The sequence below is a fragment of the Equus asinus genome, chromosome 15, assembly GCF_041296235.1.
Source record: "Equus asinus isolate D_3611 breed Donkey chromosome 15, EquAss-T2T_v2, whole genome shotgun sequence".
Lineage (NCBI taxonomy): Eukaryota > Metazoa > Chordata > Mammalia > Perissodactyla > Equidae > Equus > Equus asinus.
In genome coordinates this window covers 22,561,061-22,615,467 of record NC_091804.1, presented here as the reverse complement: position 1 = coordinate 22,615,467, position 54,407 = coordinate 22,561,061, and the positions used below count along the sequence as shown (strand labels likewise).

The 54,407-nt window shown below is 41.2% G+C and overlaps 1 protein-coding gene and 1 pseudogene across 1 annotated transcript; both read left to right on the top strand.

Annotated features, from left to right (window-relative positions):
- The first annotated feature begins 13,237 nt into the window (after nt 1-13,237).
- DEFB129 (defensin beta 129) lies at nt 13,238-15,450 on the top strand. Its single transcript, XM_014845107.3, has 2 exons — nt 13,238-13,295; nt 14,987-15,450. The coding sequence occupies exons 1-2, from the start codon at nt 13,238-13,240 to the stop codon at nt 15,448-15,450; spliced, it is 522 nt and encodes a 173-aa protein (XP_014700593.1).
- A 4,047-nt stretch (nt 15,451-19,497) lies between these two features.
- Nucleotides 19,498-19,822, top strand: LOC106833771 (CDGSH iron-sulfur domain-containing protein 1 pseudogene; annotated as a pseudogene).
- The last annotated feature ends 34,585 nt before the right edge of the window (nt 19,823-54,407 follow it).

Here is a 54,407-nt window from a genome sequence, read left to right as displayed (position 1 = left end):
TTCAGGGACGATAACCCTGCTAGGACTCTAACAATAGGGACAAGAGAACGGGAGGGAATAGAAGAAGAAGACAAGGTGGCATCGAGTGGAGGTGAGCTAACATTCTGTGAGCACCCACCATGTGCTGACTACTTCCACTTAAGTTATCCCACTTAAAACTCATAACATTTTGGGCCTGGTGTCATTGCCAGCATTTTCAAAAGTAGGAAACTGAGGCTCAGAGATACGAAATGACTTTCCCGAGGTCTCACTAGTGCATCAGCAGTGTAAGCTGAATTGAATGTATTCTGCCTAAGTCCACCTTCTATGATCACACACTTTTTGGTTCCCTCATTTTGCTATCATGGACCACTTTCTCTTTGAATTCATCAAGACCCACGCTCTCTTGACCCAGATATATTCCATCTGTCAATCACACTCTTCCTTCTTCACTTTTCTTTACCAGCCTCAGAGCCGTGACTCATCACTTCAGCTACTCTCTTGTCAACATCTTAAAAGCCCAAATGCTATTATTTTCTGCACTCATATATATGAAAAGAGTCCAAACCCAGATGCTTTGAAGTCTTTGCCTTCTCCACCAAAAAAAAAAAAAAAAAAGCAGGCTGATGAGAAATTCTGAAGAAAATCACACAAATGTGCGGATTAATGACATCTGAATTTGTTATTTCCCATCTTTACAGAGCCCCCAGCAGCAGCCATTTGATTCCTTGTATGCCTCAATCAACAGAAAGCTCAATGAAGATAACAGAAATATCTGGTTTTGCTCATTATTTTAAACCACTTGAATGTGAGCTGCAAGAGGTGACTACTTCCTCAGATGCACAGACTCCAATGCAAGGATATGAGGATCACAAAGAATGAGGGAAACATGACACCACTGAAGGAAACTAATAAAACTCCAATAACCGACACTAAAAAATGGAGATCTATGAACTGACTGACAAAGAACTCAGAATAATCCTCTTAAAGAAGTTTGGTGAACTACATGAGAATGCAGACAACTAAGCAAAATTAGGAAAACAACAATTGAACAAAACGATAAGGTCAAAAAAGAAATAGAAATCTTTTTTTTAACTAAAATCCTAGAGCTGAAGAATACCATAACTGACCAAAGGCATGATCCATGAAAGAAATAGTTGATAAGTTGGACTTTATTAAAATTGAAACTTCTACTCTGCAAAAGACAATGTCAGGAGAATGTGATGACAAGCCAGAGACTTGGGAGAAACTGTTATCCAAAATATACAAAGAACTCTTAAAACTCAACAATAAAAAAATAAACAACCTGAGTAAAAAATGGTCCAAAGACTTTTACAGACACTTCACTAAAGAAGATACACAGATGGCATATAAGCATGTGAAAAGATGCTACACATCATATGTCATCAGGGAAATGCAAATTAAAACAACAGCACATCTACTAGAATGGCCAAAATTCAAACACTGGCAACACCAAACACTGGCAAGGATGTGGAGCAACGGGAAATCTCATTCACTGCTGGTGGGAATTCCAAATGGTACAGCCAATTTGGAAGACAGCTTGGTGGTTTCTTACTAAACTAAAGATACTCTTACCATATTATCCAGCTATTGCACTCCTCAGTATTTACCTAAGGGAGCTGAGAACTTTATGTCCACACAAAAACCTGCATAGAGAAGTTTAAAGCAGCTTTATTCATAATTGCCAAAATGTGGAAACAACCAAGATGCACTTCAGCAGGTAAATGGTTAACTTAACTGTAGTACAGCCAGACAATGGAATATTACTCGGTGCCAAGAAGAAATGAGCTATCAAACCATTAAAAGGCATGAAGGAAATGTACATGCATATTACTAAGTGGAAAAAGTCAATCTCAAAAAGATATACGAACTGTATGATTACAACTATTGGACATTCACTAAAAGGAAAAACTACGGAAACAATAAAGAGATTAGTATTGCCAGGGATTGGGGGTGAGGGGATGGATGAATAGATGGAGGACAATGTATGTTTAGGGCAATGAAACTATTCTATGACACCATAAGTGTGGACCCATATCATAATACATTTGTCCAAACCCATAAAAAGAACAACACCAAGAATGAACCATAATGTAAACTGCAGATTTCGAGTGATTATTATATGTCAATGTAGGTTCATCAATTGTAGCAAATGAACCACTCTAATGGAGTGTGTTGTTAATGGTGGAGGCTATGCACAGGCAGAGGCAGGGAGTATATGATAAATCTCTGTATCTTTCCCAATTTTGCTGTGAACCTAAAACTGCTTTTAAAAAATAAAGTCTTAGTAAAAATATACAATGTGTAAACTGAAAAATTCAATAGACAGCTTTGTCAGCAGACTTGATCAAGCAGAGGAAAGAATCAGTGGATTCAAAGATAGGTGATTTGAAATTATCTAGTCAGAGGAACAAACAGGAGAAAGAATAAAAAAGGATGAAGAAAGTCTATATGACTTACAAGAAACCATCAAGTGACAAAATATATGTATTATGGGAGTCCCCGAGAAGTAGAGAGAGAGAAAAAGGCAGAAAGCTTATTTAAAGAAATAATGGTTGAAAACTGCCCAAATTTGGGGAGACAAATGTACGTACAGATTCATGAAGCCCAAAGGTATTGAAATAGGTAGAACTCAAAAATCCACACCAAGACCGCTATAATTAAATTGTCGAAATTCAAAGAAAAAGAGAGAATTTTGAAAGCAGGAAGCAAAAAACAACTTAGCACACAAGAGAGCTCCCTTAAGACCATAAGCAGATTTCTCAACAAAAACATTGCAGGCCAAGAGAGAATGGGATGATGTATTTGAAATATTGAAAGAAAAAATTGCCAAGTAATAACAATATATTCAGTGAAACTATCCTTCAGAAATGAATAAGTGATGAAGACTTTCCCAAACAAACAAAAGCAGAGGCAATTTACCACCACTAGACCTGCCTTGCAAAAATAGCCAAAAGAAGTTCTTCATGCTGAAATGAAAGAAAACTAGTGAAAAATGTAAAAAAACATATGAATGTATAAAACTCACTGATAAAGGTAAATATATAGCTGAATTCTGATATATTGCAATGGTGTTGTGTAAGTCACTTTTAACTCTACCATAAAAGTTAACAGACAAGCACATTAAAAATAACTATAACTACAATAATTAGTTAATGGATACACAATACAAAAATATGTGAATTATGACATTAATAACTTATTTTCTGTTTTTGTTTTTGTTTTTTTTTTTGAGGAAGATTAGCCCTGAGCTAACATCTGCTGCCAATCCTCCTCTTTTTCCTGAGGAAGACTGGCCCTGAGCTCATATCTGTGCTAACATCTTCCTCTACTTTACATGTGGGACGCCTACCACAGCATGGCTTTGCCAAGTGGTGCCGTGTCCGCACCCAGGATCCGAACCAGTGAACCTAAGCTGCTGAAGCAAATGTATGAATTTAACCACTGCTCCACCAGGCCGGTCCCTAATAAACTTATTTTCTGAAGAGAAGAGAAGTAAAAGTACGAGGTTTTTGTATGCAATCAAAGTTAAGTTGCCATCACCTTAAAATAGGATGTTGTAATTATAAGATGTTTTATGTAAGCCACATGGAAATCACAAAGGAAAGGGCCATAGCATATGCACAAAACATAAAGAGAAAAGAATCAAAGGATACCACCACAAAAAGTCATTAAATCACAAAATAAGGCAACAAGAGAGGAAGGATGATTAAAAGGAACAAAAAAAATAAGAAAACAATTACCAAAACATCAAACTAAAAAGCTTCTATACAACACAGGAAACAATCAACAGAGTGAAGAGGCAACCTATGGAATATTTGTGAACCATGTATCCAATAGGAGATTAGTATCCAAAATATATGAGGAATTCTTACAACTCAATAGCAAACAAAACAATTAACTTGATTAAAAAATGAGCAAAGGACCTGAATAGAAATTTCTCCAAAGACATGCAAATGGCCAGCAGTTATATTAAAAGGTGATCAACATCACTAATCATCAGGGAAATGCAAATCAAAACCACAATGAGATATTACCTCACACCTGTTAGAATGTCTATTATCCCAAAAAAATTAAGTTAACAAGTGTTGGCAAGGATATGGAGAAATTTCAAACACTTGTACACTGTTGTTGAGAATGTAAATTGGCTCAGTCACTATGGAAAACAGTATGGAAGTTCCTGAAACCATTAAAAATAAAACTACCATATGATCCAGCAATTCCGTTTCTGGGTATATATCCAAAGGAAATGAAATCACTATCCCAAAGGAATATCTGCATTTATATTCATTGAAATATTATTCACAAGAGTTAAAGCATGGAGTAACCTAAATGTCCATTGATGGATGAATGGATAAAGACAATGTAGTATTTATATATAATGAAATATTATTCAGCCTTAATAAAAAAAGGAAATCCTGCCATTCGCAACAACATGGGTGAATCTGGAGAATGCTATGCTAAGTGAAATAAGCCAGACACAGAAGAATAATTGCTACATAATTTTACTTAAGGAATCTAAAATAGTCAGACTCGCAGGAGCAGAGAGTAGAACTGTCGTTCCCAGAGGCTGGGGGAAGGGGAAGTGGGGAGAAGTTGGTCAAAGGGTACAAAGTTTCAGTTATGCAGCATGAATAGGTTCTTGAGATCTACTGTACAGCATAGTGCCTATAGTTAACAATACTGTATTGTATACTTAAAAATTTGCTGAAAGAATATATCTTATGTTAAGTGTCTTATCACTAAATAAATTAAGGAATAGAATTAAGGTACGAGGAAACTTTTGGAGGTGATATATATGTTTACGGTGTTGATTGTGGTGATGGTTTCATGGATGTAGACCTATCTCCAAGCTCATCAAATTGAACACATTAAATAGGTACAGCTTTTTGTATGTCAATCATAACTCAATAAAGTGGTTTTGTAAAAAAAAAGGGAAATGCACCAGAGGGAAATGGAAATTCAATAATGAGGGAAGAGCAACAGAAATGGTAAATATTTTGGTAAATATAATTTTTCCTCCTAAACGCTTTAAAATATGTACCATCGTGCATCATTTAATGACAGAGATATGTTCTGAGAAATGCTCTGTTAGGCAGTTTCATCATTGGGTGACATCGCAGAGTGTACCTACACAAACCAAACGGTGTAGGCTCCTACACACCTAGGCTATATGGTACTAATCTTATGGGACCATCATCATATATACGGCCCACCGTTGACCAGAATTACCTTATGCTGCACAGGACCGTATGACAATTGAAAGCGATGGTTATAACATGTCTCATGGGGCTTTAACATCTGTAGATGTAATACACATGACAACATAAAGGGGGCAGTATAGAGGCACTTAGACAGTGGTGAGGCTTCTACATTCCACTTGAAATGATAAAACATTAATTCCATGTAGGTTATGAAAAAATAAGATTATATATTGTAATCCCTAGAGAAATCACCAAAAAACTATATAGTCAAGAACTCAATTAGAAAATTTTAAAGGAATACTCAAAACATATTCCAATAATCCAAAAGAAGCAGAAAAGACGGAATAGGGAGAAGAAAAGCAGAGGGAACAAGCAGAACACAAGTAATAAAATGGTAGACCAAGATCCAAACATTCTAGTAATTACAGGAAATGTAAATGGTTTAAACACACACATTAACAAGATGGATGGATTTTTTTTTCATTCGACAATTAGTGACCCATAAAAGGGCCATGGCTTATTTTAATATTTTTTAAGCTGTGGTAAAATAGACATAACATAAAATTTACAATCTTACCCACTTCTAAGTGTGCAATTTAGGAGTATTAAGTACATTCACATTGTTGTGAATTCTTTTCATCTTGCAAATCTGGAACCCTTTAGCCATTAAAAAACAATTCCTCATTTTCCCTTCATCTCCCGGAAACCACACTTCTACTTTCTGTCTCTATGAATATGACAGGTCTAGGTTCCTCATATAAGTGGAATCATACAGTATTTGTCTTTATTGTGACCTGCTTATTTTGTGTAGTACAATGTCCTCAAGTTTCACCAAGTTACTGCGCATCAGAATGTCCTTCCTTTTACAATCTGCATAACATTCCATTGTATTTATACAGCACATTTTGTTTATCCATTCATCCATCACTGATGCTTAGGTTTCTTCCACCTTTTGACTATTATGAATAAAGCTGCTATGAATATTAGCATATAAATATCTCTTCTCAACCCTACTTTCAATTATTTTGGGGATAAACCCAGAAGTGGAATTGCTGGATCATACGGTAGTTCTATTTTTACTTTTTGAGGAACTGCCATACTATTTTCCATAGCAACTGCACTATTTTACATTCCTGTCAGCAGTGCACAAGGGTTTCCAGTTCTCCACATCCTCACCAACTCTTGCTATTTTCTGGGTTTTTTTTATAGTAGCCATCTGTATTACTGTGACGTGGTATCTCTCTGTGGTTTTGATTTGTATTTCCCTAATGATGAATGATGTTGCATATAAATGGATTTTTTTAACTGTATGCTATTTACAAAAATACATACACCTTTGTTTTGGTAATATAAGTTGACTCAAAATAAAAGGATAGAAAAAGATACACCATGCAAACACCAATCAAAAGAAAGCTGGAGTGGCTATACTAGTAGACAAATTTGACTTCAGGTCATGGACTACTAGCAAGGAAAAAGATCGACTTATAAAACAATAATATTATTAATGTTTTGGGTTAAAAATGATACAACTTAAATACACAAAATCCATTATGAATAAGTCAGGAGAGATGGAGTTATAATGTTCTAAGTCTTTGTAAGGAGAAGAAAGATACTAATTAAACTTAGATTTCGACAGGTGAGCATGTGTGATAAAATTTCTAAGTTAATCATTAAATGAATGGAAATAGAGTGTGTATTTTCCAAACAAAGGATGGGAACAAAAGTTAAAGGGCCAATATTCAATCAATCAAAAGAAAACAAGAAGGTTCCAGTTCAAGATGACAATGGAGGAGGATCCAGAACTTACCCCCTCCCACAAAAACACCGAATCTATAGCTGTAACCGGAACAATTTCCTCTGAAAACAAAAACAAAAACTAGCACAGGGACTCCTACACACTGGACAAACAAGAAAAAAAAGGGTTTGACCCCAACTTTTAAGCACTGCACCTAAGAGAGAAACCCCCAAAACATCTAGCTTTGAAAGCCAATGGACCTTGTGTCCATGAGACACACAAGGTTACAACAAACAGAGAAACGGTTCTTAAAGGGCCCAGCACAGAGGCAGCTGACTGAAAAGCACCCAGACTTTCTTGCATATCTAAAGCATCGGCCTAAGGAGCAGGCAACTAATTTAACACAACTAGAGGTCGCCTCATATACTCTCCGAAGACTGAAGCCAGAGGCCACCATCGTGGCACTCTCCCTCTGCCTCACTCCAGCTCACCAGCATGATTTTCGCAGCTGCTGCACAGGAGACACCTCTAGATTACCTGCCTCTGGTTTCCAGTGGGCCTTTCACTCACAAGTCCCATGGGACTCTAACAAACAGAGAAAGACTTCCTAACTGGCTACCATCGCCAGGGGACAGCAGAGAGGCAGCAGACTGAGGCACCCGGTCTTTCTTTGAAAGGGGCCTATTACCTTCTCTTCACAGCTGCAGACTGACGGGCAGGCTTCCAATTAAACACACAACTAAGGGACAACTGCAATTCTCGCCAGAGACCTTGGAGGGCAAGCTCCCTTTACACTCTCCCTCTGCCACAGTACAGAGTGCTTATATCACCCAGAGGGGGATTTGTACACCTTCTCATGCCCCAGTTTTTATGTCTCATGCCCTGGTGTTTATGGCTGCACCCAGGGGACATCTCTGGATCACCTGGCTCTGGTAGTCAGTGGGGCTTGTGTTGCTGGGCCCCATGGGACTGTAAAAAATGGAGAACCAGTTCTTGGCTGGCTATCACCCCCAGAGCACAGCACAGAGACAGTAGACCGAAACACTCCCCATTCTTTCTGTGAAAGAGGTTTATTTCCCATCTTGGAGCTTTGGCTTGAGGGGCAGGCTTCTGATATGGCACACATCTGGGGGCCTAGTGAGGTGCTCTCTGAAGATGGAGCTTGATGGGTGCAATATTTGCAGTCTCCCTCTGCCTCACTCCAAGTTGCTGGTAGCTCCCAGGGGAGGAGCTTGTGCATCATCTGGCCCCCCATTTTTGTAGCTGCCATGCAGGGGACACCTCCTAATCACCTACCTCTAATGTCTAGTGGAGCTTGCACTTACAGAGCCTGTAGGACTCTTGTAAATGGAGAAACAGTTCTTAACTAGCTATGCCCCCTGGGGCACAGCAGAATGACAGCAGACTGAAATGCACCCTTAGTCTTTCCATGAATGAGGCCTATTAACTTATCTGCATAGCTGTGGCCTAATTAAACACACATCTAGGGGATGACTCCAATCCTGTCCAGAGACCAGGGAGGCTGGCTGGTGCCACCTTCACACTCTCCCTCTGCCCCACCCCAGGTCATCCACGTCTCCCACAAGGAGTTTGTGTATACACCTGGTGCCCCAGCTTGTGTCCCAAAGGACACATTCCTTGATAGCCTGCCTCTGGTAGCCAGGAGAGTTTATGTTCATGGGTTCAATGGGACAGTAGCAAAAACAGAAACCGTTCTAACCCCAGGGTTCTGTGCAGAGAGGGCACAGAGAAATGCCTATATCTCAGTCGTCCCCTGAAAGAGATATATTTATTTACATACTTTAAAATCTGCTGCCTGAGGGTCTAGCTTCCAATCAGCCTGAATCTAGGTGCTGACTGAGATCCTTCCCTTGGGACACTGAGAGGTCTTGGCAAACCCTCAACTAATGGGAGCTACTAAAATGAATTAGGTTACTTGGGCAATCACAAAGGTTTGAGAGACAACCAGAGCTAGGGTAGGGTTGAATGATAAGGTTCAGAGGTGTCCCCTGCAAGGTTCATACAAGGCCACTCCTTCAAGACTGGGAAAGTTGGCTGTTTTATCTAATGTATAGAAACCAACACAAAATTGAGAAAAATGAAGAAATAGAGTCATATGTTCCAACAAATGAACAAGATAAAACCTCAGGAAAAGACCTTAACGAAATGGAGATAAATGATTTACTAGATAAATAAAAGTCATAAAGATGCTCACCAAGCTCAAGAGAAGAATGGATGGACAAAGTGAGAATTTCAACAAAGACATAGAAAATATAGGGAAGTACCAAATAGAAGTCAAGAGCTGAAGAATACAATAACTGAACTGAAAAATACAATAGAGAAGTTTAACATCAGACTAAATGAAGGGGAAGAAAGAAGCAATCATCTCGAAGAAATGGAAACTAAGAGAAAGCTGGAGTAGCTATACTTATATCAGACAAAATAGACTTTATGACAAGACTCTAACAAGAAACAAAGAAGATCATTATATAATGATAAAGGGGCAATCCAAGAAGAGGATATAAAATTTGTAAATTTTTATGCACTCAACGTAGGAGCACCTAAATAAATAAAGCAAATATTAGCAGACTAGAGGGAGAAATAGACTGCAATACAATAATAATAGGAGACTTTAATACCACATTTTCATCAATGAATAGATTATCCAGACATAAAATCAATAAGGAAACATTGAACTTAAACTACACATTAGACCAGATGGACTTAACAGACATATACAGAACATTCCATCCAAAAACACAGAATACACATTCTTCTCAATTTCATGTGGAACATTCTCTACGATAGATCATATGTTAGGTCACAAAACAAGTCTTAATAAATTTCAGAAGATTGAAATCGTATCAAGCATCTTTTCCAACCACAATGGTATGAAACTAGGAATCAATTACAAGCTGAAACTGGAAAAGTCACAAATATGTGGAGACTAAACAACATGCTACTGAACAACAATGAGTCAAAGAAGAAATCAAAAGAGAAATCAAAAAAATACCTTGAGACAAGTCAAAATGGAAATACAACAAACCAAAACTTATGGGATGCAACAGAAACAGTTCTAAGAGGAAAGTTCATAGTGATAAATACCTACATCAAGAATCAAGAAGGATCTCAAATAAACAACCTAACTTGACACCTCAAGGAACTAGAAAAAGAAGAACAAATTAAGCCCAAAGTTAGTAGAAGGAAGGAAATAACCAAGATCAGAGCAGAAATAAATGAAATAGAGACTTAAAAGACAATACAAAAGATTAATGACATTAAGAGCTGGTTTTTTGAAAAGACAAACAAAATAGACAAACCTTTAGCTAGACTCACCAAGAAACAAAGAGGATTTAAATAAAATCATAAATGAAAGGGGAGATGTTACAACTGATGCTACAGAAACACAAAGGATCATAAGAGACTGCTATGAACAGTTCCATGCCAACAAATTGAAAAACCTAGATAAAATGGATTAAGTCCTAGAAACACACAACTTACCAAGTAGGAATCATGAATAAATTAAAAATCTGAACAGCTTGATTATTAGTAAGGAGATTGAATCAGTAATCAAAAACCTCCCAACAAATAAAACTCCAAGACCAGAATGTTTCTCTGGTAAATTCTAACAAACATTCAAAGAATTAATACCAATCCTTCTCAAATTCCTCCAAAAAAGAGAAGAGGAGAGAACACTTCTAAACTCATTTCACAAGGCCAGCATTACCCTGATACCAAAACCAGGCAAGTACACCACAAAAAAAGAAAATTACAGGCCAATACCCCTGATGAACACAGATGCAAAAATCTCCAATAAAATTTTAGCAAACCAAATTCAATAATACATTAAAAGGATCATACACCACGATCAAGTGGAATTTATTCCAGAGAGGCAAGGATGGTTCAGCATCCACAAATCAATGAATGTGATATACCACATTAACAAAATGAGGGATAAAAATCATATGATCATATCAATAGATGCAGAAAAAGCATTTGACAAAGTTCAACATCCATTTATGATACAAGTTCTCAACAAAGTAGATATAGAGGTAATTACTTCAAAAGGCCATATGTAACAAGCCCGCAGCAAGCATCATACTCAATGGTGAAAAGGTGAAAACTTCTCCTCTAAGATCAAGAATAAGACAAGGATGCCCACTCTTGCCACTTTTATTCCACATAGTATTGGAAGTCCTAGCGAGAGCAACTGGGCAAGAAAACGTAGTAAAGGCATCCATATCAGAAAAGAAGTAAAATTGTCACTATCTGCAGGTGATATGATATTACACATAGAAAACTCTAAAAATTCTTCAAAAAAACTGGTGGAACTAATAAATGGGTTCAGTATAATTGTGGGATGCAAAATTAATACACAAAAGATCTGTTGTGTTTCTAAACACTAATAATGAATTGTCAGAAAGAGAAATTAAGAAAAGAACCCCATTTACAATTTCATCAAGAAAAGTAAAATACCTAGGAGTAAATTTAACCAAGGAGGTGAAAGACATGTACACTGAAAACTATAAGACATTGATGAAAGAAATTGAAGATGCGAATAAATGGAAAGATATTTCATGCTCATGAATTGGAAAAGTTGCTATTGTTAAAAACGTCCATACTACCCAAAGCAATCTACAGATTCAATACAATGTCTACCAAAATTCCAATGGCATTTTTCACAAAAATAGAACAAATAATCCTAAAATTTGTTTGGAACCACGAAAGACCCCAAATAGGAAAGCAACCTTGAGAAAGAAGAACAAAGCTGGAGGTATCATACTCCCTGATTTCAAACTGTATTACAAAGCTATAATAATCAAAAGAGTATGGTATTGGCAGAAAAACAGACACATAGATCAGTGGGAGAGAAAGAATAGAGACTTCAGAAATAAAACCATGCATATATGGTCAATTAACTTACAACAAAGGAGCCAAGAATATACAATGGAGAAAGGACAATCTCTTCAATTAATAGTGCTAGGAAAACTGGACAGCCACATTTAAAAAAAAATGAAACTGGACCACTATCTTACAACATACACAAAAATTAACACAAAATGGACTAAAGACTTGAATGTAAAACCTGAAATCATAAAATTTCTAGAAGAAAACATAGATGGTAAGCTCCTTGACATTGGTCTTGGCAATGATTTTTTGGATTGTCAAATCCACTAAAAGCGAAGACAAGCAAATGGGACTACATCGAACTAAAAAGCTTCTGCACAGCAAAGGAAACCATCAACACAATGAAAAAGCAACCTCCTGAATGCGAGAAAATATTTGCAAATCACATATATGATGAGGGGTTAATATCCAAAACATATAAAGAATTCATACAACTCAATAGCAAAAAAACACAATGCAATTAAAAAATGGGCAGAGGATCTGAATAGACATTTTTCCAAGATGAAAAATCATCTTCAAGTCATCTGTATAGATGGCCGACATGTACAAGAAAAGATGCTCAACATCACTAATCATCAGGGAAATGCAAATCAAAACCACAATGAGATATCACCTCACACCTGTTAGAATAGCTATTATCAAGAAGACAAGAGACAGTAAGTGTTGGCGAGGATGTGGAGAAAAGGGAACCCTTGTGCACTGTTGGTGGAAATGTAAATTGGTTCAGTCACTATGGAAACAGTATGGAGATTCCTCAAAAACTTAAAAATGGAACTTCCATATGATCCAACAATTCTACTTCCAAGTATATACAAATATTGAATCATTATGTTGTACACCTGAAACTAATATAGTGTTATATGTCAATTATATCCCAATCAAAAAAAAGTTAAAGATACGCCAAGAAGTGTCTCTCACAAACTCATTCAACAAACATATACTGAGCTCTTATGTTGATACAGTACCCATGCTGGCCATTGGAGACATTAGTACAAAAAAGACAATCTCTATCCTCCAGGAATACCTGGTTATAGCAATTTCTGCTCTTCTGATTCTCACACACCAAGTGCCTTAGGCATAATTAGACTGACCAATAGTCAAGCAAATATGTTACTCTTGCCCTGCTCCAACATTAAGAAGGAGAGATATAAAGGGCCTGCACTTTCTCTCATAAACTGTGTCTTATATTTCTCCCCAGGATCAAGAGTAGGGAATTTGCTGCATAGAGGTTTTCAGGAAAGGCTGTTCTCAGACAGGATCGGAGAAAACACAACTGCTGTGAGTTTGGCTGCACTTCACTGCTCATGGCCTAAGGCCATGAAGAGGCCAATAAAGGCTGGAGCTCAAGAACCCCAACCCAGATCCAAGTCTTCCTCTCTGACCCCCAGCTATGAAGCTCCTTTTTCCTATCTTTGCCAGCCTCGTGCTTCAGTACCAGGTGAACACAGGTAAGGTGGCATCTGGGCTTAAGAGGGGTCGGTGTGAGGAAGCAGGGATTTGGCTGCCATGATGACGGGAACCCAAAGAAATGCTGAAAGATGAGATGCCCAAAGAGGTGGCTGAAGAGCTTACTCATTGCATGAGTCATGCACCATCCCCCACGCATCCCCATTGGCCCCAACCCCAGACTGTCTGACGGGGATACACAGGGAGCTACAGAGAAAGCAGGGTGTTTTTTGTGTACTCAGAAACTATCCAACACATAAAACTGCCTTTCTGCCCTCTACATAGCTATCGTCTGGGACTCAGCCCAAGTCTGCTCCATTTTTGCTCTATTTCCGATTTAAACCATCTCTTGAAGCAAAAGTTCCTATAGTTCTCTACCTTGGTGTAATAAGGAGGAGGTCCTTACCTGCAGGCTCAAAAAAATATCCTCTTAGGATCCAGTAAACAGGTCTATGTTCTCCACTTCAGCTTTTTCAGATCTTCACAGAGCTTCATCCCTTCTCTCAGCCTGTCTCCTTGGAAACCTCCAAATTACCCCTAAGAGCATTTGGAACACATTGAGGCAAAAGATTGAACCAGAGGATTGGCCATTACTTTTGAAAAGAAGGGAGAAATATTGAGACTTATTTCAGAACACAAGAATCACCTGGCTATTTGGAATAACTGGCAATAGGTCAGGGAAGAGAAAGTCAAAGAGTCAATGATATTTCTAATGTTTTTATCTTGGGACCCTAGGAGAAGGGAGGTAACATAAGCAAGTATGGCTGTGTCATCTTGGGTAAAGTCACTTAGCCACCATGAGCCTCAAATTTCACCTGAGCATAGTGGGTTTAATCAACATAGCTGCTTGAAATACAAGAATTTTACTGTTCGGTCTTTGGTGAGAAACAGTGTTGAAATGTATGTGAGCATCAGGTGCTGCATAAATACCTTTTTATGGAAAATTCGTTGAATTGTTAAGATGAATAAGGGAGAACTTTCTTGATCTGGAAAAAAAGGTGAGACATAGGGATGGGAAAGTCATCCAGCAGACGAAGATGAGGCAGTAAACTGAGCAGGGAATTCAGAGCTGTAGATAACAATGTGGGAGTTATCTCACAGAGGTGAGGTTACGGCGATGATAACGAATAAGACCTCTGAGGGACAGAGTGTCCAGAGAGGGTGAAAATGATAGAACACCATGCCCCAGGAATGACAAGTCAAGCAGTTGTCAAGGAGGGCAAGGTCACGGACCGCTGGGTTTGGCAAGAAGCCAGCACTCCTGAAAGGCCTATTGATTCTCTCTTGAAATTCTGTCTTGGATTAGTTTTATGACAGATTTTACTCTTCTTGATATTTCCTAGGATCATGGGGAGAGAAAGCAGTACCCTACAAGTATCTAAGATGCTAAGTTGGAGGTCCAAAATCTTATCCTGAAGCAAATAATTGGGTTCCCATTTCTTCTTTCCTTTGTGTGCCCTAGATTTTTAAAGTTACTCAGTGGGGGGAGGTTAGAGAGGAGATTTATTTTGGATTTCAGAGGTGCACAGAGACTCTCTTGGTTTGCTAGGTGCATTCATTAACTTCCTTAAACACTGTACTTAAAATTTAGCTTTAACAAAATTCCTTTTACGCTAGTCCTTTCCCTCCAGCAGTTTTAACATCATATCTAGTATGAGTCTTAGCCCAGTAGCTTTCTCTTTTCTTTGTGCAGAATACTTTGGCTTGAGAAGATGTTTAATGGGTTTGGGGAGATGCAAAGACCATTGTGCCACTAATGAAAGAGAGATACAGCAATGCAAGAATCAAAGATGTTGTATTGGACCAAAACTGGTTCAAGTGATAAAAAGTTACGTGAAAAATGAACTGTCCCACATATTTGAAGAGAACTCCCAACAACTGCTAAAAACTACCAAGAGTTCTAGTGTTGTGATGCAAACAAAGCATCATATTTTATCTTCTCTGTCCAAAATCAAAAGCACCGGTTCTTTTGCCAAAATCAACACCATCACCATCCCAAGTGCCATCCCTGTGAACTCCACCACCATCAACCCCAAGATCACAGGAAAGATTACGTACACTGCTACTTCTACCAAGAGTGACACCAAAGAAAGCAAAGATTCAGCCACTGACTCCCCACCAACAGCACCACCACCACAGAGACTGCCAGTACCATGACTAGAGTTGGAAGAAGCAGATGAGCAGGGATGTGGGTCTTTCCCTTAAAACACCAAGTTCCTCTCTCTCTTTGCTATCTATAAAATGAGACATAGAACTGTTTCCTCCATCATCAGTAGTGGAATAAATACTGTTTAAGCACCTACAGTTTATATACTGTTATCATTTTCGTGGGGGCCTCACAGAGGAGATAGAGCTGGAAAGGGATGGAATTTTAGGTTACATACCCAGAAGAAAGCGAGCACCAAGAACAGTGACTACAGCATTGAATTTGGCCCACGGAGGGCCCAGATTAGGCCTCTGTAACAGGATTTATGGTTTTCATATGGTGTGCTTTCCTTGGGAAAATAGGAAGAAAATATCAGGAGACACATTTTCTTTTTTTCATATATTTTGGGGGAAAGGACCATACGCGAAATAGAATGTGGGGGAACCAAGTCTACCTTCTCCACAGAAGAACATAACCTAATTCATGGATCCATTTAAGATAAGAACATGGGGGAATGGGGAGACGGAGGAGGGTGCATGGGGGAGGGTGTAGGATTTCTATTCTGGGCCAAAGTGTTTCCAACAAGATTCCCGTTGGGACAGGAGGCAGCAGGTGGAGTGGTGCTTCCAATAGATACGGAATGCAGACCACAAACGCAAACCGTGTAGGTAATTCTGCATTTTATAGTAGCCACATTCAAAAAAGTAAAAAGAAATAGGTGAGATAAATATTAATACATTTTATTTAATGCGGTAAATCCAAAACATTATCATTTCAACATTATCAGTATAAAAATTGAGACATTCTGCATTCTTTTTTTGTACTGTCATTTTCTTTTTAGGAAGATTGGCCCTAAGCTAACATCTGTTGCCAATATTCTTCTTTTTTTTCCTCCCCAAAGCTCCAGTACATAGTTGTATATCCTAGTTGCAAGTGACTCTAGTTGCCCCATGTGGGATTCTGCCACAGCACGGCTTGATGAGCAGTGCCATGTCCGCGTCCAGGATCCGAACCGGTGAACCCCTGGCTGCTGAAGCAGAGCACGCTAACTTAACCACTCGGCCACAAGGCCAGCCCCTTGTACTAAGTCTTTAAAATCGCTATGTGTAATACTCTTACAGTACATTTCAATTCATACGAGCCACATTTCAAGTGCTCACTAGTCCCATGCGGCTAGTGGTTACCACATTGGACGGCACTAGGTTAGAGAGTTTTGAGGGCACAGATAGCTATGAGACTGTTAGGCAAAGGAGATGATGCTAATCTAGAGACGCAGCCATATTTCTGAGAACTGTGATATACAGTTTAAGAGTATAGAAATTCAGGCCTGATGCTCCTAGGCTGGCATTCTGGTTCTGGCACTTTTTAGCTGTGTGGCCTTGAACAAATCATTTATCTATATGTGAGCATCCATTTATTCATTCATAAAATAAAGATGTAAATGTCGTATTATATCCCAGAATACACTTCCTTATATCCCAGATCACACTTCCTTTTATTGCCCAAGTTACAAGGGCATGAACCCCTATTCCAGTTTTTTAACATATTCCTCTCTGCTACATATCTCCCCCTTCAATTTAAAGGCCACTTTTCCTCAACCTACTGGTCCTTTACTACAGCGTCAGCCTAAGGAAGGCAAGGACTTTTCCCACAATGCCCCACAGTGATACTGAAGTGCAACTTTTTAAAATATAGTCCTCGAAGTTTTTGTACAACAGAAAAGAGTTGCCATACAAAGAATAACTTCAACTCCTGGTAGACACACGTTCCCTGAAGAACCTCAAGTACATCTTATGGGAATTAGATCCCCTCCCTGCTACAGCTGTTTGTCAAACTCTTGAAAGTGCAGCTTACCTGCCCACAGTTGGGGTGCTCTCTTCTCTGTCTACTCACAGAAAGAAGAGAAATTTCCTTTCTCGCCTAAGATTAAGGCCTTCTTTTGAGTTCTCATTTCCTATCGTAGAGCTCACCCATCTCTTCTCAGAGGGAATGATGCTGGGAAACACCGTTTTCCTTCAGGGGAACCTCACATTCACTGTAACAAATATGGGGCGTCTCCAACATCTGTTTTCTCCTTTCACTACAGTGATAGAACCTTCTTAATGTCAGCCAGGCCCAAGGCCAGCAGAGTAAAAGCTACGCTTCCCAGACAGAGCTGGCCATTCTTCAAGGCAGAGAAGCCAGGACTGGCCACCCTGGCAATTATTCATTAATATTCACGGTGAAAACGTCAGATTTTCCATTTTAAAGGCAAAAGGGGCCTTTTTCTAAGCCTTGGGAGCCCCGCAGTGAGTGTAAGGTCTCCGTTGGGATTCACCCGGCACATCTGCCACCCAGGGTCTACGAGGTTAGGATTCACCCTGGCACGACCAGTGCCGCCCCCAAACCCTGCCACACAGGGGCTGGTGTGACTCCGAATTTTTTAACTTCTCAGGGCCAATATTCAAACTCAGACTGACCAAATTAGAAGCCCATGAACATTCTACTAACTACCACTGCTTCTATAGAGCACTGCACAGTGAGTCACCCGTAAATAAGTAAATACACAAATAAACAAACAGCTCCCTACCTTGAACTATGTATGAAACTGAAGCCTTCTTGCTTTTGCCAGGTAGCGGGTTAATCCCACACATGATGTTGATACTGCTGCTTGTGTGGCTGGTGAGGAAAGGCAGTTCAAGGGCAAATCCTAACTTATTAGAAGACTTTCCCTTGACCATCCACATTACCCACAATGGTCCAATTTCCAGTCCAGAACTACTCTGAGAATATTATTTATGAACACGAATTGTCACTTGTAAAAACTGTGAAGTTAGAGACTATTATGAATATCTATAAATGAGGTTGGCCTGTAACTGACCTCAGAGTAGGGAGAGAAGGGCACTAAATAAACTATAGATAAAAGTTGTGAGCCGGAGATAATTCCAGAAAAGAGGTGAACTTTAATGAAGTAAAAGCCAACTGTCAGCAGCTGAGGCTCAGAAAGCAGGAAGGAGTGTGGAGGGTCCTGGAGGCCGAGCGAGGCGCACGGCAGCTAGCACTGCTGGTCTCCGGCCTATACCCAATTGAGTGGACAAAAATTTGAGCAAGAAACAGCATCATTGCTGGCTTCCCTCTCCCTACTCATCTACTCAGACAGCCCTAGCAGAGACTATTCTGGCCTGGCCTGCTCCCATGGCAGACAAAGGCTCTTCTACTGCCATTGGCAACAAAATAAAAGAGCCAGGGCCGTGTTATAGAATGATTGTGTCCCTCAAAAAAATTCATATGCTGAAGCCCTAACCCCTAAATGTGGCTATATTTGGAGATAAGGCCTTTAAAGAGGTAATTGAAGTTAAATGAGATAATACAGCCGGGCCCTAATCCAACATTACTGATGTCCTTATAAGAAAAAGAAGAGACGCCAGGGGTGCGCAAGCTCAGAGGAAAGACCACGTGAGGACACAGCAGGAAGATGGTCACCTACAAGCCGAGCAGGAGGCCTGGGGAGAAACCGAACCTGCCCGCACCTTGATCTTAAACTTCCAGACTCCAGCACTGTGAGAAAACACACTCCTATTGTTTAAGCCACGCAGTCGGTGATGCTTTGACATAGCAGCCCTAGCAGACTACCAGACGCCACGAAAAAGATGCTATCGTTTTCCTCCTCCTTTCTGAGCTCTGGGTAAAAAGAGGTAGAAACAACAGATTCCTCCTAAAGCACCCTGAGCCTCTGCCTCCATTCTGGGTTTGTCAATCACCGGCTGTGGGCAAAGCTGAACAACCTTATTAAGATTTTTATATTCAAATCCTAGATATCTGTTTATATAAGGTCATGATCAGACATGACTGTTTATTGTTAACCATGAGAATAAAATTCACAGAATGCCTAGTGGAAGGCAGCAAGCATGGAAGGATTGTTTCACTGTTGTCAAATAATTTGAATTTTTGCACACAAGCTGGCTTTGAATTTACTAATAAATACCAAAAGTCGCTGTTCTGGGGGCTTGCGGGGGTGGGTGGGGAGGAATACATTTCTGCTCAGTGTCCTGTACACACGCTTTGCAAGTGGCAGGACCATGAGTCTGGTTTCCAGTTCCAGAGTATGTGTTGAATGGATCACAGCATTTCCATGGCCACTGGGACAGCTGTGACTGGTCATCTAGCTTACAACAGGTTTCACGTTAAAGATCCTTGCAACGAATCTACGGTAAGTCTTCATAGACAGCAAAACATCCCCAGGATAGTACCTGCTTTTGCATGGAGGATTTGGGAGATAAAACTGTGTCCTGCCATTACTGGAGGTCTGAAAAGTTCCCATTCTATGATGAGTCTTACACAAAACACCCAGAAGAGATTGGAGACAACGCAGGACCTCTGATTACCAAGAACAAAGAAACTTAAACGGATAGTTTTGATGCTGCAAACCAACTTGTCCTGATGTTACCTGGTTGTTTCATTAGAATGACCACCACTTCTAATGCACCTCCCCAGGGTTCGAAATCTGGTATAACCACAACTTGCACACTCATGGTTTGCCTTACTTAAAACATCGTGGTGCACATTTGCAAAAAAAGAAAAAAGGAAAAGTCAATCTCATAACCTCTTGGTTATGAGAACTTCTAAGGATCTTTCTTTTATATTTAAAATAATGACGTAGACTATAGACACATGTTGAAGGTAACATATTAAATTATTCTCAAAAGCACGTATATGCAGATTATACTTACTAGTTCCAAAGAAAATTATTGCCCTTTCATATTACTTAGTTAACCTAGAAAGCAAATTGTGTGTGATTAAGCTACATTAATTTCTTAATACAATCTAGGAAGAATCTGTTATGACCTTGGTTTTCTTCTTGACAGTGGTAATGACACTAAGAAAATATGGCTTCTGTGTTTTCACTCGAAATGAACCATGAATGTTATTCTGCTTAACTGTAAGTGGGCCAGGTCAATAATTAAGGAGTAACTTCTTTGTATTCACTTTTCTTTTAAAGTACATTCTGTGCATTTCTTCCATCATCCAGCAAGTATTTATTAGCATTTACTCTTTGCTGGTCTCTGGGCAAGACACTAAGGCTTAGGAAACTAATGATCTCTAATTGCTTCTGTACTTCAAAACACACACAGTCAACTGAGATAAAGAAATCGATAAAGGACCACAGAACAGTGAAATACGTACAGCAAAAGTGATGCTCACGCTACTGTAGGTAGAAAGAGCCTCCAGCCCTACGTAGGCAAAGGGGAGTGGGTGCTGAGGACGTGGAAGAGAAGAAACAGCAGTGGGCTCCAGGAAGAGCTGAGACCTGATCTGTTCTTAAGTAATGAGTCGAGTTAGGTAACCATGTGTGGGGTGGAGCTTTGGGAGGTGGCAGGGAGGTTCAAGGCCTCAGAAAATGCAAAGTAAGGGGGTGAGGTGAGAGTGGGGAACAACAGAATATACATATTCTCAGCTGCCAGAGAGTCTGGGCAGCTTTATCTAATCTCTGGGATTTGAGTGGGAGAGTGTGAAAGGGCCCATCTAGCAATCCAAGCCCCAAAGTCAGTGACAAGAAGACTTAAGAGACCCTCATCCTTGACCTCCTCAAGTTTATCAGGCAGTACTCAAATCATCCTTTACAAATAGGATGTGTTAGTGTCTGTAGAACTCAGAGAAGATGCTAACGGTGTTTCTGGTCCTGAAGGAGTGAGTGATAGGAGTCTAATTTCCACTGGGTGATTTCAACCTTTGCTCTGGCCCTACTCCACACCACCTCTGGAAAGAAATATATATTATATATCCATTATATATATATATATATATGTAAATATATGTATATTTACGTATACATATCCCAGAGTTTACCCTCTTGGACACTGAGTGTCAGAGGAAACCTCCGCTTCTAGAGCACTCCTTCCCACCTCCAGTCCAAGGGAGATCATTTCCTCCTGCTCCCTGGCCCTGCTTTCTCACCCAGACTCTCTGAGTGTCTGCACGCCTACAGCCAGTTAACTATTAACCAACCCTTGTTACATGCTGACTGATCAGCAAAGAAATATGTACAGCAAATCCGGCTGCTGGTTCCATTATGGAATGAACAGCTGCTACTTTCTTAGTCTACCTCTCTCCCCATCTCCCATCAAAATCATCTTCTGAGTCTGCCAATCACACTGCCACCTCCCCCTTACCACAGGTTGGGTGCTCAGCCCAGGCCTTGTCTATTTTGATTGAAACTGGCCTGGCCAAAGTGATTAGTGGAGGTGGGAGCATGCAGCTCCTGTTGGACCAATCAGAATTCTTTCCCAGGATATTTCCATTTAGAACTAGGATCTTGCCTCAGGGGCCTCATCTTGGAAAGAAACGAAGCTGGTGCTGCTTTGGGCCACATTCTCCATCACACAGAGAAAGCCTGTCTGCAGAGTGGAGAACAAAATGAACACCCAGAGGGAAGCATATGGAAAGAGAGTCTTGATGATGTCGGAATCACTGGTCCAAGCCTCTTGAAGCAGCCACATTTCTAGACACCTCAGATACTCGGGCTGAGAAATGTCATTCTGTACCTAAACTGGCTTGAGTTGGTTTTCTCTCTATTGCAAATGATCCCTGTCTCTGTTTTCAGTCAGAGAGACTTGTCTGTAGTGTTCACTGCCTAACACACAAACAAGCATGTGCCCCAAGGCTGTGTCTGCTTCATAGGCTTACCCCAAGGATTTTGGATATAAAGTTTGAACATTCAGTTCAATCAAGGAGAAACTCCATAAGACATTCCCACCACCGATTGGATGAAATGCATTGGTGATGGCCTGCAGAGCTCAGGTTGATCTAACCAGTAAGCTAAGGCCGGAACTAGAAGCCTGGTGCTGTGGTCTGAACGTTTGTGTCCCCTCAAAATCCACATGTTGAAATGCTAGCCTCCAGTGTGATGGTGTTAGGAGGCGGGGCCTCTGGGAGGTGATTAGGTTATGAGGGCACAGCCCTCATGAATGGGATTAGTGACTCCATAAAAGAGGTCCCAGAGAGCTCCCTCGCCCCTTCCACCATGTGAGGACACAGTGAGAAGATGGCCTCCTATGAACCAGGAAGCAGGCCCTCACCAGACACTGAATTTGCTGGTGCCTTGATCTTGGACTTCCCAGCCTCCAGAACTGAGAAATAAATGCCCGCTGTTTAAAAACCACCTGTTCTCCGTTATTCTGTTGTAACGGTCCGAACAGACTAAGACAGCTGGTCAGTAATTCCAGGTTTGGTAGGTTCAATGCAAAGAACTGAGTGATCAGAAGGCTGGTGGGGTGGTAGAGAAAAGTGACCTAAAGACAAGGACGGCTACTTAGATTCAGCCAGGACCTATCTGAGAGATCATCTTCCTGGACATAAGCATGCCAGCATCATTTCATCACACACATAGTAATCATCCTCAAAAAAAATGTATTCCTCACATGATAGAATGAGGAAAATTACCAATTTGCAATCCCAAATGAAAAACGTCAGATAAGGATCATAAATGGATACTAAAAAAATTAGGTGAAATGTTGATGGAGAACTAGGTGTTTGCATGGTGTCAAAGTTTTACCCCACGAATTATTAGCCAATGACAAAGGAGGAAAGGTAACTTTAGAAAGCAGAGATCCAGCTGCACCATCTTAATGCTGTGTTTAAATTTACCACTCCCAATACTGGCACATCCCGAAGCTGCCTGTCTCCTGAGGCAGAGCCACACGAAACACACAGCATCGCCCGGGAAATATGATTGCCAAAATGTGTAACCTAAATTAAATGAAGTCTTTACAATTAACTGCAAGTTTACAGGAGATTCAGAGAGTAGAAGAACAAGTTAAGGAAATAGTCAGACAAATCAGGAACCAAGTTTTCTACAAGAAAACTGCTCCGGCCCTTGAAAAGACAAGGTGGGGGGGAAAAGGTGAGCGACCACTCTAGATTAAAAAGGAATGAAGAGATGTAACAACCAAATACAACATACTGTCCTTAATGGGATCCTGGTTGGAAAAGAAGAGAAAAATGTAGAGGACAATTTGGGACAGTTGGGGACAATTGAATATATAATTAAATGACACTATAGTTACTATACTTACTGTAGTAATTTTATACAGTATACAGTAATATACTACTATAGTTAACTTTGTTATAATTTTGCTATAGTTAATTTGTCTGGTGTGATAATAGTATTGTGGTTATGTCAGAGAATTTCTTACATTTTTGAGGGTGCATTCTGCTGTATTTAAGAGTGAGGTGTTATGATATCTGTAAGTTTTTTTGGTTTTTTGCCTGTTTTGGTGAGGGAGATTGGCTCTGAGCTAACATCTGTTGCCAATCTTCCACTTTTTGCTTGAGGAAGATTATCCCTGAGCTAACATCTGTGCCAATCTTCCTCCATTTTGTATGTGGGACACCGCCACAGCATGGTTTGATGAGCCATGTGTAGGTCCATGCCTGGGATCCGAACCCATGAACCCCCGACCACCAAAGTGGACCATGTGAACTTAACCACCACACCACCAGGCAGGCCCCCTGTAAGGTATTTTTAAATGATTCATAAAAACTATATATGAGAGAGATAAGCAAAGATGGTGCAAGGGACTGGAATTGGCCACCCCAAGATATATCTCTTTGGCATGAGAATTATTTCGGGCTGGCTACTTTTGAAAACTGCAGACAGGAAAGAGACTCTGAAAAGTGGAATTTACTTACCTTTGGTTAAGAAACATTTACATTATAAAGGAAATCTCCATCTGTAAGGGTGTCTTCCTCTCTGTACAGGAAGAAGGGGGGATGACCTTATCCTCCAGAAACTCTTATCAATGTGGAAGGCAAGGATTCAAGTCTGCATAATAATCTTATTCTTGCTTACAATACTTGTGTGATAATCTCCCATGACTGACTCCTCCCACCCCCAACATCCTCCTTTGTCGTTAGCTGAAGATGATATTTAAGGTGGGGGCTTCAGTCATTTTGGCGAGTTGCTCAGCTTGCCTGACCTCTCCCATGTATACATGTTATAAAGCTTTGTTTAATTTTCTCCTGTTATTCTGTCTCATGTGAATTTAATTTGTTCTCCGGCCAGAAGAACCCAGAGTGGGTAGAGAAAAATGTCTTCCTCCCCTACAATGGCAAAATGTTAACAATTACTGAATCTGTGCTAGAGAAATGAATGGTCCTTATGCTAGTCAATCTACTTTTCCACACATTCAAACTTTTTCAAAATACAATGTTTTACACACTATGCTTCTTAGTAAATCAGGCTGAGCTGCTTAGTTGTAACGTTAGCAATCTAGAAGAAATCTATCCTCAGAACAAGTTGCCATTGGGGACCTACTATGAGCCAGCGCTGTGCCAAATCATTTACATGAATCACCTTACTTAATCCTTAAACAGCCCTATCGTGAAGGGATAATTATCCCAATTTGACAGATGATGAAACTGAGGCAGGAAGGGTTGAGTTGCCTGTCTAAGGTCACAAAGCCAGTGAGACATACAGCCAGGGTCTTTCATAGGATGTCTGTCCCCTGAGTCAACCTATTGATCCCTTGCACAAGCCTTATTCTCTCAGCAGCAGGGAGAGAGAGGGACATAGAAGAAAATCTCCTGTTCTCCCAGGACTCCCAGCCTGGCAGGGACCAGGAGGAGAAACCTTTCCCTTGATAAATTTCTAAAAGTCCAAAATTTCATCCCGATCTTGTCAGCTCAGAAACCCAATTCTGTCAACACACTTAGAGTGATTCCATTTCTCAGACTAAGTCCAGGAGAAATAAATATACACCAGACCAGCTTACTCTTTTCTAAATCACGGAAACAAAAATATTCAAATTCCAAATAATTAGCAAATTCTGTCTGCATAGCCAGGCCTATCCAGAAAACCGGAACATAATTAGAAATTTGTTGGATCAGAACAACGGAAATTAATTAGCCCTGTGGATCCACCAGAATGTCAGCTCCCCACAGGCAGGTACTCTTCTGTGCCTAGAACAGAGCCTGGCACGTTAGTAGGTGATCAACAAATATGTGGTGAATTAAGGAATGAATCAACCTACACTGCAATAGGATTGTCTTGCCAATGAGGCTGGGGATACTTAAAATTCTGTGGCAATCTCCCTCTGACCCAGACAGATCTGTAGGAATGCCACATCCCCCAGTAGCCTCCGGGGCTCTCATTTGTCCATGCTGCCTCTGCAGACCGTGCGCTTCTGCTTGGCACGTTCTTTCTTTAGCTGGATGAGTGCTCCGTGCTCTACTGTCTCCTCCTGTTACTCACAAGAAAGGATTCCTGACTTGTATCCTCTGGCTGCAGCCTCACTTTGTAACATTGCCGTTATTGCTCCAGTCACGACCTTGACACCATTCCTCCTGCCGAGGGGCCACCCTCTCAGACACAACCCTTGGAGTCAGACTGACATGGGTATGGATTTTATTTCTGCCACTTACTCATTGTAGGACCTCTGCCGAGAAACTCGAATCACCACTGTCTCCAATTCCTTACTGGCAAAATGGGAAGAATATTCCTTGCCTTGAAAAATGGCTTAAAAAGTACAAAAATGATATAACTTACATAAGACACCTGGAACACTGTGGCCCACAGTTATGCTCAATAGAAATGGTTTATTTTCCTTCCATGTCATAAACCAGGACAGCCCTGTATTCATCTTACAATGTTTCTGGTCATTAATTCATTTGACAACTATTTAAGGAGGACCTAGCATGTGCCAGGGAAGGGCTAAATTTTGGGGGCTCTGAAGTGAGCAAGATAGATAAGGTCTTGTTCCCATGGGGATTACATCCTGATGGCAGAAGACAAATAAATTAACATATTATGATGTAAAACAAAGCACGTCCTTTAATTGGTCCCATGTTTTTGGTTTACTGCAGACCCAAGCTCACACGGGCTGTTATAAGATAATGCATGTGACACCATGTAGAGTAGTACTTAACATTTCCTTTTATTGCTGGATCTCTGAACCCTTGTTTGCTTGGGCATCAATTTCTTTCTCATGGGAAGGAGTTGTTCTCTTCCATCCCACTCTCAGTTCCTTGTTTGTTAATTAGTCCTCCAGGGGAGTGTATCAGACCCTCCAACAGCGGGCCGTCCTGACCATGCTGATTTGCATCTGGAAGAAGTAGCCTGGGGCCCCTTCTCAGATCTACCTGCTTTCCTCTCTCCCCCAGGGTTGAGTGTGCCTACCTAAGCCAAGCTGGGCTGATCATCAAAGCAGAAAAGACACCATTTCTACCCTTCAGGAACCCTCAGTCCAAGAATTCAAGAGGATTTGTCTCTTGAGACATCTTCGGGGTCCTATAAAGGACATCACACAGGGTTCACAGCTGACGGTTCCAGACTCCAAAGGAAATCAGCATCTCCATCGACCATGGAACTTCCATGGTCAAGAAACTTCCTCTCCTAATCTTGGCCGCCCATCGGGGTATGACTCCAGGAAGCTCAGTTAGGATAAGAAAAACATCTGAGTAAGAAAAATCAAAGTATGGGAGAGGGGATGACCCTAAACATAGAGCCCCCTGGGATCTAAATAGAAAGAACAGGCCCCAAGAGTAATTTGTTGCTCCCCTACATCAAAAATGCTTCTTTTCAGGGCAGCTCCATGAGCCTAAACCCAAAACTGTGTCTCTGATGAAGCACCCAAAGGCATCATTTGGCCCTCCAACGTTAGAACACCTGTGGCACCCTGAACTGCCCTCACTGGTCCAGCCAGACTCCTTTTGACTTTCACACACAACAGCTTCCCCATAAGTGGTAGTTTCCGTCTTTGCAGTGATGAGCCCTCTAAGTAAACTCCTCTTCTGAGAAGGAGAGCAGCTCTCACTTTGTGGAGCTTTATTTTGTTTTAATTTGGAAGGAGGGAGAGTAAGTTAAGCGGTCCTTAAAGGACTTCCTGTGAGCTCTGAAAGTGCTCTCTGGTGGCAGAGACTTGAGATTTGTTGTACAGACCTGAGGTCCATGTCATCATCAACTTTGGGACTTCTCAAGTGGAGTGACAACCCCCTATCAGTCTTTGTCTTTCTAGATAACTATAGATGTCCATATGGGTGATTTTTAATGATCAGAGAAAGGTTGAAGAAATAAATTGAAAGGAAAGGACAGAGCATGACATATTTTAGAAGAAGAATTACATTAGGAATGACTTTGTTGGAGAGGGGAACATGAAAACTTGTGATTTTAGCTTGTTGACTGAGTGATCTTTATCAGATTAAGGGGGTCGCATTCTATTCCTAGTGTGCTTAGAGTGTCTTGACTATTGTTATACAGAAAGTTTTGAAATCAAAAAGTAAAAGTCCTCCCACTTTGTTCTTTCTTCAACTTTGTTTTTATTCTTTTTTGTATTGTTATATAAATGAAAAGATCAGCTCGCCAGTTTCTGCAAAAAAAATCCTGCTCAAATTTTGATATGGATTGTGTTGACTCTATAGAGATGCTCAAATTCATGGGTAATTAGAGAAAAACAAATGAAACCAACAATGGTAGTGGTAAAATTAGAAATCTGGATAATGACACATGTTAGGGAAGATGTAGGACTATAAGAACCCTAAAATACTGCTTGTAGAAGTGTGGACAGTTCAATTTCCTTGAGAACAATCGGTTACTACTTAGTCAAATTCATTATACACTTATCTTATGACTCAAGAATTCTACTCCTCAATATATCCCAAAGATATGCTTACCCAAGTCCTAAGAGGACATGTACTATGTTGTTAGTTACAGCATTCTTGGTATTGACAATACAATACCAATCTAAGGCAATCTGGATAGCCATTCTGGAGTAGTGGACGAGTAAAACTACATGGATGCACTCTTTAGAATACCACACATAAGTCAGGAGCAACATATTCAGCATACACATAGCTATGTGGGCGGATCTTAACTATCATAGCTCTGAGTGAAAAAAAATAAAAAGCAGACATGCAATGCCATTTATGTAAACTGAAAATATACATTTAAATGAACATGTAAGAGATATTTGTTAAACTCGTTAGAACGAAAGGGAGGGGAAATAAAATAGGGCATATGGTCAAAGAGAAATGAATGAGTAAAACAAGAGAGGGGCCTTGCACAGACCAATAATGATTATGTGTCATGAATGGAAGAGTGATTAATTCAATAGCTGAGATCCAAAGAAATGGTGGCGGTGAGAGGTGGATACCAAGTGACCGGGTAGCTCGCACTGCAGCCTGGACCAGCTGGAAAGCTTTTGCCCACTCTTGGCCCCAGTACAATCTTGAAGGGTCAGTCCAGAGAACACTCTCAATATGCCTCAAAAGTTCGAAGAGACCTAGCCAGGACATAACAGTACAAAAGGAGCAAATTGTCCTTCTCTTTGGACCTTAGACTTCAGATCTTCACCAACTCTGCTGAAATAGAAGTCTCCATTATTTTTGCGAAGTTTTTGCTGCGTCTCTTGGCTTATATCTGGCAGGCAACTAAGGTACCAACTACTTCCTCTTCACTGGGTCCGATCAGCACACTGTGGACCTGCATAATATTCTGTGGGCTGATAGGATGATCCAGCTTCCTGTGGATCTAAATTATAGGAAAAATGTAAGACAAGATGATGAGAGTGTGCTGCAGTCTCCACCAGGTGAAAACAAACTACGTAAGACCCACATGACAGGTAATCATGGATGCTATTGGCTGCTGCTTCCTCTCTTGAGTGAGTCTGAGCAAAGAAAGGAAACAAGATTCACTATGCTTCCTGCTGTCTGTTCTTCATCTCTCAGACTTGAGCTTTTGAGCTCAACCCCAGAAACTAACACATAATCGTGGCAAAAATAATTTTCAGAGGATAAAATGGAGATGTCTTTCAATGAAACAACCCGCTTTGTGCAAGTCATATGCTCACACACTTCACTTAGACATCACTCAGAGATCTCTTACCTTAAACCCAATCCACAGCTCATCCTAATGAGCAAGAAAGGACCTAGGAAGTGGTGTGCATGTTTTCCCTGTGCTTCATAATTACGTGTATCCTTGAAATGATTACTAAAGCTTAATCCAGTAAAGATCTCTGATTCCTGTGAATTTGATTTGAGTCCAACCAATCTTTTGTGTTAATCAGGAAAGAAAGCAAATATTTCTGTGTGAATATATTCATCTCAAAATTTTTCAAAAAAGATGTTTTACCTACATGGAAATAGCTTAATTGACTTTCTGATTTTTAAGTTACATATAGTCATTTTATAACATTCAGGTGAAATATAAAATTATGAAAGATAAAATAAAAATCACAAATAATCCTTCCCAAAGATAAAGACCCTTAAAATTTGGGGTGTATAGCCTTCTAGATTATATCTTTTATATTTTATACATATATGTGTACATATCTACAGTGGCCCCCGTATTCACAGACCTCTAGTGGATGCCTGAAACCACAGATGGTACTGAACCCTATATGTCCTATGTTTCTCCTATACATACATACATACCTATGATGAAGTTTAATTTATAAACTAGGCACAGTAGGAGATTAACAACAACAGCTAATAATAAAATAGAACAATTATAAAAATACACTATAATAAAAGTTACTGTCGCTCCTAGCAACCTCAGCATATGATTTTTTTCTTTCCTTATTAAGTCAAGAACTTTCATCTTTTCACCTGAAAAACTGAAATTACAGCTTCTCCTTGGCATATCCAAGTTGCCAGCATCTTGCCCTTTGGGACCACTATTAAGTAAAATAAGGATTACTTGAACATGTGCACTGTGATACTGTGATGATCAATCTGATAACCAAGACAGCTACTACGTGACCAACAGGCGGGTAGCACACAGTGTGGACACACTGGACAAAGTGATGATTCACGTCCCAGGTGGGATGGAGCAGGACAGTGCGAGATTTCATCACGCTGCTCAGAACAGCGTGCAAATTAAAACTTATGAATTGTTTATTTCTGGCATTTTCCATTTAATATTTTCAGAGCACGGTTGACTTCAGGCAACGGAAACCTCGGAAAGCGAGTCCATGGATAAGGGAGCACTACTGTACATACATGGAACAAAGACTAGCTCATACGATACACACGCTCTCAAAATCTTCCTTTTTCACTTAATACATTACTGACAGCTTTTTATGTCAGAAGTCCTCAATTAACATCATTGGTAAAACTGCATGAAATTCTAATGTGTTATGTACCATAAATTAGCAAATTGTCTACGGATGGACATTCAGCTTTCCATATCCTCATCACGAGTAATACTAAGAAGGAAATAAGGCATTTACATCTTTGTGAACTTATCCATGTATTCTATGTGTATTAATGCTGAGTCAAAGGGCGCATAGTTTAGTTTTGTTTAATTTTGTTTTAGGCGTTGAATACATATGGACAAACTACTCTCCAACATACATTGTATCAATTTAAACTCACAGGAGCAGTACACAGTGCTCCCCGTGCTCCCCGTTTTGCCTCACCTTTGCCAACAGGGCCTAGAAAGTATATTTTCAAAGACTGGGTGCCAGGTATTCTGCGAGTACTCAGTTAACGTATGCAGTAGCCAGTTAGACAGTCTAACCAAATCTGTTTGCCTTGATGGCTGAGATTTCTACTTCATCACTGGCTCACTGCCCAACTTTTGATCTCATTTGCAGTCTACTAACCGTTGGAGCTCCAGGCAAGTGACACGGGTAGCTCTGTCTCATCCACCCCACTGCACTCTGCCCAGGCGTGTCCCCATCCTTTAGGCATGAAGTTCTTGCCTCTGGCTTTTGCTGCTCTCTTGCTCCTAACTTCAATGACCTTAAGTAACCTGGAATTCTCCATATTGAGAAGAAAGTGATGGAGAGAAGAGGAGATGGAAACAAAAGCATTAGATATATCTATTTCAAAAAGGAAGGAAAATATTTAAGTGGACATCCAGAGGAGGAGGAGGAAACAAGGCAGAGAGGACAGATAAAAAAGCTAGACTTCTCTGAAAATAAGCTGTTTTGAAGATTTGATTTTGGAATTACTCAAATATTTCACCCAATATAAAAATATCAAAATTTAAAAAGCAATCCTTAAAAATTAAAAGCAAAGGAAATCAAATGGGGGCCAGTCCCATGGTGTAGTGGTTGAGTTTGGCGTGCTCTGCTTTGGCAGCCCAGGTTCGTGGGTTTGGATCCCAGGCATGGACCTACACCACTCATCAGCCATGCTGTGGCGGTGTCCCACATACAAAATACAGGAAGATTGGCACAGATGTTAGCTCAGGGCTAATCTTCCTCAAGCAAAAAAAGAGGAAGATTGACAACGGATGTTAGCTCAGGATGAATCTTCCTCAGCAAAAAAAAAAAAGAAAGAAAGAAAGAAATCAAATTAATCTTTGTATTGAATAGGTGGCCTAACGACAACTACAGAACCATTTGAAGTGATGGGAAATAATCATTCCCATTTTATTTGCCAAAAGGAAAATTGGAAAAATAAAATACACGTCCATCGACAGGGTGCTGTTTAAAGCACTGGATATCCATATATGGAAAGTTATATAAAATTATAAAAGAGTAATGGAGATCTATATTTTCAGATGTGAAAAAGCTCTTGGACATATTAAATTTAAAAAAAGAAGTTGAACAGTAAGTAGAGTATGATACAATTATTTTTTATAATTTGTTTAATATCATAGAATAAATTTCCTTTTTTTACTTTTAGTGTACAGTTCTATGAATTTTAACAAGTTTTGATTCATGTAACCACCACCAACACAACATGCAACAGTTTCCTCATTGTAAAAGAATACCCCTTTGTGTTCAAACTCTCATCCCACCATAACCCCTAGTGACCACTGATGTATTTTCCATCACTATGGTTCTGCCTTTTCCGAGAGTGTTACATAAATGAAAAGCTTTGAGACTGGCTTCTCTCACTCAGCGCGTCTTTGAGATTCATCCAAGTTTCCGTGTACGTCAATAACTCATCCCTTCTTACCGCCGAATATTATTGTATTCTAGGGATCGAGTACAGGTGTTTTTATCCTTCACTCATTGAAGGACATCTGGGTTGTTTCCACTTTGGGGCTATCACAAATAAAGTTGCTGTTCTAAACATTTGTTACAGATTCTTGTGTGACCGGAAGTTTTCATTCCACTAGCGTGAGACAAAATGAAGTCCAAAAGACCCCTGAGAAGCAGATGGACTCTGTGTGGCTAAGCTGGACCTAAAAACAAAACGGTCTCAAGCAGCCATGATGGACCAGGATGCAGTCACTCACTCAGAAAAACCACAGAAGGCACTCTTAGGCTTCGACTCTGCCAAAGTTCCTGATTTTAGGAAAGCCCCTAACAGCCGCCTAAACAATAAAACTGTGACCTGCGTCAACCAATCAGGACTAACTGCCTTGCATCCCTTATTTGCATAAGGGGACCTGAGTGGGAACCTGGGTAGGAACTTTTTCTATAAAGGCAGACTCCCTTCTTTATCACCCGTGAGTACTTTCGGTTGGCTGCTGAAGGCCACGTCACCCCAGTTTGTAAACTACAGCACCAATAAAGCTTGCCTAACTAAATCTTCTATTTCAGATACTTTCGTTGACACTAGGATAAACACCCTGGTGTAGGATTGCCAGGTCCTATGGTAAGTGTATGTGTAACTTTAACAGAAACTGACAAGCCATTTTCCGGAGCGACTGTGCCATTTTGCATTCCCGCCAGAAATGCAGGAGATTTCCATTTGCTCCACATCCTTGATAGTAACTGGTGTTGCTGGGAATTTTTATTTCAGCAATTCTTATCAGTTGGAGTGATAGATTCTTTTAAGAAATCACAGAGTTAAAAGAAAGTATATTATACATTATTTGTGTAATTAAAAGAAAACAAACACATAAAAGGAAGATAAAAATAAGCAACAATACAATACAGAAGCCGAAATACAATAATGTACATCTGAAATTTACACAATGTTATAAACCAATGTGACCTCAATAAAGTAATTTTTTTTGAGGAAGATTAGCCCTGAGCTAACATCTGCCACCAATCCTCCTCTTTTTGCTGAGGAAGACTGGCCCTGAGCTAACATCCATACCCATCTTCCTCTACTTTATATGTGGGATGCCTGCCACAGCACAGATTGATAAGCCGTGCATAGGTCTGCACCCAAGATCTGAACCAGTGGATCCAGCCACTGAAGTTGAGCGTGAGAACTTAACCCCTAAGCCACTGGGCCGGCCCCTCAATAAAGTAATTTTTTAAAAAATATTTCAGGGGCCGGCCCGGTGGCACAGCGGTTAAGTTTGCACGTTCCGATTCTCGGCGGCCCAGGGTGCACTGGTTCGGATCCCAGGTGTGGACATGGCACTGCTTGGCAAGCCATGCTGTGGTAGGTGTCCCACATATAAAGTAGAGGAAGATGGGCAGAGATGTTAGCTCAGGGCCAGTCTCAGCAAAAAGAGGAGGACTGGCAGTAGTTAGCTCAGGGCTAATCTTCCTCAAAAAAAAAAAATATTTCAGGGGCTGGCTCCATGGCCGAGTGGTTAAGTTCGTGCGCTCCGCTGCAGGTGGCCCAGTGTTTCGTTGGTTCAAATCCTGGGTGCGGACATGGCACTGCTCATCAAACCACGCTGAGGCAGCGTCCCACATGCCACAACTAGAAGGACCCACAACGAAGAATATACAACTATGTACCGGGGGGCTTTGGGGAGAAAAAAAAGGAAAAAAATAAAATCTTTAAAAAAATATATTTCATTAAACTCCATAGTTGAGTCTTCAAAAAAATAAGCAACAAATTCAAGAAGCTATAAAAAGAACATCAAAATTAACTGTTTAAAATTGGAAGAAAGGCATATATGCAATGAGGATGGTTTGCAACACACCCAAATTCCTCCCTAAGGCAAACAGCGAGCAGGGTAGGGTGAAGGCAATTACACATTAAAAATAAGAGCTTAATTCTCCCCTTGAAAGTAAGGGAAGAAGCCCTCCCCTCCCTCTTCTTAGAGTGTTTACGACAGAAAACTTATACATTCTTTCTCTCTCTTTAAAATGTATGTAAATCTTTTTAAAATGTAAACAGGCCACTTAGCAACTCCACAACCCTGGAATGTGTTTCTCAAAGACCTGGCAGCCGGCTCTCTGAAATGTGACCATGAAGGAAGATGGCGCCCCATCTCTAGTCTCTGTGGGAAGGTTGGAGCCCAGTTCCAGGGTGTTCTTCTGGCTCCTCGCTCCAAGTCGCAAAGAATATGAGATATCCTTGCTCCTGTCGCAATTTCGTTTTTCCTTTGGATAAAGCCTATTAGCAAACATAAAAGGCCACTCCAGTTATCAGGAGAATGAGGATGAACTATGGGTGACAAATTGTGCTTTCGGGTCTCCTTCCCTGCAGGCTAGCTATTGTTTACCTTGACAATACGTATGTAATGGGTTGTGTCTGCTTGGCTACATAAACAGGTAAGATTCTTTCTGTCTTTGCAATCTCTTAGCGCATCGTCTGTGATGAACATCACATTCTGGTTTAATGCATATTTGGTGACAAAGTTTTTCTTTCTCTTCCACCTTTGTGGTGAGGTTTTATGGGTTGAGAGGAGACTTTGTTTTTAATTATATTTCCCTGAACAATAGCAAACACACACACACACACACACACGACATTGTCAACAAAACTGGTTGCGAGGGAATTCCCATCATCACCACAAAAAAAGGAGTAGAAAGAAGTGAAAGAGGACTACAAACACAGTAAAAACACTAACAAGCACGCCAAAAGGAGAACATCCTGCCTTGAGTGTAAGATTAAACCAGTTGTTCTCAGAGAGACCAGAGTGTGGTCTCAGAACCAGCTGCATCAACATCCCCCTGGAATGGTTTAGAAATGCAGATTCTCAGGCCCACCCAGGACCCACTGAATCAGCAACTCCAGGAGTGGGGACCCAGCCATCTGTCGACACAGAGTAACCAATAACCGTTCTATAGATAAGAGAGATAAGGTGAGTTTTACTGGAGCCAAACTGAGGACTATAACCTAGGGAGGCTGTTTCTACAAAGGAAGAAAGCAGCTCCGGAATGGGGGGGCAGAGGGGGGCGTGGGTGTTACCAGATCGGGGAAGGAGGGGAAGGAAGTGTGCATTCTTATCTTAAGAGAGAGCATTCTGTATACTAATGGCTACAGCAGATGGACAACGTATGTTTGATAAGCCATAAATCAGCCTTCTTTAGTTGAAGCCAATCAGTGTTGAACCTGAATAGTTAGCCCATGTACCTCAATATGGGAAAATCTCTTATCACATCTGTGTTTTAACAAGCCTTCTAGGTGATTCCGACGTATGCTAGAGTTTGAGAAGCACTGGACTAGACCAATAAATCTGAGAACCACCAGGAAAATCTGGAAGGCCCTTCCAGGCGTGTGCATGTGGAAGCAGGTGGATCAGGGGCTACTGCACTGACCTGATCACTCGAGAGCCTCTGAACGGAAATTAAATTAAAACCCCTTTAGAGGCAGTGCCTTGGAATGGCTGTGTGAGAAATTCAATGTGATGAGGATTATTTTAGGCTGGTTACTTTTTTTTTTGAGGAAGATTAGCCCTGAGCTAACTACTGCCAATCCTCCTCTTTTTTCTGAGGAAGAGTGGCCCTGAGCTAACACTCATGCCCATCCTCCTCTACTTTATAAATGGGCCGCCTACCACAGCATGGCTTTTGCCAAGCCGTGGCTTGTCCACACCCGGGATCCGAACCAGCGAATCCCGGGCTGCTGAGAAGCCGAACGTGCAAACTTAACCGCTGTGCCACTGGGCCGGCCCCTAGGCTGGTTACTTTTAAAAACTGCAGACTGGAAGGAGGCTGTGAGAAGTACAATTTACTCACCTTTGTTAAGAGACATTTACATTGTGAAGGAAATCTCCATCTGTAAAGGTGTCTCCCTCTCTGCACCAGGAAGAAGGGGGGATGACCTCATCTCTAGAAACTCTTAATCAATGCCAAAGGCAAGGACTTAAATCTGCATCTTGTTTACTGTACTTGTGTGGTAATCTCCCATGATCACTCCCCCTCCACCCCCAACATCTTCCTTTGTCTTTAGCTAAAAATAATATTTAAGGTGGTGGCTTCTGCCATTTTCTTAATCTGGTTTGATTCTTATCTAAAGTTATAGGACCACCCAATAACCAGGCCCCACCTGCACTGATACCATTTTAATGGCTTTTTTGCATATTCTTTCCTTTGTCTTGTAAAGAGATAACTCACATATCTATGCCTTAAATTTAGCCCTACCCTCAACTCATGTTCGCAGCAGCTCTTACTGCCCATGGGTCCTGTCCCATGCTATTCCATACTATTCTCTAAATAAAAGAGCACTACTGCCAGACCTTGAGAGTCCAAGAAATCTTTCTTTCGACTCCTCGGCTCGCCAATCCCGCATCAAGTGGCCCTTCTCCAGCCTCAGTACTTCTTTGGTGAAAATCTTTAAAACAACCATTTAAAGTCTCTGGAAATTTACCTAAGGGTATACAGCAAGTTGAGAAGCCTTTATTTAAGAAAATCTACTAAATCTCAGTAAGATAGTGGGAGTCTGTGGTAATGGGACCAGAACTTGCTCCAAACACACACATACACACGCAGAGCAGGTCCACATACTCCGGGCAGGGTCAGCTCAGAAGACAGTGACTCCTTCCCCCTGGATCCCAGTCACAGGATTACAGTTTCACCCTCAGCTCTGTTCAAGGCAGGCACAGTCAAGAGGACTGGAGCTCCCTTCCCCTACTCACCTCCCACCCTCCGGGTGGAGGCTCCACCCCAGGAGCATCAGGCCAAGAATCCTGGGACTGTGATCACCCTGCCTCCCCAGCTCCCACTCACAGGCAGAGATTGCGAGCCAGGAGGGGCAAGCCAAGAAGACAAAGGCTACCATGCCCCCAACACAAGCTTCTGCTTGTAGGGCAGTAGTGTCACTCCAGGTTCCACCCAAAGACAGGGACATGGCAGGAATGCTGGCAGCTCTGCAGCTGTGCTTTAGGAGGTTGACTTTATTACAACAGAGTATGGGGAAATCACGCCTTAAGGCTTTGTTGGAAGCAATCAGGATCTTAGTGACAAACAATAGAAAGAAGCATAATGGCTCTATTAAATGATTAGCAATAAAGAAACAGCAAGACCAGCCAGTAGTTTAACAAAGACAGCCAGGGGAAAAGACAGCTAAAAAGGATCTGCTAAAGCCAGATCCATCCCAGGGAGCCTGGAAGGCCGTGCACATGTGCTAGGCGGCACCACTCGAGAGCAATCAGAGGGGGCAGTGGAGAACTGCTAGTGCCTGGGTGAACGGGGAGCAAACGAAAGCATCCCCCGACCCACATGAGACCCATCTGTGGCAGGTGGAAGCCTTACTGGATCACCAGGGGCATTAGCACAACATCTGGCCAACCACTGCTGATCACTAAGCTATGCTGAGCCAGGAGTGACTTCTAGGAAGACAAGACTAAAATTTTTTTTAAGTGGGGAAAGTATAAGAAAAACCTAAACCATCCCAGAAATACAGATGAAATTGAAAGGTGTACATCAGAAAATACTCATTTTTATCCCAGCTTTATTGAAGTATAATTGACAATTAAAAACTGTATATATTTAAGGTGTACAACTTAATGGTCTGATATATGTATACATTGTGAAATGAGTACCAGAATCAAGCTAATTAACACATCCATCCCCTCACAGTTAGCATTTCATGTGTGTGGTGAGAACACAAGATCTAGTCTCTTAGAAAATGTCAAGGATACAATAAAAGATTACTAACTATAGTCACCATGTTGTACATTAGATCCCCAGAACATACTCATCCTATAAATGAAAGTTTGTACCCTTTGACCAGCATACTCCCATTTCCCTCATCTCCCCAGACCCTGGCAACCACCATTCTACTCTCTGCTTCTATGAGTTCAATTTTTTAGATTCCACACTTAATTGAGGTCATCCAATATTTATCTTTCTGTGTCTGGCTTATTTCACTTAACATGTGCCCCAGGTTCATCCACGTTGTTGCAAATGGCAGAATCTCCTTCTTTTTTATGGCTGAATAATATTTCTGTGTGTGTGTGTGTGTATCACATTTTCTTTATCCATTCATCCATTGATGGACACTTAGGTTGTTTCCATATCTTGGCTATCGTTAATAATGCTGCAATAAACACAGGAGTGCAAATATCTCTTTGAGATACTGATTTCATTTCCTTTGGATATATACCCCAAAGTGGGGTTACTGGATCATAAGGAAGTTCTAGGTCTAATTTTTTGAGGAACTTCCATACTGTTTTCCATAGTAACTGTACCAATTTATATTCCCACCAACCGAAATACACACTTTTTTAAAAACACACAATAAAAGTCATGGAGAGGGGGCTGGCCCCGTGGCCAAGTGGTTAAGTTTGCACGCTCCACTGCAGGCGGCCCAGTGTTTCATTGGTTCGAATCCTGGGCACGGACATGGCACCACTCATCAAACCATGCTGAGACAGTGCCCCACAAGCCACAACTAGAAGGACCCACAACAAAGAATATACAACTACGTACTGGGGGGCTTTGGGGAGAAAAAGGAAAAAATAAAAAAATCTTAAAAAAAAAAAAGTCATGGAGGATCATGAATGTACCCATTATCTATGGCTGCATAACAAACCATCCCAAAACTTAGTGGCTTAAAATAACAATGACTTATTATTTTTCACACTCTGTGTATTCTTTTGTGAATTTCACCTGGGCTCATGCATACAACTGCATTCAACTGATGACTGGGCTGGGCTAACAGATCCAAGATGTCTTCACCCAAGGGTCTGGAACATTGGTGTTGGCTCATGGACAGTTTGCCTCCATGAGGCCTCTCATCCTCCAGTGGGAAAGACTACTTTATGTGGAAATTGGGTCCCAAGAGGGCAAATCCCAATGCATAAGTGCTTACCAAACCTCCTTTTGGATGACACTTGTCGCAAGTTCTCATTGACCAGAGCAAGTCATGTGTCATGGTGTACAGTCAATGTTGGAGGGACAACATGAGGATGGGAACACTGGGAGACATGATTCAATGGGGATCATCCATGTAACAGTCTAACACACTCTTTCTTCCCAGGCCCTTAATAATTCATAATCTTCCCACATGCGAAATATGCTCCCTCCCTCTCAAGACCCCCAAACTCTCCTCATATTATGACATCAAGCTTAGGTTTGAAGACTAGGATCTCATCATCTAAACTGGGTCCAAATGAAACTCCTTCAAATCGATCCTCTTGATCCAGAGACCTGTGAACTAAAAATATAAGTTATCTGCCTGCTCCACATATGCACATCCCACCCAAAGTACAGTGGAGACACAGGGATGGGATAGGTACAATTGACACCTCTGTTCAAAAGGGGGAGGGGGACAGGATGAGAAACATATAGCAGTCACTGGTCCAAAGCAATTCTTAAATCCATCAGGCACTTATTGACAGTTCCTTACACTCTGGGGGCGGGGGATGTTTTTTGATGAGTAAGCAGTTCTGTGCCCTAGGAATGATTTCTTAATCCATTTTTCACTTCTGCTCTTGGCTCTACCCTCTGGGCACTTGGCTCCACCCTCTGAGACATCTTTTTTTTTTTTTTAACAAGAAATGGCCTGTGTTTGCTGCAGAATAAATGCTTATCCTGCTTCCTGCCTGTAGGAAGTTGGAGTCCTAGAGGAATCTTTTAATTTTGAACTGTCTCAAGTCTCTTTACTGCTGGTTGCTGGTATTTTTGCTTGTACTGTTATCTTTAAAACTTGGTGGACCTTGCATGAATCTGATTGGTATTGACATCATGACCCAAAAAGCATGTCTGTAAGACAGACCTCTCTTCTTTCTGAATCAAAAATTTTAGGTGTCTATCTTATATATAACATAGAGTTGGGTTTGCTTTATGATCCAACATGAAATTTTTAAATGAATAATTTAAGCATTTATATTTATTGAGTCAGATAAATATTTAGTCTGAATTCTGCAATATTTTTAATTATTTTTTCATGTTTTAAAAAGTTGCTCAATACGTAATCTGTTTGCATGTGTGTTTCTGAGTGTCTATGTGTGGTTTTTCAATATTTAGGTTTCAGATATTTAATTGGATTTAGACTTTTGTTTGAGTGGTCATCTTTATAACTATAACTTTACACAGTACCCTTAGATAGCCCTCTCTCTTTTTTAAACAATATCTATGAGTTCCCTACTAGAACAATGATATAATTCATGTATTTTATTCTTTCTCCTCCCGTCCCACCACCGTCCAATATAAGTCAATACAATTATCTTTCTTAATGTTATCCCCATATTGCCAAATATGCTTATATTTTTATTACTTGATTTTTCAGCTTTGATTGATATTTTTTGACTTATACCTGTTAAAGATGAGGCAATCAGCAAAAGTTACTCTATTTGCCATCTTTTCTCCCCAATTTCCCCTTCCTTTTTATTTAAAGTTACGAAGTTTCCACTTCCTGTCTCTTGGGATGCTTACCTTTGAAATCCAAACACCATTCTGTAAGGAAGCCCAAGAAGCCTGTGGAGAGGGCACATGGAGAGGCCAAGATGAAGAGAAATCAAGAACCCTGACCCTCATGACCACTGAGCTTCCAACCGACAGTCAGCACAAACTTGGCAGCTATGTGAATGAGCCATCTTGGAAGTGGATCCTCCAGCCCCTAGTCAGGGTGCCCCAGTTGACACCGTGTGGAGCAGGGATGAGCCTCTCCTGCTGACCCCTGCCCAAACTGCAGATTCATGAGCAAAGTGAATGATTGTTGTTGTTTTAAGCCACTAAGCTAGTTTGTCATGTAGCAACAGATAACTGGAACAATAAGTAGCACTTGCAATTCTTTCCCATACCAGGGACTTAGGGTGCCCAGACCAAGCAAAGAAAAGTGGTTCCTAGAGTCCTAAATGACACACCAAGGTCAACTATTCTACCTATTCCCTGCAGGGAACTTATTGTTCTAACTCAGTTAGTCAGCTGGTGTTGACTAACACACAACATGATGTATTGGCTAACGTGCAGATGCCCCCTTGACTGGCCAACAGAGAGTCAAGAGGATTCTGTTAGCTAAGATACCCAGGCCGAGGAGCCCAGGCTGATCTATTGTACATCTAAGGTTTGGGTGATTTCATTGGTGATTTTGTCTAGCATGACTGACAGATTTCATACTGTTGTTTCAGCTAAGTTGCCCAATTCCCTTGAATAAGACAACACCCAAGGGTGTGGAGGGTTCTGTCTTTTACCCTCCCCAGGACGGTCACTCCTTCACCTGTTCCAGAGGGTAGCTGTGGGAGCATGGAGGGGAGTCCTGGAATTTTGGAATGGTTGCTGCCTCCTCTCAGGTGCAGGTCCTACACCCTCCAGGCAAACAAGGAAAGGCCATTTTTACAAACTGGAAGAACATTCCAGGAGGGATATAGTGATCAGTCTAGGAAATGTCATATTTAGTCATAAGAGTCAATCAGTCAATGCCTGTTATTGTCATGATGGGCAGGAGCATGGTGTGGACATGGACAAAGTCTACATCCAGGTCAAACTACTTCAGGGCCTGTTGCATTACTCCCAAAGGAAGACAAAATAAACTGCTCAGTGACTTAATCAAGAAAATAAAATGTGAGTGATTGTGGGCCTGAAGTCACAGCAATATTCATGTTAGAGGAAGAACGCATTTCCCCACTTCCGATTTCCGTAAAGAGGAGCTTTCCCTAAGCACACGCCATGCCCCTCTCCACCCTTTTACTCACCACATCGTAAGGGATGTGGGATGATGTATCTGACTGGTAAATTTGAGGAAAATTACTGGGCATGCTCAGATCATTTTCATCGTTTTTTTCAAATTCAAAGAGTGGAGCAAGTGTTGGGGACTCAAGATTCAAATAAGATTCTCTCTCTCTCTCCATCTCTATCCCTTCCCTGTGTATTAATTCCATTCTCTCCCTCATGTGGTGGGGAGAAGCGAAAGCAGCCTATATCATATGCCCATCATGGTGATCATGTTGACGGAGTACTGTGATAGCCAGACTGGATCAAATCAGCATGTCTCTGTCCCATAAAGCAGGCTACTGAAGACCCAGACAGAGTGGAGAAGGGAGAGTCCTCCAAAGGAAATGAAATTTCTAGGAGGCAGAAGGAATGTGAACCAAGAAACACTATCCAGGTGCTAAGCCTGGGTTTCTGTGGGCTACTCCCTCCTCTCTTTCTCACCCAATCTAGCGCCAGATACTTCAAAATCTGCCTTCAGCGATATTCAATGGATTCCTTCCTTTCTGTTTCTACTTTCAGAAGCTAGATCAAACCATCATTTACACAGATAAATGCAACAGCTTACTAATTTTTCCCCATTTCCTGAATCAACAGAGCAATAACTCACATTTAAATGGTGTTTTACATTTTACAAAGAGTGGTAACTGTGGTGGTGATGGTGGCGGTGGTGATGGTGGCGGTGGTGTGGCAGTGGCGATCACAGCCACAGCGGTGGTGGGAGGAACTTCAGTATTAGTTCTAGTCGTAGTAGAAGTAACAGTAAGAACAGTAGTAGTAATAACAACAGCTGCCACCACTATAACCCTCTTGTCATGGCCATAATGATCAATAATATCTGTTCTCATTCGACCCTCACAACAACAGGATGAAGTAGACACAGCTATGTCTGTATTTTCTAGGTAAACTGAGAGAGAAAGGAGTGGTACCTTGCCCATATTGACAATGCATCAGTGGCAAAGCCAGGACTTCTTTGTTTCTTTAGGGTCCTTTCCACCACGTCCACAAGCTCTGCATGAGACTGAGGATGAGGCTACTGGACACTGAGTGGATAAGAGGCATTAGAACCTAGTGGTTAAGACTTTTGGCCCTGGAGTCAGAGTCCCTTGGGCAAGTGGCTTATGTCTCTGTGCCTCCGCTTGCACACTGTAAAATGTGGATAACACCGGATCTAGCTGATAGGATGACTGAGAAGATTCGATGCGTTGGTCCACTGGCCATTGGCACAGTGTCTGGTCCAGTTACTGTGAATCATGGCTGTAAATTTGCAGTTAAGGAGGGGAGGGTAATGGTAGGTACTGCTGGGGCCAACTTCTCAGAGCTCCTTGTTCCTTGTTAAGAGAGAGGCAATTTTTGGTGGTGACCAAGCTCCCTAGCTCTTTCTCATTGATTGATGTAGCAGTGGATGGGGGACTTCGTTTTAATAAATGAACGTAAGAGGAAATCTGTCAAGGGGCTTCTAGAAAAGCCTGAGAAAGGGTCATGGATGGAACAAGAACACTCCCTTAGCTGCCCCTCCCATCCATTATTTGGATGTTCTACTGTGAAGATAAGATGCCTAGAGCTCTAGAAGCCAATTTGTGACCTTGAGAATAGATATGACTGACGGTATCAGTCAGGGTGCAGTCAGGGTAGAAACCGCAGCAATTATGTGAACATGGAAATTTTAATACGAAGAATTATTATCTAGTGTTTAACTACTGGAAAAGGTCAAAGAGAACACTAAGAGGTCCAGTAGCAGCAGATTGGGCACAGGCGGAGAGCAGCTACTGCTGCCGGTCTGAGGGAGAGTGGACCGCGGAGGAACTGAGGACTCAGGAGAGCGACACACACATCCCACACATTCTCTTCAAAGACGGCTGCCACGGAACAGCGGCAAAGAGACTTGGCAGAGAGAGCCGGCCAGAGCTGATCTGTAGAGGTGGCCACCTGGTGGACACTTGCCTAAGGACGCAACCAGGGTTGAAAAGCATGGCCTGAGAGTGGGGCTGGAGCTGGTCTGTGACAGGCACAGGCTCTTAGGCTGAATTTAAAACAGAGAACTAGAACCCAGAAGGGAAGTCGTTTTCTGCCATTATGGCCTTGCGATGTTCCTCCAACATCCTCTATTGATGAGCCTAACCTCGGGCCAGCCGGCAAAAGAGGCATGTTTCCAGGATCCAGATCCAGTATCACAAAGGAGGGCAAAGAAGGGTGGATTTGGAGCCGAGAGAGAATAAATTGGTAATTGGCACACCTACACGCTGGGGATAGCAAAGCAGAAGAACCCAAGAACAACCATCCAGCCACCAAATCGACCCCCTTTCCTCATGATGAATAAATACTAAATATTCCTGGGATTTATGCCACCGTCAGTTGCCTTCCTGTTTCTTGCAATCTAACACATTCCTAATAAGAACAGGAAGACTGTTGGGGTATCTCTGTGAGCTGCCCACCTAGTGAACAAGTCTCCTTTATGTTTCCACACAGGTCCAAGTGCATCATAGAGGGTCCTTGTAGTCTCCCGGGCCCCCGAACCAGCACACTGAAGACTGCAAGTGGGAAAATAACCAGGCCACGCCTTCGCAAACACACAGCTCTTTAATGGCCTCTCTTTTATCAGTCCCCATTGTTCTTGGCTTTGAGATGTGGAGTTCATCTCCGTGCAAGGCCAGGCACACAGCAGCCATGACCCCACCTGGTCAACCAACGCCAGACTGTGCTTCGGGAACACAACTTTTCTTCTTTCCTTTATACTAAAAGCCCTCTTGCTCCTGGTTCCTCTCTCTTTGTGTGGGCAGAGGAGGAAAAGCAGAAACAGGATTCATGTGTCTTTCTGCTCTGCCCTATCAGAGAGAAATCCCTTTTGATAGTGAAAGCTCAGCTAGAGACAGCTGCACTTTTTGATGCTAATGGTGGGGTCAGGAGACAACCTGTCTCCCCAGGGCCTCTGAACACCTTTAAATACATCTTTTTGTAGTTATGGGTGCCCCACATCCCAAGGATGAGCCAGGTCTCTTCCCTATGACATCAGGTCTCTTAATAATAATACCTAATGTTATTAATCTGTGTACTAAACCAGCAGTTCTCTAAGTGCAGTTGGGAACTCCTGCAGGTTCCAAGGACACTTTCAGGGGTTCCATGAGATCAAAACCAGTTTCATAAGAATACTAAGACATTATTTACCATTTTTGCTCTCATTTTCTCCCAGTGGGGTTCTCCAGGGGCTGCATGACATGTGATGTCACAGCGGATTATAATGCAGAAGTAGATATGAGAATCCAGCTGTCTTCTCTTTAGCCAGGTTTTAAAGAGATTTGAGAAAATGTAAAAAAAAAAAATGCTACAATTCTCACTAAATTTTCTTCCTTTAGAAGTTTCTTCTTTAAATAAGAAATTCCATCCCCTGTTTAAATTCAAATTCTAATATTTTGTCCAATAAGCACTTCACTCCTATTTAATGGCTGCATGTAGGGTCAATTTTGTATTTTCCCAAATTTGTAAATAAATAGTCACCGTGTCTCATGCGTGTTCTAAGTAGCGGCTAATGTACACTGTGGTCTCTCAGTTATTTTAACTAATGCTTATTTTTATTGAATTAATGAATATTTTTTAATTTCTCAGTTTTAATTTCTAAAAAATACTCTTTAGCGTTCTCAATAATATGATAAGTACTTTATATGGATATTTCTTATTTCACATTTTTCTCAGTGTTTTGGAAGAAGCACAATTATAAAATTTGATGATGACGTGGAGTTGAAAAGAATACCGGTGCTCCATAAATCAATCCAGGCTGTAGACTAGCGTACGTTCTGATCTAATCTGACTGTTCTGGGTGACAGGGAGCTCTCCCTCTGGCTCACTACCCCGTGTCCTGGCGTCATGTGGAATCTATAAAGGCAGTAGCTCCAAGCACATTGCACAGAGGGCCCTTACTCCATTAAACCACCACCTGCTCCCCAGCCCATCCCTTCAGCCATGAAGCTTCTGCTCCTGGTCTTTGCAGCCCTTGGATTCCTGGTGACACCAGGTAACTTTGACGGAGGAGGGGAAATGAGAGCTGGGGCTAGGAACACTAGCAGATCTGGTGACTCTGGTGACAGATAAACCAGGTTGGGATAAGGCAGGACTCACCCTAGAGCCTTAAGGTAGTGATCTCCCAACATCCCCCTTTGGCCCCCAGACCCCAGACCCAGCCACCACCCTATACAGCCTTGTACAAAAAAACAGTCTCCCAAACTTCTTTCTTGTTCTGAAACCAGAGTCAGCCTCAACCTGGTCCAAAATACCTTCGTCTCACTGTATGTGAGCTCCCTAAATCTAAGCTCCTAAGACACGGAGAAGGCGTCTTTCTTCACCGTTTTCGTCTTTTGAGATCAGCCCGGGTTAGTGCCCAGAGGAGAGACTGAGCCTGGGAGGAAGAGACGTGAGGGTCCTTCCCCCACGCCCAACAGGAGGCTCCAGGCAGGGCCCTGAAACGTCTTGGAGGGCAAGTTCACACAGGATGGCAAACCAGGTGCTCAGCTCACAGCCTGGGCGAGCAGAGAATGAAGAGCGACAGAGAAGGAAACCAGAGAGCCAGGCCCCGGGTGTGAAGAAAGCCAGAGGAGGAAGGCGCTCACAGACCCTGTGGGGTGAGTGATGGCCGATGCAGAGGGCTGAGAGGCAGCCCTCGCATTTGACCAGAAGCTGGTCCCTGCGGCTGGGCAGTGTAGGAATGCAGAAATACCTTGTCAGGAGCAACCATTATCTGCCCTTTAATGCTTTGGGGAAATGATTTGACTTTTCTTATTTAAAAAAAATTTTTTTTGTCCTGGGTTGACTGATGTTTACAGTTTTATATTCCCTGAGAACAAATGAGGCGGAAACACTATAAATGGGGAGGCTGTGGGGTGAGTAAGAATAGCCCCAATTCCCCCTTTCCAGTGTTCCTGCTCCTCCCTGCCAGTGAAGACCTGGCTCCCCACTCCTAGTTTTCACCCATACATTCCGTGGTATAACTACAGCGAAAGGAGAGGCCTTAGCTAGCTGCAAAGATACACGTACTGGCAGAAGAAGAGCTCTTCAGAGTTCCGAGAGACTGTCAATCAAGAGAGATTCTGCCTTCACGGTCCTTCCCAAGTCTCATTTGCCCGAAAGCTCAAGCACACATCTCACAATAAAAAAGCCAAACGCTCCCGTCTGGCAGTCCACGTGCTGCTTCTAACCTTGACTTCTTGGTCTTTTCCTCTCCCTCACAGCCAGTGGAGGCTGGACGGGTTGTACAGGTAACCTCCCGGGCCACTGTAAGGTGCAGTGCAGCTCCCTGGAAAGAGCGATGTTCATGTGTGACAGGTACAGACCTTGCTGTGTCAGAGACTCCTCAATACCAGTGCCACCACCTGTCCGTAAGAACCTATGCAGAAAAAAAACAAAAAGTGCAAACAGGAAGCAAGGAGTGATTACAACACCACAACCACAACCATAATCACAACCACAACCACCTCTGACGACTAAAAGCATTGTCACCTCCCCATAAATTGCTGGGGCTTCCTCCTTCAGGGGCTTCGATTGAAGACCGACCTCAAAGCTCTTGTCTTCTACATTGCTCTGTCTTCCACTTAATAAATCATTTGGAGTTTGTGTCTATCCTACAGGAATGACTGCCTTGTGGACTTATCCATGGGACATGTATCAGGCAGGGTCCTCCACGAGCTGATGCCAATACAGACTAAGACGTGAAAAGATTTATTGATGGAGGAAGGTGAGAGCCAGCGGGAGCAGGCAGGAGGGGCCTTCAGACTTCAGACTGGTCTGACACCTGTAAAAGGAGAGAGAGACAGAAGGAGGAGGGGATAGGAGGAGTGAGAGACTGCAGATCTAAGACAGTCTTAGCCATGAGCCTGGGGATGGGGAGGCCAGAGGAAACAATTGCCTCTCAGAGGAGCACCACCCAGGGCAGGGATGGCCCGACAGTGGTATCCCACTGAGTTCAGTCATTGGCTGGAAGCAGCCCCTGGAGAACACGGCCTTGGGGTGAATGCCACTGTAGATGTGGAAGTGTGGCAGCTAGAGGCTGTCCACCAATTCCATCCTCGCAGCAGTTTCTCTCGAAGGGAGATCTGAGTGGTACACCCCCATGGCTGCCACAGAGCATATGGAGGGAGAGAAAGGAGCTCAAAGTGTATGTTTGATCAGCCAGGTAGATTGAGTGATGAGATATTCATTTACTCATTTGTGTAACAAAATGGACATTGGATCCAACATTGATAATACTCTCGGAAAGCAAGCTGCAATGATGCCAGTGACTCGTGTGTGCCGACCCACGGTATAAAATTGGCGTAACCCTGTTGGAAAGCTGAGTGGAAAGGAGTACAAAGAGACAGAACTTCTATTTGTTTAATCCAGTTGACATGACTTCTGGGAATCTATCCACTGTAAGTTATTCAAAAGAAGCAAAAAGTTATGGGCACCAAGGTGTTCAATGCAATGTTATTGAAAGTGGCAAGAAAATGGGAAAACTCTAAATGATGAAACATTATATACTAACGATATGTATAATTATGGACAAATGGAAATGCTTATAGAATAATGGTACATCCTAATACCATCATTCAAAATATCATTTATACTATGGTGGCTGTTATGTCAAAATTGTCTCTTCAAACGATGCAATGAAACTCATGAAAATTGTGACTTTTTTATTTGATCGGAAAGTACAATCATGCATAAATTTCCTCTTACAGGTTGACGTCCATTAATTTTGTATGATATTTATGTGACAGGTACCAAATTCCACCTGAGGAAAACAAACCAGAATACTCAGGCCTAAACAATTCAAAGCCACCCTGGAAATGAGCTAACCATATCAAAAGAATTTAAATACCAATTTCCTACCTCATATCTTACACCAAATTTAATTCCAGATGATTTAATCATGACAGCGTGAAAAATAAAGTATTACAAGATTATATAGTTAAACACCAAATTTGGGAACAACGAAGTTCTAACTAAGGATGCCAAGAAAGGCAAAACTCATGTAAGAATAAACTGCTTATATAGCATAAAATAATAAGCATCTGTATGTCAAAAGATATCATTTGGAAATATATTTGTACTATTGCCTATATCAATAGTTTACTTCTTTTAATGTATGGGTACCATCCCATTGGATGAATAGACCACAATTTGTTTATCTGCTGATTTGTTGGTAGACAAGTGGGTTGTTCCCAGTTTGGAGTTACGACAAATAAAGCTTCTAGAAACATTCGTGTACAAGTCTTTGTATGGACCTGTGCTTTCATTTCTCTCAGATAAATACGTAGAAGTGGAATGGCTTGATCACATGTTTAACTTTTTAAGAAAATACCAAATTGGTTTCCAAGATGGCTGTGTCGTTATACATTCCCCCCAGCAGCATATATGAAAGTTCCCATTGCTTGTCACCGTCACCAACATTTGGTATGCTCAGTCTTTTTCATTTTAACCATTTCAGTAGGTGAGTAGTGGTATCTCCTTGTGGTTCTAATTTCTTCAAGAACTAAGTACCCAAAAAGTGTTTTCTGTATGATTCCGTTTATATGAAATTCTAGCAAATTCAAAGTAAGCTCTAATGACAGAAAACAGATGTGTGGTTGCCTGGGGCTGTGAGGTCGGGTGGTGGGGACTGGAGGGAGGGTTGCAAAGGGGCGTGAGCACACTGTGAGGGGTGATGGATATGTTCATTGTCTTGATTGTGGTGACAGCTCAGCAGGGGTACATATAAGTCAAAAACTTATCAAATTGTGCACTTCAAATGTGTGCAGTTTATTGTATGTCAATTTTACCTCAAAAAAAAGCTACTAAGGGGCTGGCCCGTGGCCAAGGGGTTAAGTTCACGCGTTGGGCTTTGGCGGCCCAGGATTTCACTGGTTCGGATCCTGGGCGCGGACATGGCACAGCTCATCAGGCCATGCTGAGGCAGCATCCACAGGCCACAGCTAGAAGGACCCACAACTAAAATATACAACTATGTACTGGGGGGACTTGGGGAGAAAAAGCAGGGGAAAGAAAAGCCACCAAAATAAAATAAATCTCAAAATGAAACAGAAAAATTAAAGTATCATAAATAAAGACAAATGACAAACTGAGACACAAATGGTAGTGTGGATACTCTAAAAACATAACAATTTGACATAAAGTAACAAGGAAAACATGAAGCCCTAGTGGAAAATGGATGTGATATGAACTAGCAACGTAACTGCTAAAATGGCAAAAAAAAATCCCTGTCTTCCTTGTAATCAAATAAACATAAATTAAAACCACAAGGAGATCTTGTTTTTTATCTATCGAGATGTCAGAGATTCAAAAGATTTGCAAACCCAAGTTTGACAAGGTATAAATAGAAACAACTCTTGTCATCAGACACTCCTCTTTAAGACAAAATAGTAAATTCTGGAAGACATTTAGCTATATTTTTCAAACACTTTAGAAATGCCGATGTTCTTTGTCTCAGAGACTCTAACTTTAGGAATGAATATATTCTGAGGAAAAAATCAGAATCCATATCAAAAAAAATGTGCAAGCGTAATGCTAACAGCACTGCTTAAAATAGGGGAAAACCAGAAACTACCCAAATGTCCAGGAATGAGCGAATCGTTAAATAAAGGAGATACATTCTTAACATGCAATGCTATACACCCCTTACAAAAGATAAGTTTAGGGCTTTCTTCAATTGTATAGAATAAATCCAATCATGTTATTAATTCAAAGAGCAATTTAAAAATCATATATATAGTTGCTCCTATTTTATAACACAAATACATGCACACACACAGACAGGAGCCCCAGATGCTGAGGTCTCGTCAACAGCTCCTATTTTTGCTTCGGGTCCTTCTCAAAGAAGGGATGTACAGTACGTCCCAAAATAGATTCAACCCACAATGCAGTCATGAGAAACAACTATTTTAGTGAAGACTGAACAGAGAGATGTGGAAGGAATTTTGCATCACCACTATACAGCAAATCTTCATAAAAATTCCCTTCAAAAATTCCAGGATTTTTCCAGCTCTTTTTCAGCCACTGATGCCTCAGCCCACAGGCCCTGGGTCTGGCAGTCACTCTGCTCCTCCAGTCACTCCCCTCCAATTCCCCCCAACCCACCTCGACCCCCCCAGCTCCTTCTATGAAGGCCATCTCGACCTCTCTCTGCTTCTCCTGTTCACATCCCTCCCTCCATAACCAGATCAGCAGATAAGAACCTTTCTTAGTATTTACTCTCTTTAAAAAATAGCGTGGGACTACAAATACTGTAAGTTATTTCTTGATCATATAAATATTGTACATTTCTGATAGCAGGAGGCCCTAAATCAATACACTAAGATATGGGATTATGGCTAGTGTTTTCTATTAATTATTTATATTTCTAATTTTTCTACTTTCTAATCTTTCTGCGGAAAACACATTCCCGAGAAAAATTGATATTCTAGCAGAGGTACAAAAATTACAAAGCATAGCACAACTCTAACTGGCAAAACAGTTTCTGGTTTTCTAACCACTCCCCCACTCTCTGTCAAGGATTCACAAGGATCCGTGGTGCAGAGTGGCTATCAATGGCCAAAAAATATATGCATTACATGTTTAGCAGTTTATTCATTGTCCTTCTGTTATTCCAAAGAATTGATTACAGAATATAACTATTTTTAAAAGTTCCATTGATATATAAAATTTAGGTAAATCGCTTCTTCAAGGCACAGTCCCTAAATTATCTGTGGTGCTGTTAGTGGCGACCCATCAGAGGATGAAACAAGATCCCCGGAAAAGATAAGACATTACAGTTCGTTCCTACCCCCTTCACCCCCAGCGCAGGGAGTTAGACAGAACAGAGAGGACACTAGAGAAGGTGCTGGAATATTTCCGCTTACAAAGATTTTCCAAGCCAGAATGTCTCTCCTAAAATTTCTCCCAGATAAACGGCCTCCAATTCTATTAGAAATCAATAAACCAAGTACAAAAAGGGAAAAAGAAAGACCTGGCGAAGTTTTACTAAACAATTAACAAACTTGAAGTTGTTCATACAGAGAGAGAACATTCTGCGTGACCAGAAAAAAAATAAATATTTCTTTCAAAAACCTGTAGGAGATTCACAAAAATGAGCTAAGTTTTAGGTTGCAATCAAAATTTTTAAAAATAAAAAATTAAAAGCAGAAATTTGGGGCTGGCCCCGTGGTCAAGTGGTTGAGCTCTTGTGCTCCGCTTTGGCGGCCCAGGGTTTTGCTGGTTCAGATCCTGGGCGCGGACATGGCACAACTCATCAAGCCATGCTGAAGTGGCGTCCCACATGTCACAACTAGAAGGACCCACAACCAAAAACACACAACTATGTACCAGGGGCTTTTGGGGAGAAAAAAAAAGATTGGCAACAGTTGTTAGCCCAGGTGCCAATCTTTAAAAAAAAAATAAAATAAAAAAATAAAAGCAGAAATTTAACACTTCACAGTCTACTCAGAGCGAAAAAAGATGAGAAATTAATATAAAGAGAAAACCATATGTCTACTGTGTAGAGAGTATGAACAAAGAAACGCTGGATTCGGGACACCAGCTGAGCTGAAAATCGTAGTAAAAGGGAGGATTGAAAGAACACATCAAAGGAAAAGACAGCTGGTTCCTTCCCCTTCACCTCCAGTGGGCCTGCCAGCCAGGCTGAGATCTCCTGGGCAGGAGATAAAAGAATTCCTTTCTGTGGTAGTCAAGGATACCAAGGGAATTCAGTGAGATGACAGAACTGTTCTGTATCTTGATTTGGGTGGTAGTTAAAACTCATACAACTGTCCACCAAAATATAGTCAGTTTTTCTGTATGTTAATTTTAGAAATTAAAAAGTAAAAAATACAATACAACAATGTCACTTTGGAGGGAAAAATTTCTTCAAAATTCCAAGGAAATAGAGAACTTTTTTTTTCTTTTGAGGAAGATTAGCTCTGAGCTAACATCTGCTGCCAATCCTCCTCTTTTTGCTGAGGAAAACTGGCCCTGAGCTAACATCCATGCCCATCTTCCTCTACTTTATATGTGGGACGCCTACCACAGCATGGCTTGACAAACAGAGCCATGTCCGCGCCTGGGATCCCAGACGGCGAACCTCGGGCCATTGAAGCAGAACGTGCACACTTAACCACTGCGCCACTGAGCTGGCCCCTGGAGAACTTTAAATTTATACAAACCCGGCACTCATAAAATAAAATATTAACATAAAATATTAAAATATGAATTCTCTAGAGCTGTAACCTAAACTTCTACAAATAACTTAAGTAAACAATTTTCCTATAAAAAGACTTGATGATGCTTTTCTTCTCTTTTCCTCTCTCTCATTTTACTACGTGGAACCATCTTGAAGCTTCCTGAAACAGTAATGGTGATGAGCACGTAATGGGTGAAAAGATGAAAACAGAGCTTTAAACAGGCTCAATCTCAGTAACTATTTTAAGAGGTATGGGCTGAGCTTGCTCCTATTTCTTGGCTAGTTTTTTTCCTTGAAAACAAGAAGAAGAAGAAACACAATTCTGAATCTTGTTCTCTCAAGGATAATTGTATGACAATTGTATTCGTAGCCAGGAAAGAAAGGAGAGAGGGAGAGAGGAGAGAAAGAGGAGGGAAAATATGCTAAAAGGTTGTACCATCAATCCACTTAAAGAGGAATTTTAATCAAGAAAACCAAATTGCTATTACCAAATTGAATTGTCCTTAATATTGTATCTTTCAGTATAATCGTATTTGCAGGGGAAATTAAACTTGTGAGTTATCAAACTGCAAACTGACAGCAAGTCATGAAATTGATAAAATAATGTATTGACCGTGGCATTGTGCCCAGAAAAATGGCATGGTGGCTACTTTCAAGACATTGTTTTCAAGATATTCTTTTCTAAGGCTGAAATCCTGAGGTGTTTAAAAATAGAATGTTTATTTTCAATTTTTTAAAAAATTCATCTTACGGCCCTGGTTTTGACGCTGAAGAGAAAAGAATAAAACACCACTCCTCTAACACAGTCTATACACGGATTGATTTTTTTTTTTTTAAGATTTTATTTTTTTCCTTTTTCTCCCCAAAGACCCCCGGTACATAGTTGTATGTTCTTCGTTGTGGGTCCTTCTAGTTGTGGCACGTGGGACCCTGCCTCAGCGTGGTTTGATGAGCAGAGCCATGTCCGTGCCCAGGATTTGAACCAACAAAACACTGGGCTGCCTGCAGCGGAGCACGAGAACTTAACCACTCGGCCACAGGGCCAGCCCCTGATTTTTTAATTTTAGCAATTATTATCTTATTTCCAAATTTAAAAGCAAATGATAAAATGCATAAAATAATCAGACCATAA

Coding starts and splice junctions, on each gene's coding strand:
- DEFB129 (XM_014845107.3), top strand. CDS start 13,238: ATGAAGCTCCTTTTTCCTATCTTTGCCAGCCTCGTGCTTCAGTACCAG. Junction 13,296..14,986: donor TCAGTACCAGGTGAACACAG/GTAAGGTGGCAT, acceptor TTCTTTGTGCAG/AATACTTTGGCTTGAGAAGA.